At 39.2% G+C, this 72,089-nt stretch overlaps 2 protein-coding genes across 3 annotated transcripts in view; both read right to left on the bottom strand.

Moving 5' to 3' along the window:
- Nucleotides 1-18,375: 18,375 nt before the first annotated feature.
- On the bottom strand, nt 18,376-46,259 carry IL26 (interleukin 26). Its single transcript, XM_011929271.1, has 5 exons — nt 46,054-46,259; nt 45,912-45,968; nt 45,622-45,756; nt 19,047-19,112; nt 18,376-18,960 (listed from the first exon to the last, which is right to left on the bottom strand). The coding sequence occupies exons 1-5, from the start codon at nt 46,222-46,224 to the stop codon at nt 18,874-18,876; spliced, it is 516 nt and encodes a 171-aa protein (XP_011784661.1). The 5' UTR covers nt 46,225-46,259; the 3' UTR covers nt 18,376-18,873.
- A 22,341-nt stretch (nt 46,260-68,600) lies between these two features.
- The window catches only part of IL22 (interleukin 22), a 5,397-nt gene continuing 1,908 nt past the window's right edge, over nt 68,601-72,089 (bottom strand). For both annotated transcript variants that reach the window (XM_011929273.1, XM_011929272.1), the window contains 2 exons: nt 71,884-71,949; nt 68,601-69,239 (listed from right to left, as the gene is read on the bottom strand). In XM_011929273.1, the coding sequence (XP_011784663.1) occupies nt 69,162-69,239; nt 71,884-71,949 (144 nt within the window). In that variant the 3' untranslated portion in view covers nt 68,601-69,161. The remainder of the gene's footprint in view (nt 69,240-71,883; nt 71,950-72,089) is intronic.

Here is a 72,089-nt window from a genome sequence, read left to right on the forward strand (position 1 = left end):
AAATGATTAATGAATAAAAATATGAGATTTTTAAGAGGATGAAAAGACAAGCCACAAACTGAAAGAAAATATCTGCAAAACATATATTCGATGAACAACTGGTATCCAAAATATACGAAGAACACATAAAGTTCAACAATAAGAAAATAAACAACTTGATTTAAAAACGGACAAAAGATCTGAGCACACACATCACCAAAGAAGATACACAGATCACAAATAAGCATATAAAAAGATGCTCAAAATCATATATCATTAGGGAATCACAAATTAAAACAACAATGAGGTAACCACTAGACACCTATTAGAACGGCAAAAATCCAGAACATTGACAACATCAAATGCTGGTCAGGATGTAGAGCAACAGGAATTCTCATTCATTGCTGATGGGAATGCAAAACGGTACAGTCACTTTGGAAGACAGTTTGGTAGTTTCTTACAAAACTAAACATAGTTAGATAACAATGCAGCTATCACACTCATTGGGATCTAAACAAATATGTTGAAAACATGACCACACAAAAAACTGCACAGGAATGTTTTATTTATAGCAGTTTTATTCATAGTTGCCAAAACTTGGAAGCAACAAAGAAGTCCTTTAATAGGTGAGGGAATAAGTAAATTCTGGTACATCGAGACAATGGAATGTTATGTTGTGATAAAAAAGAAATGAGCCATCAAGCCACAAAAAGACATAGAAGAAAATTAAATGCATATTACTAAGTGAAACAAGTCAATCTGGAAGGCTACTCAGGATGGCCTGAGCCCGGGAGGTGGAGACTGCAGTTAGCCATGATCGCGCCCCTGAACTCCAGTCTTGGCAACATAATGAGATGTTGTCTCTATAAGTAATTTATTATGTCAGTAGTTGCCATGAAGCCCATGGGAAGGGAGAGAGGGATGAATGGGTGGATCACAGGTGATTTTTAGGACATAAATTCTACTCTGTGTGATACTGTAATAGTGGATACATTTATCAAAACCCATAGAATGTAAACACAAAGAATGAACCCTGATGTAAATGATGAACTTTAGTTAATAACATATCAAAATCGTCTCATCAAGTGTAACAAATGTTACACTGATGGAAGTATAACATCAGTGCTAATTATGCTAATAACAGGGGAAAATAGGTAGGGGGATATGAGAACACTACTCTGCTCAAATTTTCTATAAACCTAAAAGTGCTCAAAAAATAAAAAATAAAGCGCATCTAATATGATTTTACTAGTGCTTCCACAAACCTCTGGCCCTTCCCATTTCTAGTCCCTGCCCTCTCAGGATCCCGCCCACTAGTAAATCTCTAGCCCGTTCACTCTTAGCTGTTGCTTCTCCTTACACTTTTCGCCCACCTTTGAAGCACTCCATTTCCTCGTGTTTCTTTTGGCTGAGTTAGTCCACTTCTGGTACACTCCATGCCCTGGATGTTTCCCCATCTGGTGTCTTTCTTTCTCCCAAGGGACACTCTTTTGGGGCAATCAGTAAAAGGATCAAAGCACATGGAACCCAAGCAGTTTATTCATTTTGGGCTGTGGACTTATCACAGATGATAAACCTACATGGTCCAGTCTAGATGAATGGGAATAATACATCTTTATTTTTTACCATCTCACTTGCTTATTCCATAAGTAATTTCCTGAAGGTCTTAATTTTCTGAAAGCCATGCTGGAGGCAGGGGTCATTTAGAAATATGATCTTTATTATATTTGGCTTAAAGCAGAAGGATTTAAAAACATGACCTTTATGTTATTTTTCCAAACTAATAGTGGATGTGGTATCAGGGTAATACATCTATAGGTGAGATTCCAGGGCTAATTTAGTAAATATTAATTTCTAATACTTTGTCATTCCCACTGCATTATTCTCCTATAGCTGTCACAACAAATCAGCACAAACCAGATAGCTTAAAACAACAGAAATGTGTTCTCTCTCAGTTCTGGAGGCTAGAAGCCTGAAACCAAGGTGTCGGCAACACCATACTCCCATGCTTCCTTCTAGGGAAGAGTATTTCCTTACCGATTCTGGCTTCTGCCTATTCTTGGCACTCCTTGGCTTGTGGCAGCACAACTCCACTCTCTGCCTCCAGCTTCACGTGCCCAACTTCCTTCCATCTATGTGTATCTGTGCCAAATTTCCCCCTTCTTGTAAGGACATCAGTCACTGGATTAGGGTTTACCCTAATGAATTTGGGGAGGACCCTATTCAATCCACTACAACCACCCTTCACGTACACAGAGCTTGTTTCTCTGTCAATTACATATCACAGAGTGAGGATGTTGCCTCTCCTCTAACAAGATATTATAATAACAATTATTGTCAAATTATTTAATGAATGCTTACTATATGACAGTTACATGCATTAACTCATTTAACCCTCTGACAATTCTATGAAATACGTGCTATTTTTATTTCTATTTTGCAGCTGAGCAGCCAGAGAGAGTTTACATAGAGCAAATATCACCATTACCTAGAAAGAACAAAATAAGAGGAATGAGCAGTCCCCTTGTATTTTGGTTACTTAAAAGGGATGGATCTCAAGACAAAGGAAAATGGTTGGGTGCATGAGGGGACAGATGCTGGAACTAGTTCTGAAGAAGTATTCCTGGGGCCAAGAGGATCTGAGAGGTGACCAGGTGTGAAGACTGAACAAGCTGAGTGTTATGAACAGCAAAGTTGGCCAGGCGTGGGTGGTGCACACCTGTAGTCTCAGCTACCCGGAAGGCTGAAGTGGGAGGAATATGAAGGCCCAGGAGTTCAAATCCAGCCTGGGCAACACAATGAAACCCTGTCTTAAAAAAAAAAAAAAAAGTCAGCCAGCTGGGAAATACACTTGGGGCACCTTGGGCACTTCTCCATGAGGAAACCAAAATCTCCCGCCTTCACAAGCTTCAGAAGCCTGTATAAAGACTGAGCCAGCCTCACCCATCACACTGTGTAGGGCCACTCTTCAGCAACAACATCATGTGGCAGTAGAAAACATGGCCATAGAGGATTCCTTCATTGTGCAATTACCTATAAGAAGAAGAAAAGGAAGAAAAGAGGAAGAAGAAGAAGGAGAAGGAGGAGGAGGAGGAAGAGGAAGAGGTCTAAAAAGAAAATGCTTAATTTCTTGCTCAAAGATGAGTGAATTTTGGAGTTCAATGTAACAACCAATAAATAATATCTCTCTTCTCTTCTTGGTTCTGTGCCCATTGAAAAATAGGACAAAGAGTGAAACAAATGGAAAAGCAAAGTATTGTCCTCTTTCTGATAAAGCAAATAACAGCGAATGTAGCTCAAATTTGTGAGCAAATAGGAGTCTGAAAACTGAACCTCAGAATTTAATACTTACCCAGCTTGTGGTGCTGGACAGCATGGACACCCTCTCCAAGACCCTGGGGGAGCGGGACAGAGCCAGTGCTTCCCACAGTTGGTCACTCCCAGGAGGAAAAGCAGAGAGAAGTGGAAGGGGCTGGGTATATGTGCCCTGTTTGTCCTCCCAAACACAGAAGGCAGAAGAGTCACTCCACCCAGGGCAGAGTGAACAAGAGGGTGGAGGGAGATCGGGAATGCTGTGTTCATAGATCTCTCCTGACAAGAATGGGGAGAGAATTTCCACACCAACAAGGAGGTCAAAGCCAGAGAAATAGGGAAGACATCTCAGGATCTGCACAGTGAGTTTGTAGAGCATAAACTCCACATCAGTTTATGTGGCTACACATAAAGATAACTCCAAGAAACCACCTTCAGGAAGCCTGCTAGAAGTACTTGGCATGCTGGCTCCTTACATGGTTGCACTTAAAATAATATTGTTACAGAAACACATCTACAGATCTTTTTTTTTTTTTTTTTTTTTTTTTGAGTGAATCCTAAGTCAAGAGGCAGTAGAGGGTAGCAATTAAAAGCCCAGACAAAAAACTCTGGTTCAAATCCTAGCTCCACCTTCACTAATTGGGTGACAATGGGCAAGTTAATTAGCTTTTCAAGATCTTACTTTTCTCAATTAAAAGTAGGGAAGATAATAGCACCCATCCCATAGAGTTGCTGTAAAGAATAAGTGTTGTTGGTTGTTGGGTGGCTCATGCCTGTAATCCTAGCACTTTCGGAGACCAAAGCACGTGGATCACTTGAGCTCAGGAGTTTGAGACGAGCCTAAGCAATGAAGCAAAACCCTGTCTCTACAAAAAATACAAAAATTAGCCAGATGTGGTGCCTCGCATCTGTAGTCCCAGCTACTTGTGGGGCTGAAGTGGGAGGATCGCCTGAGCCCAGGAGGTCGAGGCTGCAGTGAGCTGAGATCGCAAGGCTGCACTCCAGTCTGAGTAACAAAGTGAGACCCTGTCTCAAAAAATAAATAAGTAAGTAAATAAATAAATAAAGTATTGTTGACGTTTATGAAATACTTAGAACTCCACCAGACATACAGTGAACTAGGATATTGTTGATGATGATAATCATCATTATTGGCACATGGCAAGACTTGATAACTCTAGTTTGTAATGTGAATCCTATTTAAAAGTGTTTCCACTACAACTTAAGAAACTGTCAGCGGGTGCAAAGCTCAGGGTAGACAGCAGAGAGTTGGATTTAGCCATGATTGGAGTTTTTCCAGGAGAATACGATGAAGGAAGACAAGAACAAATGACAGACCAGGGAATTGAGGTGCAATAATGAGGGAAGTTAAGACATAAAATGGAGAGTTATGGTGAAAAGACGCTAAGAATAATGGTTTCTTTCAATTCCATTGGTATTCAATGATAGCTAGAGTGGGTTATAGAAAGAGTAAGCTGAAAAGTCATAGAGTAGGAGTCATGTCATTGAGATAATGTGGGGAATGGGGGCTGTTGCTATTATAATGCAAGTTCTAGGATCCCAATGGGAAGGATTGGCTAAAGTAAGATAAAGGGCAAGATCTGAGTGGAAGAGAGGTCAGGAACAGACACCAACATGTTTGAAGTACCATATGTACACATATTGAAGTGTATGATACCTGGTGGTGTTGGAGAGTGTGACAGTGAGCAATAGGTAAAATCTTTCTAGAGTGAGGAGAAGCACCTGAGGGATCAGTACATGATGACTATGGGGATTGGTGGATAATGTAGTCTGATGATAGGATATTTAAAGCAGGAAGACACAAAAAGTTTTAAGAAGAAGAGAGGAAGAATGGGGTGTGCTTTGATGAAACAAACAAACAAAGAGGTACTTAAACTACCTCTGCCTATATGCCCAAGGTGCAAGAGAAAAGGGAAAGAAAACAGCTGCATCTAGAGAAATCTGCAAAGGAACCAGGTCTCCAGGGGACAGTCAGGTCAGTTACAGTAAGAAAGCAAAGTTCAGAGAAAGTGTTAAAGATACAAGGGATCTTGCTGGTGACTGAGTGAGTTCAGGGGACACAATGAAAGGGTTTCAGAAGCTGGAGATAGGTGGAAGATGAGGTGAGGGAAAAGGAAGTGCAGTGCCATCATGGAAATGAAAGCCTTGGGATGGAGAGGTCACCTGAATGTCCTGGGCTTCTTGGGCCCTCCGTCCTAAACAAGCATAAAGAGCATCATAGGATTATCCTTGGTAGTCACAAAGCTGAGAGTGACGGGGAGGCTGTGAACATTGAAGATCCCACCAGGAACACAAAATTACGGGTTCCTTCTTCAATCCTGCCAGTGGTCACCAGGAGATTGAGGGAGCAATGGTCTTATTTCCCGGAGGAAAAGGAGCTCTGGATTCCTTCAGGAACCCCTGGGGAAGAGGATGTCCAAGTCTGCATGAATACCAACAGATAAGGCCATCGGAAGAAGGGCTCCTAAGAAAGAGAAACCACATACAGAAAGGAAGAAGTGAATATGACCCATGCTCACCCACCAACATGCCTACAGCCAGTAGGAGATATGAGAGCTAGGGGGGAACTTAGGAGCCTCTGAATTGAAAGTATTCATTTCAGTGAGGAGGAAACTGAAGTTGAGAGATGTAGAGTAAACTTATTGTAAGAGAAACCTATGTAATATATCTCAGAAAGCTCTCCTTCAAAATCATTATCCAAAAAGAAAAGAATGGGCCACTTAAAGGAGTATTGGTTTATTAATCGGGAAATTTGCTTATGGAAAATAGGCAAAACTTTCTTTGAAATGCTTATCACAATCCACCTAAAATTTCTGTTGGCAGCATCATTACCTGTAGTTGCTTCAGTGGTGACACTAATAAATCCACACTACAGAATAGTAGCAAAGGATTTATTTTTCTTTTACATTTGATATTATGGTCACCAATTGTGAGCTCTGAAGTAAAATGTCCTGTTACATGAAAAATTTAAAACACTGCATTTTAGAATTTACCTTGACAACACTCTCAGAGAAGATTATTTTTAAAAACTATGGAGAAATTAAAAATCTAAGTGAATCATATGCCTGAAAGCTCTCTTTTAAGTGGTACTTGAGGGGAAAAATAGGTCATTCCAACGTTTTTAGAGATTGAACTTTACAAGTGTAGAAATGGTCACAGAAAGCCAATATTATTCTGAAATATATTTTGTTTCAGCAATGTTTGTGAAAATTGACCAACTATTTGATAAATCTAGATTTTCTTAAAGGCACTCAACTAAATGCTATTATCTCCTAGGACTTGTCTTGGCCATTTTGATTATCATAACTCTCCAATGTAGGCTTTAGGATTTCCAAATTGATACTTTGAAGCCCAAAATTATTCCCACCATAATTTAGAGTAGCCTTTGAAATAGCTTATAGAAAGCATTAACTGATTCCATATCTAGGGGCCTCTTGAGTTGTTTATAACTTATCTATATCTACATATATATTATTTACAAAATTATATTTTTAATATAATTTATAACCAGATTTCTCTTACAAAAAAGATTCAAACTATTTTTAAAGTATGCTAATCAATTATATCATATAATTTGTGCCACAATTCGTACTGATCTATTGATTCAGAAACCACATTCAAGATAATCCTCTCTACCAAGAATTGGCCCCAGTGTAGCAGCAAAGCACCATTAACTATCATTTCCACCGACAGCTGAGGTTGTGGTTTTGCATTCAGCACTTTTTTCCTTGTGTGGAGTATAGAACAAAAGATGTTACTAATGTAATAATGTGAGTCATCATCCGGATCTGTGGTTACTACTACCATGAAAAGTTTTCTTTCTCAGTAGCAAAGTGTCATTGGTCATTCCCAAGATGTTACACATGAACAGAAAAAAAGTGAATATTGTTGGTGCTTCCATTTTATCTAGGAAATAAAACTGAGTTCCTCATTTGTGGGTAAAGGCAAGTCACTGTGGTGACACGGAGCATTTTTTCAGTAGATGAGGTGAGCAGGAAGCAGCAATCTGAGATGTCTCTTCAGTGCATTTCACACTTAGGACATTCACTTTGTTTCAATAAATACAAATAGCAAACATAAAAATTATTGTCTATATACTTATTAAAATCTTTTCTAATCTCCTGCAAACATACATACATACATCAGCATGTTGCTTCCTTAAATGTTTTTCTTATTCTTTGAAGAGAAATCCAGTAGTTGTTGTTTTTCTTCTTCTTTATTAATGATACACTTTTCTAGCTCTGCTTCATCTCAAGATTATCATTTGTATGAACTGGTGTTTTCCAAACTGTTTTCTAGGTAACAAAGACACTTGATTTGACTAAGTGTCTACAAGGCCAGTGTATTCTTGGAACAAACAATCTTCTAGAAACTCATGTTAAAGAGTTGTTTTAATGTGGAACTTCTCCAACCTGTAACATTCTAAAGGGCATTATAATTCCCCATACAGAAAATATAGTTCGCACCATTTTCTTAAATTTGTTAAATAAGAAAATACTTTTGTAAGTTTAAAACAGGAAAACTAATAATATATTGAGGAAATACTATATATTCCATGCAACAGAGTGAGAAAAGCTGATTTCAGTCACACATTTGTATCTTTCTTAAGGGCAAGTACACCATACTTTGTGGTTAGTGTTTGCTGTTATGTCCAAGGCATCTATATTTATCATGACCATTTATTCATGGTTTGGTGCCAACTTCAATTATGTGGTCGCATTGTCCCTCTGAGCACTTCAGAACTTTTCAGAGTTTGTTGCCCAATTTTTCATTCAGAAAATATATTCACTACATATATGGATAAATAATTTGATAAATCAAAAGAACATAATCTTCCATAGTTAAGAAGTTGTTTCTGCCATTTGTTAAAAGTAACCAGATAACTAAGAAACTTACCTGAGAGAAAATAAGGCACAACAGGTGACTCAGAGAAGTGTAAAATCTTCTAGATTATGGCTTTGTTTCATGATAATTATGTAAAGGTTACCAAAAATATTTAACATCTCCAAGCCTGTCTCTACATCCACATAAATTACAAAACCAAAATCAATAATCTTTTTACTTTCTACTCCTTCATCATTGTAAGGATCCTTCAGGTCTGTGCAAAAATGTGACCTCATCAGTGAGCTTTTTCTGACCAGCCTTTTTTTTTTTTTGGAAACGGAGTCTTGCTCTGTCATCCAGGCTGTAGTGCAGTGGCATGATCTCTGCTCACTGCAAGCTCTGCCTCCCGGGTTCAAGCGATTCTCCTGTCTCAGCCTCCCGAATAGCTGGGGCTACAGGCACCCACCACCACTCCTGGCTAATTTTTTTGTATTTTTAGTAGAGACGGGGTTTCACAGTGTTAGCCAGGATGGTCTCGATCTCCTGACCTCGTGATCCACCTACCTCGGCCTCCCAAAGTACTGGGATTACAGGCGTGAGACACCGCGCCCAGCCCTGACCAGCCCTTTTTTAAGAGCAAACCAGCCCCTGCCCTGAAACCGCCCCCACTCCTGCTTGTTTGTTCTTGTTGTTCTGACATCCTTTATGTTTACTTCTTTATTTGTTTATTTCTGCATCCCCCTATCGAGAATGGTATGTTCACCTGTTTAACATTTAGGACAGAGCCTGACACTTAATAAGTAAAACAAATAAATCTTTGTTGGCTAAATGAGTAAAATATGCAGTGTAGTAAAATTTGAAGAAACACTTGGAAAGCTATATCAGAATAAAACAGCAGAACCGTAAATCGTTTCCACAAAATCAGGTACATAGAGAAAGTTCAGTATGCATTTATAGGCAATCTTTGATCACATTGGGAAATTAACCAAAAGGGAATATTCATTGTGGGCTACAGTGGCCATGCAAGACTCAGTAGAACAGAGGAGATCATGAAGAAAATATATAATTTATCTTGAAATAAAAGAGTAAAGAAGACATAGCAGATGGACAATCTGGCACACAGAAGGACATGAAAGCAGAAATAAGCTTGTCTTGTGTTGGGGGCTTTTTAAAAAATAGACTGATCTTGAAGGAGGCATACGTGTCAAAGGGTAATGAGACATGGATTTTTAAACTTGTTCAGTCATTTCTTTGACAAACTCTTGTTGAACACCTACTATATGCTGAATTTTGGGTTAGGACTGATGAGAGTAAAAGGCCAGATAAGGACTCCCTGAATGTCAGGCAAACAAGTTAGAAAATGCTCATGCTGCCTCATGGGATTATTTTAAGGATTAAAAAAACAGTGCACCCAAAGTGCCCCATGTGCCATTTTGCTTCATGATAATATAATCTGTATCATTACCCAGCTGGTGATTGGTCTGGTAAAAACAACATGTTAGGCCATGCATTTAACCAAATGGCCATAGTCAATATATTTCTGAGGATCATGCAACATATCAGAATTTAGAAAGCACAGTTGTGGGGAAAGCAGAAATAGCAATAAAATAGATTAAGCACCATCAAGAAACAGAGCTATTTTATGTTTTAAGAACAGAAATTTCTAAAAATAAGTTATAAACTCAACCTTTCCAAGAATGGAGCTAGACTCTTAAAAAAAAATCTGTTCTGAAACTAATAAAACATACTTCTACTACCTCCTTTAGAAGTTGTTGAGTGGAAAATTACAAGTGGTTAAAAGAAATAAATAGCTATCTATAAGAGTTAACATCTGTTCAGAAATACGGAGAAAAAGCAAACATATGCCATGTTCCTCAAAGCAGTCTTCTGCCACACATTAATAGCAAGAATTGTCCTCAAAACATCTCTTAATATGAGAATTACTACTTTTATCCTCAAATAACTAATTATGCCTCTTTTCATTCTGACAAACTTGACAAAACTTTTGCTGCATGTAATAAATCATGCTTAATTAATTCATCCACTAGACTCTGTTGAGCCCTATTGTGTTCTAAGCTGTCCTTTAAATGTTGGCATTACAAAGATCAACAAGGTATAAAACCCTGCTCTTAAGGAGCCTTTGATTTGGTGGAAGTGTCAGACAAGGGAGTCAAAGGTTTCAATACAGTGTGACAAGTGGCATTCTGCAAGTACTAACAGGTATCATGGAAGCAAGAAGAATCCAGAGAAGGAATCTCATTTGACTAGGGATGGGAGTGGGAATATGAGAGGAGGCAAAATTGAATAGATGGGTAGGGTCACAGACAATATGCATGAGACCTCTCTTCTCATGAAGCTTACATTTTAGTAGAGTCAAAGAAAGGAAAATAATAAACAAGGAAATCAACAAACAACAATTTCATAGCATGAGGATAATATGAAGGAAATAACCAAGGTGATTTGGAGTTACTAGGAGTAGATGGAAACCCTTCCTCAGCTGGGTAGGGAACATCATGTCAAAGGAAGAAACACTTGAGCTGACACCTAAATGAAAGGAACTGACTGTGGGAAGGCCTGGGGGAGGGTATTCCAGGTGGAGGAGCTAGCAAGTACAAATGCCCAGGACAGAGCTGAACTTGCACCTTTCAGAAGCAGAAAGGTCAGCTAAGAGACGACGCAGGCCAGGAGACAAGGTCAGAGAGAAAGGGTGGGCAATTAATGTAGGTCTTTCTTGGCCAGATAATAAGGTTTATTCTCAGTGTAAGAGAAGCCATTAAAAGGCATCAAACAGGAAGGGATATGCTTTGATTTACACTTCTTAAGTTCTTTCTAGAAGCTCAGTGAAGCTGGATTCAGGGGCAAGGTATGAGTGGAAACAATGAGACCAGTTAGAAGGAGGACTCTTGCAGTGTCCAGGTGGGACATGGCAGTGACCTGGGCCAGAGTATACCAATGGGGATAGGAGAAGCAGAAGGATTTGAGATATATTGGGGAGGTAGAAGCGCAGAAATGTGCTGATGAATTTGGTTCAGGGTATGAGGGAAAACAAGAAATCAAAGATGCTTGTAATTGCAAAAATGGCCCTAGCAATTGAGTAGGTGACAACTTATCATCTAATAATAACAACTTATGTGTATAAAGTGTTTATTATATACCAGTCGTGGCTCTAACCACTTGACATATATGACCTCATTTAAACCTCACAACAACCCTACAAGATAGGTACTATTCTCATCATCCCTATTGCACAGATAAGGGAAGAGAGGGACGGACAGATTAACCTCACTTGGTTGTTAAGTTACAGTCTCTAAGTGAACCCCCGCTTTATCGGCTTCAGAGTCTGTGTGCTTAACCATGATATCTTCATGTCATATTAGCAGGCTGTGGAATACTAGAGAATGAAGTGATTTTAGAAGGAGAAACAAATTTTCTGGTTTTGACATACTGTTTTTGAGACGTCTTACATGGAAATATCAAGTACATAATTGGATGTAAGCATGGAATTCAGGGACTAGGTCAACCCTGGAGATGTTAGCATAGTGACAGTATTTAAAGCCATGGGGTTGAATTAGCTGTATCGAGAGCAGCAGAGTACATGGAGGTTAGAAGAAGCCACGACCTAGTCCTGAATCCTCCAATCTGTAGTGTTCTGATAGAGAAGAAACTCACTTGCAAGATCAAGAAGCAGCATCTAAGTGAAGTAGAAAGAATCCCAGAGGAGAGTGGATTTTCAGAACTGAGTGATTAACATGTTGGCTTGATTCTCAGCCAGTCTCTGCGCTCATGGTGGCAAGATGGCTGCAGTAATTCCAACCAATACTCTTCCAAGCTTATAGTTCATAGAAAAGAGAAAGACTCTTTTTCCAGAACTCATTTACAAATCCTGGAATCCACTCTAATTGGGCCTTGTTGGGTCATAGGCCCATTCCTGAATCTGCACCAATCATTGTGACTAGAGGATCCTAGAGTAGGCTCCCAACCACAACATATGGATGAAAAGCTGGGACTCGACCATCCTCTATGCTACCTTGCAGGAAATTATCACCAAATTTTGAAAATGACTAAAAAGTACCAGAGGGACCTAATTTCTTTGAAGAGAATGCTTTCTCACCAGTTCCAAAGAAAACTCTCAAAAGGTCGTCTTATTTTGTAAAAGTTAATGACACTTGTGGCTGTCCATGTCTAACTCCCAAATATACCTTCTCAGTCTAAGCCACTCTAAGCCTAATCTAAAAGGACTAAATCATAAATGATACGGGTAAATGGAAAATAGAAAACATTAGAGCCTCATTTGAACCAACCTCTTTGAAAATAGTTCTGTTTAAAGAATATATGACCACATGGTTGGGAGCCATTTTACCTACCACTTACAAGAGTTTCTATCCTGTCATAGAGGGTGAGGTTAGGAACCAGCCATAGTTGGAATTTTTAACATCCTTGGCAATGGGGTTCTCTTGGTTCTTTCCCCTTATCTCTGAACACAGATTTCACTCATTTACTCAATCAAGAGAAGTGTATTGAGCACATACTTATGTATGACACTGTTTAGATACTAGACATACAACAGTGAACAAAACATACGAAAATCCCTTCCCTCATGAAATTTAAACTCTAGTAGCAGAAACCAGGCAATACTAAATGGAAATAATATGTAGGTAGTTTATATAGTATGTTAGAACATGATACATGTTATGGAGAGGGAAAAATGAGATGTGAAATGTCATGGTAAAAGGTTTGCATTTTTAACGAGAATAGTCACATGTCTTAGATACTTTTATCTATCTTTAGGAAGAATTTATTTATACCAACTACCTTTACTTATGAAGCATTTTTTCCTAAGAAGTTAAAAACATAAAACCAGTGGTACACCAAGGTATTTAATGGAGGGGGAAGAGTGGGCTCCAGAAGACACCGGGGCAACATCCCTGGTCCTTAAAGGCCGCTGGGAGTTAATGGATTGAAGTTAATTCATGGGAAAGTAGTGCAAGTATTTCTCATCCCCAATCAGTAGGATGATCTGCCCTCTTGTTTTGTAGGGGTGGGAAGCAGAGGGAGTTTGGAGAAGCTTTGAGCAGGTCCTGATTAGGTAAGTGAAGGGCTTGCCTACAGGTGCAAATATTTACATTTATGGTGGGTTTCTCCCTCTGCCTTCGATTCCCAAAGCAGCAAGAGCTGGTGTGGAGCACTCCCCAGTCTAGGCTGGGGGATGCAAGGAGAAGCCATCCTCACAGCAGTCTCTTCCTGAGAGATGCTAAGGCGGTGGAGAGACTGCACAATGTGCCTTTCCAGGGAGTGTTTCTCTCTATTGATTATTTGAAATGTTAAACTTGATTACATTTTACTTTAATTGTACCATTTGAAATTAGATTCAGGTAAGATTTCAAACATTAAATAAATGGCCCATAGGACATTTGGGGGAATATCTCAAAAAAGCAAATGTAAATAGAATCTACATATAAAAGAATGATCACTTTAACAAGCTTTAAGGGGAATGCAAACTAAAACAATGTGATATAATTTGCAGCCGCCAGACTGGCAAAAAATATTCAAATATTGATAATATCCAATTTTAGCAAGAAAGAATGTGGGGGAAAATTAGCAATGAAATAGTTATGAAAGTACTTTGGCAGTATTTGGCATATGTTCTAATCCCACAATCCTACTCCTAGAAAGCATTTCTGTAAAAATAAGAGCACGGATTAAGACACACATTTACAGCCTGTGCTACATGAACAAAACGGAAATTAGCTGGGACTGAGTAAATAAAATATATATGCAAAATATAGAATTTGTAGATAATATATCATTTTTATTTTTATATAAAAATACATTTATATCTGCCTATATGCATATACATGCATGCATACCCAGACCTGTGTATACACACATTTACATACCTGGAAGAATGTTCCTGATGTGTTAAGTGGAAAGAGCTGGTTGAAGGGTAGAATAAATGATATGATAACATTTTTGTTTCTAAAAAAGGGGAAGATACTCCATATGAACATATATTTATACTGGTGTTGGAAAAATTTTAAAAATTATGGAAACACCCCCACAAACTGCCATCATTGGCTCACTTGGGAAAGTAGAGGTGGAAAGGTAGTGAGGTATGATTAGTTTATATACCTTGGTGTTATTTCAGTTTTACAACAAACATATTATTTTTTGTAATATAGGAAACTATAGGTTTGTAACTAGGAAAATGTATATAAATTTCAAGAGGACAGATTTCAGATTAATATGAATAATTTTCTAATAGGCAGGATTATTTGGAGTTAGCGAGGGCTCTTCAAGAGGTCACTAGTCTTTCTTAATTATAAATGGTCAAGCATAAGTTAGATGGGGACAGTGTTAGGAAGGAGATTCTAGTATAAGATGCAAAGTCGGACAATGTAGCCTCATTGATCTTTTTAAATTATGACATGCCAGGCTTCTATAGAGTCCACATTTCAAGGCATTTCTGTGTTTGGCCAAATGAGATGGTAGACTCTCATTTCAATGCATTTTTGCATCTTTATTTACTTCAAATTAGTAGAAAATGTTGAAATCTAGAGTCATTCTAAACTATTTATTTAGCTCTGATCCCCCCTCAAGCAGCAAATAAAATTATAATACAATGTGATAAGTGCTATTCTGAAAATGTGCTTTGCAAGGTGCATCTAAGCTATCCTAGGAGTGGAGGGATCAAGGAAGCGTTGCTGGAAGAGGTGACACCTGAGCTGAGTCTTAAATGATGTTATCTCAAGGCTCACCTCCTCTGCAAAGTGCGAACCTCCACCTCACTGCACTTTGTACATATCTCCATGATCGCTTGCATTGCACTAATTGTCTTCATATGTGTCTTCCTTCCTAGTTTCTAATTGCTAGGGAGAAACTATGAGTTTTATTTATCATTACACCTCAGCCATGACTGCGTGACTAGCAGAACATCCAATAAAATATTTATAGAATTGATTAGTTTTCATTTTAGTTCGTAACTCACAGCCGTAGTGAAGGACATCCATTCTTATGAATTCTCATGATGAATAGTAATTCACAGCACAGTTCTGCATCAGCTTTTGAGTTAGTTGTTGTTGTTGTTGTTGTTGCCGCTGTTGTTTTGAGACAGAGTCTCACTGTCACCCAGGTTTGAGTGCAGTGGCGCAATCTCTGATTACTGACTGCAACCTCCACCTCCGGGGTTCAAGCGAATCTCCTGTCTCAGTCCCAAGTAGCTGGGATTACAGACGCGCGCCACCAAGCTCGGCTAAGTTTTGTATTTTTAGTAGAGTCAGGGTTTCACTATGTTGGTCAGGCTGGTCTCAAACTCCTGACCTCAGGTGATCGGCCTGCCTCGGCCTCCCAAAGTGCTGGGATTACAGGCATGAACCAATACACCCGTCCTATTTTTGAGATTTTCTGCTGCTACTCCAGCTCAACCTGACTGAGCTTTCACTTTTTGTTCCTACCGCTCTGTGTGCATCTGAACAATCCACAAGCCTCACAAACTGCTGTAGCTTCCCTGCCTCCCTCGGAGCTGTATCCACCATGACCTCTTGACCAGGGCTGAGGGAGAAGGACAAGGGTCATGCCACTATCCTAGCACCCTCTATCAAGAACCACAGTCATCAGAACCATGGAGTGACTGACGGGGTGAGTGTGCTTTCATCCCTCCATCTCCGGAAAAAATGACGGGAGCTCTGAAACCATTTTGAAACCTGAACATCGTGGCTTGACTTTTTCTAAACTGGTATCTGTGGGCAGGTTAAAATGATCTGGTTCTAATTTCATATATTTCTAAGTTTGAGGCAGAATGAGGCAGTGGAAATTCATTATAATGCAGTGTTTCCCAATGTGTGAGACACGTTCTGCCCAGGGTTTGCAAAATGATTCTGTATGTACACATATAAACGTGTTTTGGTTAGGAATGTATTTGTGTAAGTTATCTATTTTTAGAGTCATATATTTATGCTTTATTTGGACCAAATAAAATGTGTTAATTTAAATTCACTGTTACACAAATAAGAGTATAAGCGCATTTGGAGAATTAAAGTCAGGAAACACTGATATATTCCATTCCTCAGGGTTCAGGGCCTTTCTAGGCACTGAGGACCCTAGAAAGAATAAAACAGACAAAAGCCCAGCCCTCCAGAGCCAATATTCTGATATAGTACAGACCATCAGTAAACAAACACAGCATGCCAGCAGGAGAGGAGTGGTTTCGAGAAAAGCGAGGAGGGGTTGGTGGGGGGGCGGGTGTCACTGTTTTGTGCAGGTGACCCACTGATGATGCCACAGAGACCTGAAGGAAATGGGGGCCGGCCTGGTCTCTCAACCCTGCCGAAGGGTTCTTTGCAACACTCCATGCTACCCGCTGGTACTCAAGCTCCTTCTGCTCTACCCTGAGCTAGGCCTGATATAATGGCTGACAGACAAAAGTATCTTTTAAAATTTTATTTTTATGTTTTTGTATTTTCTCTGTATCCTCACCTGGCAGAGAGAAGAAACAAGAGACGGCCAGACAAAACATCTTAATGGGATATTTAGTCTCTTTGTGTCATCCAAGAGGGATCTACCAAAAGGGATCACCTCCTACAAATGTTAAACAGGTTTAGGGTTTGTACAGCAGCTCATGTGGGTTCAGGGATGTGCAGTCATTTCCCAATGTGTCATCATCCCTGGTTCTGATAAAATCTAGAGTGGGACCTGTAAATCAGAGGGCTTCACCCCTGAGCCCACAGCAACACCACCAAGACACAGGGTCCCCACTGTGCACAAGAATACAGCTTCTCTCTTTTGCTGCCCTTTCAATATACCAGTCCTTACTAAAGCACGCAAAAAGTGTGCTTTTGCCCCAGCATTTGAGAAGTTTGTGAATAGGCACCAGCACTTGGATATAGATTTTTCATACAGTGGTGACTTTTAAATTCCTCTATTGCTCCTGACTGAGTTTAGCAACCTCTTGACTGTCCTGGAAAACCAAAGAACTGGGGAAACAATCAAACAAACAAATATTAAATTCAATTACCCAGAAACACTGGGGAGGCAAATGCAATTTTACTCCTAAGAATCTAAAGCCCCCATAATAAATACTTCTTTGCTGACTGGCAAATGAATATTTCTCAGCCCTTCTCATTCCTAGAGACACCAAGAAATGGGACAGCTTAAAAATGGTTTTGACCAAGACTGGGGGCTACTCTGGCCTCTATGGAAGTCCAGGACACTTCAACTCAGCTGCCAGTGGTGCTGAATCCTGGAAAATGCTGAGAACCCTAAAAGTGGATCAAGGAAAGGCTGTCAGTGCATCATCTCCCCCTGTCCTTGGCAAAGCCAGGTAGCAGGTTCCTGATCCCCCAGATTCCAGCTCTTTCAGATGTTTCTCAGGAAAGAAGACTGCCCTGCTGCTGATGGCCCAGGAACCTGCCCGGGAAGCTCAGGGGAAATAGCAAGATGAAGACAGTCCTCCATCTCCCCTCACCAATGCCCTGCAGCTCACCACCCTTTCCTGTCCTGTATACTTGTCCAGGAATGAGATCCGCAGAAGAGATCAGACATGGGACCACAGTGTGTTGATGGGGAAAAGCAGAAAGGGATCACTTTGGAATATGAAATCAATCAAGAGAGGGTAGTTCCTAGTGAACAGCCTAATGACCCCATGACTGAAACGAAGAACTAGGTGCTGGGAAACAATGAAGAGAAAAGCTGCCAGAGACACAATCCATGAAGACCTTGGTGAATTCCCAACTATGAATACAAAAGGTGCCAAGTCCCAGAATTGTCAGTGTGCAGAAGGGGCACAGTGAAAGCCTTGTGGAATGAACTGGCTGGTGGCCCAGGATGTGCCATCAGAAACTACTCCTGTTTTCCATGCTGTATACCAGTAGCACTGAGCAGAGTCCCTTTAATGCAGAACAATCGTTAGGCCATATTACTCATTTAACTGAAGGGCTAAGTATGTAGATGGGGTTTTTAGACATTATGAAAAGTTGAGTGTGGTGGAATTTGAGCTGCATTTAGACTTTTATTTGGCTTTTATGAACTTTCCTAACTGTACGGCACCCTGAAGGTGTGTTAGCAAGATTCAGCATCATTTGATCTTGGTTCCTTGTGGTGTTAGTGGCTTGAGTTTCCTGTCGAAGGCATTCCTGGTAAATCATCCCAAGCAGTTACTTTGTGTATCTTATTTGCTGTTATCTTGTAGTTACCCCTTGCACTCCATGAAATTCTAGCATGCTGTCATGAAAAGGATACCCAGGAGAAAGAAACACAATTTATTTAATTAGAATCAAAATTTGTTAAGTACTAAGTTCACACTGGGCATAATTAATAATTTTCAAACCCTTAAATAGACATTCATATACATAACATCTATTTAAGTCTCAGTAACCTTATACTGCATTCCAGAAATCTGTCATTCCCCTTCACCTCCCACATCACCCACCCCCCGACACACATAAATATTACATGAGTTAATTCAGGCTATATACTTTAAATTAAGTTGACACAATGTACTTGTGAATAACAAAACATGTTCAGAATGGAAACATTATTTGAAAACAGAAAATGTGCAAATTAGTGACAACTTATCTCCAAAACTTTATTACACTAAATCCTTCTTGTCTATTCTGAATCACCTAACATGCTGTCAGTATTATGTTAAAAAGTTTTTAAAAGGAACAGACTGTTATAAACATATTTGTAACAGTTCTCATTGTATTTCAAAATAACTATAAAATCAATGCACTTGGCTGTGGTTTACTGACTGCTTTCCAAGAATTTTTTAATCCAGGAAAGAAGAATATCCAGTTCACTGATGGCTTTGTAGATTCCTTTGTTTCCAATCTGCAGATAAAGTATAGATATAAGAGAAGAAAGTTTTCATATTTTGAAAAACAAAGTATTTTAATAAAAGGATTTAGAATTCTTACCCTATAAAATATTCTTTTCATCCTGGTAATGGATTTCATCTCTCTAGCTGATGAAGCACAGGAAATCTAAGAAATCAACAGTAAGTACAGATAATATTGTTGAAGAGGCATTAATGATACTCTTTCATTCATTCAACAAATATTCATAGAGCAGGTATTATGTGCTGAGCAATAGATACGCACTGGCAAAATAAATAATGCATGATCTTTTTCCTCACAGAGCTTAAAGTTTCATGGGAAAGCAGATGATAAATAAAACAAAAAATAAAAATTTACAAATTACAATTAAAGCTATGTTAGCAACTCTCGAAGCTCTATGACAGGGATTTATAGGAACCACCTACCTTCGATTGGGTGGTCAAGGAGGGCTCCTTTGAAAAATGACGTTTGTATTAGCCCATTTTCACACTGCTATAAATAACTACCTGAGACTGGGTAATTGATAAAGAAAAGAAGTTTAATTGACTCACAGTTCTGCATGGCTAGGGAGGCCTCAGGAAATTTACAATCACGGCAGAAGGTGAAGGGAAACCAAAGTACATCTTACATGGCGGCAGGAGAGCAAGCAAAGGGGGAAGTGCCACACTTCTAAACCATTAGACCTCGAGAGATTTCATTTACTGTCATGAGAACAGCACAAGGGAAACTTCCCCCATGATGCATTCGCCTCCCATCAGGTCCCTCCCTCCACATGTGGGGATCACAATTCAAGATGAGATTTGGGTGGGGACGCAGAGCCAAACCATATCAACGTTTAAGTTGAGATATCAGAAATGGGAAGGTACAGGCTATATGAGAAACTGAGGAAAGGAGAGAGGAAGTTGGGGAGGAGACACAAGAGAGTAACTCAGGCAGAGGAAAATACGCTCCTCTGAGGCAAGAGAGCTCAGTGCCTTCCAGAAACTGAAAGAAAGCAAGCAAGCATGGCTGGAGCAATTAAACAAGAGAAATGTGGGAAGCATGAAAGACGTGAGAATGACAAGAAAAAAAATTTACCTTTTAAAAAATCACTCTGCCTGTCATGTACAAAGCACAGAACAATGTTCAATGTAGACTACAAGGAGAAGGCACCCAGGACATTAATATTAGTTTCTAAATTAGGAGAAGCAGCAGGCTTGTAGCCTGGCTGGCCAGGGGAAACTACCAGTCCGCTTTGTGCAAGTGAATTTTCAAACCCTGTGTGAGCACAGGAATCACCTGGGCGTCAAACAAAAGAAAGTTAATATCCTACTCTATTCTCTCACAAATTTCTATAGGACTATTAAAAGAAAAGAAAGGAAACGTGAAAATGCCTAATTTATCTACTTAGTTTTTACTCATAAAACTTTTAGTACTGGAATAGACCAAGGAGATTGAATAGGCCGATTGTTTGCACTTTGCAGGAAGGGAGGCCAAGGCCCAGGTAGTTAAGTCACTCACCTAACATCCCACAGGAAGTCCTATGCTAGTGACAAAATAGTGTCACTATCTAACAGTTAAAGATAAGAGTTAAAACTCATGAAATGGAAGTGGCTAAATGATAACATTTAGTCTCTAAATGTCCTCCTGACAAAAGAATGTCATATCAATAAAGATAGCACTTTGTTCAAATGCTTGAAATGAAAATGGCTAAATGAGAACATCTGTTAAAATGAATGAAACATGGCCGAGGTCAACCAACAGGTCTCTTCAGGGGTGTTAATGTTGACAATGGTTTTATGGCTCTGCCCAAATGGGGATGTTACCTTCAGGTCAGACCCTGGTAGGAGGGAAGAGACTCTTCCTGTGAACAGGGCTTTCATGATTAGGAACAGCAGAGTGCTGTGATCGAGGGGCTGCAGACACAGACACAGACTGCTCAGCTTAAGGCACAGTTTGCAGGATTCACAAACACAGGGTTAGACCTCACTGTGATAGGAGCCCTGACTTCAGAATGCGTATTTACATTCTGAAGTACACTATGTGTACTAAATACACTAGGTGTATTTCATGTTACATTTGCACTGAACTATACAACATGGGATTCTTTCTCTGGGATGAGTGGAATGTTCTAATCTGTCATTAGTGTGTCTGTGAACGCTCAGTAAAACTTCATCCTAATATTTAAAGTAGTTCCTCGTGTTTCTAAAATCCTCATGTTTCTAAAATCATGTGTTAGGATTTAAAGATTTAACACTGAAGGTGAGAGACCAAAGAACCAACCACATTCTGGACACTACAGAAGTTAAATAAAACTAAGGCATTCCTGTCAACTGTGTCTTCTGCCCAGGGAACTTGGATGTGCAACGCATCCCACAGCAGGTGGGAACTGCCAGAGAGATTTTGTCCCTCACTCACACCAAAGGCACATGCTACTCTAGGAAGAGTAGTGAAAGTCAAAAAGGAGGAAAACACTATTCAACTAAAAAAGAAGAAAACTAACAGTGCCAGGGTTGCCACTATAACTACACTCTGGTTGAAGGGATACTTCCTGGTGCCTTGAGCACTGTTTACTATGAGTGACCCCTAGTAAAGATCTGACCTACGGAGTTCTCATTTTCTTTATACTGTTGTAAATGTGTCCACAGGTCCAGTAGGATAGCAGATTTTACTGTGGTAATTCAGATTGCTTTGCTTGGAAAGAGGAATTTATTAAAAAAATGATTTCCTTTTCTTTATGTTTTTGAGTCTAGTTGCAGTGACTGAAATTAGAATGTGTGATAAAAGGGTTAGCAGTTTTATCATAAGAATGGCTGAACGATTTGACAAACTCAACAGAAGCTGACATGATCAAGACCAGAGGCAATTTATTGGTAGGGCTAGAATAACTAGAAATCAGCTCAAAGAAAAATGTGAGATAATCATGTCATAGGAAATATTCATTCTTTATTATTAAGTCAACATATATTTATCACATACTTACTATATGCTAAGCATACAGCAATGCCTCTGCCATATAGCACTGATTTACAGTTGACAATGAATGATTTACCGTTGAACAATGCAGGGTAACATTAGGTGCACTGACCCCCCCCCCCAGTGAAGTTAAAAACCTGCGTATAACATTAGACTCCCCTCAAATTAAACTACTGATAGCCTACAGTTGACCGGAAGCCTTATTGATAACATTAATCAATTAACACATATTTTGTGAGAAAGATGATTGATAGATAGATAGATAGATAGATAGATAGATACTTATTTTTATAATGAAATAAGCTGGAGAAAAGACAATGTAACTAAGAAAATCACAAGGAAGAGGAAATATATTTACTATTCACTAAGTGGAAGTGGACCATCATAAATGTCTTCATCCTTGCCATCTTCATGTTGAGCAAACTAAGGAGGAGGAGGAAGAGGAGGGGTTGGTCTTTCTATCGCAGGGATGGCAGAAGTAAAAGAGGTGGAGGAAGTGGAAGAGGGGGCAGGAGAGGCAGGCACACTTGGTGTAACTTTAAAGAAATACATAGTAATTTCTGTCTGACTTTTTTCATTTCTCTAAAAATCTTTCTATACAGTACTAACCCTTCTTCCACCATTTGCTTTAGTTTCAGTCCTTGTGTCATAGAAAGTTCATGCCATAAAAGAGGTTAAAACCACTCTCAAATAATCGGAACCATTCTGCCAATTGTCTATGCCAGTTTGTTTTCTGTCATTGTTTCTTCTATGTCTTCTTCCTCATCATCTGGCACTGATTCAGAAACACTCATCTCCATCAAGTCATCTGCTAATTCCTATGGTGCAGTGCCTACTAGCTCTTGAATTTCTCCAAGATCCTTCCTTATCTTGATATCTTCAACACGCCCCCACCCTGCCATCTTTTTGCCATATCCACAATCTATTTTGATTTCTTTGATTGGTTCTGTTGTAAATTCTATGAAGTTATGTACAACATCTGAACACACTTTTCTCCAGCAGGAATTAATTGTTTCAGGCTTGATGAATTTCATGGTTTTTTCTATAGCAATGATAGCATCTTCAGTAGTGTAATCTAAACTTTGATGATGTTCCCTCCATTGGTGTTCTCTTCCATAGTGTTGACAATCCTTTTTTTAGAATACCACATGTAATGAGCCTAAAAGGTCCTTATGACCCCTTGATCTAGAGGCTAAATTAGAGAGGTTGTATATGGGGGCAAGTAGATTACTTCAGTGCCTTCTGTGTTGAATTCATGGGGTTCTGGGTGGCCAGGAGCATTGCCCAATATCAAAAAAAACAAAAAACAAAAAACTTTAAAAGGCAGTTACTTACTGGCAAGGTACTTCCTGACTTCAGGGACAAAGCACCAATGGAACCAATCCATAAAAAAATGTTCTCATTGTCTGGGCCTTCGTGCTGTATAATGGAAAGACTGGCAACTGGTGTTTATCTCTTCCCTTCAAGGCTCAGAAGTTAGCAGCTTTATAAATAAGGGCAGTCCTGATCATAAACCTGACTGCATTTGCACAAAACAGTAAAGTTAGCCTATTCCTTCCTGCCTCAAAATCCTGGTGCTCCCTTCTTTACTGATAAATGACTGTAGCGTTGTTTTCCAGAATAGGACACTTCCATCTAACATTAAAAACCTGTTCAGGCACATATCCTTCCTTCCCAGTGATTGTTTTAATGGCATCTGGGAACTTGTCTGCTGCCTCTTGGTTGGTAGAAACTGCTTTTCTTGTTATCTTGACAGTTTTTTAAGCCAAATGTCTTCCTAAATTTTTAAACCATCCTTTGCGGGCATTAAATTCTACAGCTGTAGATCCTTCATCTTTCTTTTGCTTTAAATTGTCATATAATGACTTCACTTTTTCTTGAATCGTGTCAGAGTCTATAGTCACGCCTTTCTTTCAGCAGTTCTACACCCACATGAAAGCCGCATTTTCAACAGGAGATTTTTTAAAAGGTGTCTCTGGAAAAGTGCAAGGTTTTCACACCTGCTGGTGTAGCTGTAGTGGCGGATTCAGAAATTTCCTTTTCTTTTTTCACAATAGTCCTCATCCTGGATTTGTCAGGCAACCTCAGCTGCAGACCTCACTCTGTGGTACATATCAAGCAATTCAACTTTTTCTTATAATGTCATGACTTTTCTCTACTTCTTGGGAGCACTTCCAGCATCACCAGTGGCACTTTGTGTGGAATCCGTGGTATTATTCAAGATTTATGATATTGCACAAAACACAGTGAAAAATATACAAGAGACCACTTTTTACTGCAATGGGCAATTTACTGTGGCGACAAACTGCTCACATGAAGATAATTAACATCACATAGCATTTTAAGTGGATATTCACAACACTTGAGCTCACTACAATAGCAACAGGAGGTGGCTACAGAATTATAGTAGTACAGCGTTACCACAAGTAATTTCGTGCAGCTAATTATCTTCATGTGAGCAGTTTGTGTCTACAGTGCAAATTTACATATAATTTGCACACATTGGTTGGTAGAAGCGGTTTCTACCAACCAAAAGGCAGCAGACAAGTTCCCAGTTGCCAGATGCTTTAATATTGTATCTTTACCTTTGTTTACAAACCAAATGCCTCCATGTATGATCTATAAGTATTTGTATGTATAGCTTTTGATACATTTTAACTATAATAGATTTGTGGATACTTCATGGTAGCAAATGATAAAATAGACTAGTAACTACACATATTTTATGCATTAATGACATATGTTTTTCTTAATTTTTTCCATATTCTAGGCTAGACGTTTCATCTGCAAGTTTGTCAAATTGTTATAAATCTCCAAAGAACTGTCTAATGTATTTATTGAAAAAAATAACCACATGTAAGTTGACCTATGCAGTTCAAACCTATTTATTGAAAAAAATACACACACACACATATATATAAGTTGACCTATGCAGTTCAAACCTATATTTAATGTATAAAATTACCCTGCATGAAAATCACCCCAGGGTACACTTGATGCCTCACAATCTATCAAGAGACAGAGTGATGCACAATGACAATTCTATGCGACAAATAGATGTGATTAAAACAAAAACATGACTGCTCCAGGAGACAGAGGAGAGGCAACCCCTGAAGTCTTCCAGAAGAAAAAAAGTGACTTGTGTCTTGAAAGATGAGTGGAAAAAGCAGGAAGAAGAGATGAGTAGACAGGGAAGCAAGGTGTTCAAAGGCTGGAGAGTGCAGAGACAATTTAAACACCCTTCAGGTCTCAGCTGAAAACCCCAGACTAAATCCAAGTTATGGCCCCCAACCTCCACCTCTGCTGCAGCACATCCTCCTATGTGCTCTCTTTGCAGGACCAAGCACAATTTGAGACTAGCCAAGATGGGCAGAAAGCATTTTCTTTCTTTCTTTCTTTCTTTTTTCTTGAGACGTAGTTTCGCTCTTGTTGCCCATGCTAGAAGTGCTATGGCACAATCTCGGCTCACTGCAACCTTGGATTCAAGCAATACTCCTGCCTCAGCCTCCCAAGTAGCTGGGATTACAGGCACCCACCACCACGCCTGGCTAATTTTGTATTTTAGTAAAGATGGAGTTTCACCATGTTGGCCAGGCTGGTCTTGAACTCCTGACCTCAAGTGATCCACCCGCTTCTGCCTCCCAAAGTGCTGGGATTACAGGTGTGAGCCACCACACTCAGCCAGCATTTTCAATGAGCTCTATGAGGACAGAAATATTGTCTGTCAATTTCTGTTGAGTCCCCTGTATCTGGAATAATGCTCAGCAAATACTAAATAATAAACGTTTGCTGAATAAGTCAATCAACAAATAAAATGCAAGCATCAACTTACTGCCTCAGGGTCCACAAACCCACTTGTTTCTTAAAAATTTGAAGCATGGCCTAGACATTAGTGAGCCTTATAACTTTGTCTAAAACAATCAGATAAACAAGCAATACAATCCTTAGTTTGTTTTTCCAATTTCCTTATGTGTTCAAAAAAATCATACAAATTTATATTGCACATGATGGTTAAAGCAAAAATGGAAAACCTCCACCAATTGTTGGGGTAATCAGACCCAACTCCAGGTCGTGGGGGCAACGAAGTCCGGTGGAGTCAAAGGAATGAGAAAAGACAGCTTGAGAGAGAAAGTGGGTCCAGGTGACCAACACGAGTATGGAGCCTGCGAAGGCCCTGAGCTCTGGAATCCCAGACTATTTATTGGTGATCAAACAAAGAAACAGGTGGTGAGAATGTGGGGTTGAAAGGGAGCGTTGCATTAAACACATGATTTACAGCTGTGACGGTTTAGCATATGCTCTGCTACTTGAGATAATGGAGAGCAGGTTCTTTTAACTCAAGACACAATTGATCCTGGGAGAGCAAGGAGCAAGGAGCCAGCAAGTCTAGACACATTCCAGAGGCCACGAGGGGTTTTATGCCCTGAGCCCTGGATTCTAGCCAAGCCACAATGGGTTTTATGCCATGGGCTTAGATTATGGTGTCACAGGGTAGCCTTCCACTCTTTTGCACAGAGCTTGGTGTTCCAAAGGCCATGAGGGGTTTTAGACTGTGGATCCCAGACATGTTCCAAGACTCCTTTACATTATGTCAGACATGCAAGCCCCTGCCTCAGCTTCTCCCAACACTCAGCTTTTCCCCCAACACCAATAATTTGAGGAAAGGAGATGGTGGGTTATGAGTGGACAGCCACATGTGTTACGGTTCCTCAGAGAATTAACTGTCCAGTCTGCATTCTCACAGAGAATGGCCTCAAATCCTCTCTCGGCAAAAAGGATTTTATTATATTATACTCTATCATATTATAAATATACAGTCAGAGGGTAAGTGAAAAACCATACGTAAGACCTTCATTTTTATAGACCTCAATATACAACTTCAGACTGGATCATAACCACCCTTCTTGTTGTTTTTTGTTTTTTTAGTTGACCTTAATGGCTAAGATGGTTTCTACTCTGACCACAGCCTTGATTTCTTGAAAGTTTTTCTTCTCCAAAATACAAATGATAGATAAGAGTGATAGATAAGAGATTAAAGACTAAACTTAATTTTATTGTTTTACTGCAGACTCTTAAGCAGATCTTATTCACTGACTTTTTGCACAGTTGTTCACATGGGGTCCTACAAATATAATCTGAAGTGCTTTTAAAGCCATACTTGAGAAAATTATGCCAGTGTAGTGTTTTAAAAATAGACTAAATAAACAAACATCAGTTTGGCAAAAAAAAAAGCACAAGCACTAGGACACCAACACAAAACTGCTGACACCAGAAAGGTTTATAGGAAACTTTCAAAGAAAATAACAAAATTAGCATAATTTGAAGAAAGCATGATTATATTTACAAGCAAGTTTTCATGAAAGGAGAAAAGAGTGACTGAACTATTAGCCAAGTGTCTCTCTGTGAAACCAAATGCATAATCAGACATTTAATTTTAATAAAAAGACAAACATCCAACAACTCAGTAGATATTGAACAGAAGTTTACAAAACATCATTATCCAATTTCTATATTCTCTGTAACTACAAAGATCATCTGATGTAGATAAGCTAGCTTACCTAGAATAATCTTAAACACGTGTAAGACATTTCTTCATGTTGCAACCATAGAAAATAGAGTTTTTTAATACTTTAAATACAAATAGATACCATAGTAGAAAAACATTAGTACAGGCTTTTACATTTTTCAGTGTTATTATCATTCCTCAGAATTAGTTCACACAATTTAGCATGTGAATTAAATTCCTAACTCAGCAATAGAGCTGCACCCCATAGTTTTTTATTGAGACATAATAGATGTAAATATTTTCAGGGTACATGTGACATTCTGATGCATTCATATAATGTGTTATGATTAAATCAGGGTAACTTCCTCCCACTGTATTTTTGAGCCCATTAATCAACCTTTCTTCATCTTGCCACACCCCTACCTCTCCCAGGCTCTGCTCACACTCAATCTATTCACTGTCTTCATGAGATCCACTTTATTAGCTCCTACAAATGGGTGAGAACAGGAAATAGTTGTCTTTCTATGCCTGGCTTACTTCACTTAACCTAAAAACCTCTGTTCCATCCATGTTGCTGCAAATGACAGAATCTCATTTTTTTCATTACACCACATTTTCTTTATCCATTCATCCACTGATGAGCACTTAGATTGATTCCATATGTTGGCTACTGTGGAGAGTGCTGAATAAACATTTGAGTGCAGGTTATCTCATCAAGAAATTGCTTTCCTCTCTTTAGGATATATATCCAGTAGTGGGATTGCTGGATCACATGGTAGTTTTACTTTCAGTTTTTTGAGGAGCTTCCATTCTGTTTTCCATAGTGGCTGTACTAGTTCACATTCCCACCAACAGCGCGCCAGGGTTCCCCTTTCTCTACCTCCTTCCCAGCATCACTACTGCCTTTTAAGTTAAAGGCATTCTAACTGGGGTGAGATGGTATCTCACTGTGGTTTTGATTTGCATTTCTCTGATTAGTGATATTGAGTGTTTTGATATGCCTGTTGGCCATTTGTATGTCTATTCAGATCTTTTTCCCATTTTTAAATCAGATTATTTCCTTTTTGCTATTGAGTTCTCTGAGTTCCTCATATATTCTGATTAGTTCCTTGTCAGATGGATAGTTGCAAATATTTTTTCCCATTCTGTAGGTTGCCTTCTCACTTTGTCAATTGTCTCCTTTGCTGTGCAGAAGATTTTTAGTTTTACATAATCCCATTTGTCTATTTTTTTCTTTGGTTGTCTGTGCTTTTGAGGACTTAACTCAAAAAAAAATCTCTGCCCGGACCAACATGAAGTGTTTCCCCAAGTTTTCTTCCAATAGTTTCATAGTGTTAGGTCTTATATTGGGTTCCAATCCATTTTGATTTGATTTTTCTATATTGTGAGAGACAGGAGTCTAGTTTGATTTTTCTGCATATGGTTATCCAGTTTTCCCAGCATCATTTATTGAAGAGACTGTTCTTTCCCCCAATGTACATTCTTGGCATCTTTGTCAAAATATGAGTTGGCTATAAATGTATGGATTTATTTCTGGGTTCTCTATTCTTTTCTGTTGGTCTATGTTTTTTGTTTTTAATGTCAGTACCATGCTCTTCTGCTTACCATAGCTTTATAGTATGTTTTGAAGTCAGGAAGTGGGATGCTTCCAGCTTTGTTCTTTTTGCTCAGTATTTCTTTGGCTTTGAGGGGGGAGTCTTTTGTGGTTTTGTGGCTCCATGTAAATTTTAGCATGTTTTTCTATTTCTGTGAAGAATGCTAGGAGTATCTTGATAGAAACTGCATTTAATCTGTAGATAGTTTTGAGTAGTATTGATATTTTAACAGTATTTTTCTTTCAATGAAGGAGCATGGAATATCCATGTTTTGTGTGTGTGTCCTCTTCAATTTCATTGTGTTATACACAATTTCATCAGTGTTTTATAGTTTTTCTTATAGAGATCCTTCACTTCCTTGGTTAAATTTATTCCTAGGTATCTTATATTTTTGTAGCTAATGTAAATGGGATTGCTTTTTTATTTTTTTATGTTGTTCACTGTTTGCATGCATAAATGCTATTGATTTTTGTAACTTGATTTTGTACGCTGCAACTTTACTGAATTTTTTTTATCAGTTCTAACAGTTTTGGTGGAGTCTTTAGGATATTTTGAATATAAGATCACATCATCTATGAAAAAGGATAATTTAACTTCTTCCTTTTCAAATTGCATGCTTTTTATTTCCTTCTCCTGACTATTTGCTGTGGCTAGGACTTCCAGTATTATGTTGAATAAAAGTGGTGAAAGTGGTCAAACTTGTCCTGTTCCAGATCATAGAGGAAACGCTTTCAAGTTTTCTCCATTCAGTATGATGTTAGCTCATCACATATGGCCTTTATTGTTTTGAGGTATGTGCCTTCTATATCTAGTCTGTTAAGGGTTTTTATCATAAAGGGATGTAAATTTTATTGAATGCTTTTTCAATATCTATTGAAATGATCATATGGTTTTGTTCTTGGTTCTGTCCATGTATCACATTTATTGATTTGCACATGTTGAGCCATCCTTGCATCCCTGGGATGCATCCCACCTGACCTGGTTAATGATCTTTTAAATGTGTTGTTGAATTTGGTTTCCTAATATTTTCGTGAGGATTTTTGTGTTTGTTTTCATTAGAAACATTGGCCTGTAGTTTTCTCTTTTTTGTTGTGTCCTTGTCTGATTTATATCAAGGTACAACTGGCCTCCCAGAATGAATTTGGAAATATGCTCTTCTCTTAAATATTTTAAGGGTTTGAGTAGAATTGGAATTAATTCTTTTTAAAATGTTTGGTAGAACTCAGCACTGAATCCATTCGGCCCTGGGCTTTGCTTTAATATAAGACTTTTGTTACAGCTTCAATCTTGTTACTCATTGTTGGTTTGTTCAGGTTTTCTTTCTTCATGGTTTAATCTTGATATGTTGCATGTGTCTGGTAATTTATCCATTTCTTCTAGGTTTTCCAATTTGTTAACATATAATTGCTCTAATATTCTGTAATATTTATTTGTATTTCTGTGGCATCAGTTGTTATGTCTCTTTTTTCATCTCTGATTTTATTTTGTGTTTTCTCTTCTTTTCTTAGCTACGTGTCCGCTGTTTATCTTTTCAAACAAAACAACTTTTCATTTTATTGCACTTTCCTATTGTTTTTGTAGGCTCAATTTCATTTGTTTCAGCTCTGACATTTATTAGTTATTTCCTTCTACTAAATTTGGTTTGTTCTTACTTTCCCAGTTCCTTGAGATACATTATCGGGTTGTTTATTCGAAGTCTTTCTACTTTTTTGAGGTAGGCATTTACTGCTATAAACTTCCCTCTTAGGACTGCTTTTGCTATATCCCATAGATTTTGGTATATTGTGTTTCCACTTTTATTTATTTTAAGACATTTTTAAATTTCCGTCTTAATTTATTTACTAACTGATTGATTGTTCAGGAGCATACTCACCCATTGATTGTTTAATTTCCATGTGTTTTTGTAGTTTCCAAGATTCCTCCTGTTGTTTATTTCTAGTTTTATTCCACTGTGGTCAGAAAATATGCTTGATATAATTATGACTTTTTGAATGTGCTGACACTTGTTTGATAGCCTCAAATCTGGTCTTTCTGGATAATGTTTCGTGAAAAGAATGTGTATTCTGTAGCAGTTGGGTGAATTATTCTGTGAATGTCACATAGGCCCATTTGCTCTAATGTGTAGTTTAACTTCAATGTTTCTTAATTTATTTTCTGCCTAAATGATCTGTCCATTACTAAGAGTGGAGTGTTGAAGTCCTCTGCTATTATTGTATTGCAGTCTAGTTCTCCTTTTAGATCTATTAATGCTTGCTTTATATACTTGGGTGCTCTTATGTTGCATGCATAGATATTTATAATTGTTATATCCTCTAGCTGCATTGACCTCTTTATCACTATATAGTGACTTTCTTTGCCTCTTTTTAGAGACTTTTGCTTGTAGTCTATCTGCTAAAAGGATAGCTAGTCCTGCTCTTTTTTGGTTTCTATTTGCTTGGAATATCTTTTATCCGCTCCTTAATTTTCAGGCTATGTGAGCCTGTATAGGTGAAGCAAGTTTCCTGTAGGCGGTATATTGTTTGGTCTTGTTTCTTTATCCATTCAGCCATCCTGTCATTTAATTAGAAAATTTAGTCCACTTACATTCAATGTTATCAATGATAGGTAAAAACTTACTACTGACATCCTGTTACTTGTTTTCTGGTTGTTGTTGTTGTTGTTTTGTTTTTAACTCCTCTTTTCTGTCTTCTTCTGTGATTATTTTCTTTGGCAGTATGTTTTATTTTGTTGCTTTTAATTTTTAGTGCATTTATTATAGTTTTTGCTTTGTGGTTACCAGGAGGCTTACAAAAACCTCCTTATAAATATAACAAGTTATTTCAAACAGATGACAACTTATCTTTGATCAAAATAAAAAGGGACTAGAAACAAAGGAAAAACTTTTAAAAGCTACACTTTAACTACATCCTCAACACACACACATTTTGGCTTTGTGTTGAGGCAGGTGTAGGTATTCTACCAAGGAACTCAAGATGGTGGGGAAGCTGACTGTCCACCTCAATCCCAGGTTTTCCAATGTAGTAATAGTGAGTTGGGAGAAAATTTTCCCTATGCTTGGTGCCTGGCAAATGGAGGGAAGGGCATTATGGATGTAAAATTCCAATTCTGTTACTATCTGCCCAAAATGTTTTCACTTCTCTGAGGCCTCAGGAACTGTCTTATCCTCATATATTACCGTTCTGGGATATTGCTGATGATAATCACAGTGCTGTGTATTTGGTTTTGGTTTTCAGGAGGCAGAAGAAGGGACAGTGAAGCCAGCTTGCTTTTCCTCTGCCATTTTTCATGCCTCACAATTTTGACTGAGAAATTATGTATCATTAACCAAGATATGAGTTTGTCAGCAAAACAATTCAATAACATAATTAGAAAATACCTTTACCAAAATTAAAAATTAAAACCAATTACTCATAATTTATCTTTTTTTTTTTTTTTTAGACAGAATCTCTCTCCGTTGCTGAGGCTGGAGAGCAGTGGTGCAATCTTGACGCACTGCAATCTCAGCCTCCTGGGTTCAAGCAATTCTTATGCCTCAGTCTCCTGAGTAGCTGGGATTATAGGCATACACCACCACATCTAGGTAATTTTTTTATTTTTATTTTTATTTTTAGTAGAGAGAGAGTTTCACTATGTTGGCCAAGCTGGTCTCAAACTTCTGGCCTCAAGTGATCTGCCCACCTCGGCCTCCCAAAGCTCCGGGATTACAGGCATTAGCCACCATGCCCAGACTATTCATCTTTAAATTAAACTATTACTGACCAAGCGTGGTGGCTCACGTCTGTAATCCCAGCACTTTGGGAGGCCAAGGTGGACAGATCACAAGGTCAGAAGATCGAGACCATCCTGGCCAACATGGTGAAACTCCATCTTTACTAAAATACAGAAAATTAGCCAGGCGTGGTGACCTACACCTGCAGTCCCAACTGCACAGGAGGCTGAGGCAGAATCGCTTGCACCCAGGAGATGGAGGTTGCAGTGAGCCAAGATCGTGCCACTGCTCTCCAGCCCTGATAACAGAGCAAGACTCCATCTCAGAAAATAAATAAATAAGCTACTACTATAAATTATACAAATTATACAATATAATACTAATATTAAGCACTAAAATGTATTTGATTACTTAAGAGAACCACCCCTTTGTAAATTGTTGAGAAAATGTAATTGGACAAAAATTAATGTTCTGTGCATGAAAAGCAATGAGGGAAGCACTAACAATTTTGCAGAACTACTACATGCTAGGTACTTAATTCTCCCAACAACCTTAAGATGAGACTACTGTTATTGAAGACATAGGTTTTAGACTTTGCAGTTGATGAAAGAATAAGACAGGATTGGTCTCACTCTTGTTTTATCAGTTCAACCAACTGCAATTTTTACAATTTTAAATTGTAAAATTTAAAATTGAATGAATGATGAATGATTGGTAATATTTTATACATTGATAAGCTAGTTGCAATTGATGATACAAGTTACTTATTAAACAGCCTACAAAAAATAAAAACACAATATTCTGTTTGCCAATTCTGCCAGACTTTAAAATTAATTACATGCAACCAACATCAAGAAATGTGTCTCTCTAAATACGAATTACTGTTCAGGCTCTCAAAATGTCAATTAAAGTAGATGATGAAATCTTAAAAACTAACAGAAATTATTTTCATTTCCATTTTGATCACTAGCAATTAGGTAAATTATTTTATGAATCCAACAAGGTGACTGCTAAATTCTCTTTCAAGTCTGAGAGAATTTGAGTTCTATAAGAATCTCTAAAATGTCTTCTTACATATACAATTTTCCAAATATTATGACTAGAAAAGAGTATAAACATAAAGAAGTTTACATTACACATAACTTATTTTTTAAACAATTGTACCATCTGAATTACCCAAATCAAACTAATTGGAAAATATATTTTATTAGGTGCTGCAAAATGCTTAGAATGTTACCAGAAACAATGAGAGGATGTCCAAATACAGTGGTACTGGGAATTCCAGTCCTTGGAGTCTATCATGATAATTTGCCATGGTGTTTTATCTTAAGAGTAGCTCAAGAAAACAGACTTGCAAGGAAGCCCAAAAGGCAGGCACCTTAGAGAAATCAGATCAAGTTTCACAAAAATAAGAAATAATTTCAGTTCATGAGTTAATAATGAAACAGAGAAAATGACAACAAAATTAATAATTCATTGGTCATTATGGGAGAAAATCAGAAAACCAACCCCTTAGATTGAAAGCTAGTAAATAAAGAAAGATAATTCAGTATTTACCCTGGCTTTCTTATGTGGCAAGTTCCTCCGAACATCCAAATAGGAGTAGATTCTATTTATTGAATTATCCCAGCTTATGAGTAAAGAAGATAAAATAGAATTTAAAATTACTATTTTGTAGTGTCTTACGAATTGACGGATCTAGACAATAATTGTTTGTGGCTGTTATTATCATAAAAATAAAGATAATATATCATGTGCCCCAATGAAAGTAGACAATGCTACCTATAAAGTGTTCTAGCTAAAACATCAAGCTAAATCTGATCAAGTCTCTCTGTATAATTGTTAATTTATGGTAAGTAAAGAGGAGAATATATTAAATGACACTATGAAAATGCAGTCAGAAAATACAGACCATGAGAAACTCTGTAAGACAAACAGCCGAATGTCCTGAACAAATAAATTTCAACAAGGAGGAAGAGGAGAAGGAAAAGAAAAAAAAGAAAGCAAAATCATAGGAAATACAGTAGAGTTTACAGAAATGTGTTGCTTCAATGAGGGGCAAAATTGGTACTAGACTAAACAGTACTTTGGTCCTGCCTAACAAAGTTTAAAAAACAAGATCTGAAAAGATAAAACTGTTTGCAAGTAATTTAGCTGTGTCCCAGAAGAAAACTCAAGAATATGTACAGGAGTATAAAAATGTCTAGGATCCAACAGGGTAAAATTCATAATATTTGACATTTTATCAAAATTACCAGCCATGCGAAGATGCTGTAAAATATGACCCATAACGGAGGAAAAATCAGTCAGTTGAAACCAACCCAGAGTGGACACAAATGTTACAATTAATAGATAGGGAAATTTTAAAAGTTGCTATAACTCTATTCCATATGTTCTAGAAATTGGGGAAAGACTGATTATGTTAAATAGAGTAATGGAAAATACTAAAAAGACTCAATTCAAACTTCTAGAGATAAAAACTACAAAGTATGAGGTGAAAAATATTCTGAATGGGACTAACTACAAAAGAAATGATTAGTGATCTTGAAGATGTAGCAATAGAAACTATTCACAGCCGGGCGCGGTGGCTTAAGCCTGTAATCCCAGCACTTTGGGAGGCCGAGACGGGCGGATCGCGAGGTCAGGAGATCGAGACCAGCCTGGCTAACACGGTGAAACCCCGTCTCTACTAAAAAAATACAAAAAACTAGCCGGGCAACGTAGCGGGCGCCTGTAGTCCCAGCTACTCGGGAGGCTGAGGCAGGAGAATGGCGTAAATCCGGGAGGCAGAGCTTGCAGTGAGCTGAAATCTGGCCACTGCACTCCAGCCTGGGCCACAGAGTGAGACTCCATCTCAAAAAAAAAGAGAAACTATTCACAATGAAACACAGAAAAACACTGGGAAAAAACAACCCACAGAATCAGTGAGCTGTGGCACAACTACAAATGGGCTAATATATGTGTAATTGCATTCCAAGAGGAGAAGAGACAGAAGGAGACACAGAAAAAAAATTTTGAATAAATAATAGCTGAACAATTTCAAATTTGATGAAAACAATATACTCACAAACACAAGATTCCCAATCAACTCCAAGCACAAGAAACATGAAGAAAACTGCACCAATTCACATCATAATCAAATTGCTTAAAACAAGTAATAATGAGAAAAATAAAAAGCATGAATATGTTATGAGTAAAAGGATGGAAAAAGACATAGCACACCAACATTAATCAAAAGAAAACTGGAGTGATTCTATCAGCATCAAAAAAGAAGTGGGTTTCGGGACAAAGAATATTATTAGGGACAATAAGGGTAATTTTATAGTGATAAATGTGTCATTTCATCAAGAGAATATAACAATCATAAACATTTGTGTACCTAATAACAGAACTTCAAAATATAAGAAGTAAAATCTGATAGAACTTCAAGAAGAAACAGAAGTTCACGATTAATGCTGGAGATACCAATAATTGATAAAATAAGTAGAAAAAAGTTAATAAAAAGAGAGAAAAAGTAAAAAGCTGTCACAACTAAATCTAATTGAAATGTATAAAATACTCAGCCCAACAATGGCAGAATACATATTCTTTTCAAATATACATAGATTATTTACCAAAATGGACCAAATTCTGGGTTATGAAACATGGATCAGCAAATATAAAGGGATTCAAGTCATACAAAGTATGGTCTCTGGCCAAAATGATATCAAATTAGAAATCAAAATTAGAAAAGTATCTAGAAAAATTCCCACATACAGAAACTAAGTAACACTCTTCGAAGTAACCCATATATAAAAGAAAAAATCAAAAGGGAAATTAGCGAGTAATTTAAAGCACATAAACATGAAAGCACAACATAGCAAGGATTGTGAAATGTAACTAAAGAAGTACTTAGAGGGAAATTTATAGGTCTGAACTCCTATAATAAAAAGTTAGAAAATCACAAATTAATAATCTCAGCTTCCACCTAAAGAAAAAAAAAATTTCAAGTTAATGACCCAAGTTTCTATCTTAAGAAACTAGAAGGAGCAGACTAAATATAAATTTAATAGAAGAAAATGAATAATAATGTTCAGAATAAAAATTGCGGAAATAAAAAACAGAAAAGTAATAAAGAAAAATCAATGAAACTAAAAACTGGCTCTTTGAGAAATCGATAAAATTGATGAATTTTTTGCCAGACCCATGAGAAAGAAAAAATAAAGACAAAAATTACCAATATCAGGAATAAGGGAAGTGACATCATCCTATACTATGCAGATATTAAAAGCATATTAAGGAAATATCATGAAAAATTATCTGGCTATAAATTTTGCAAATTTGATGAGATGAACAAAATCATTGAAAGACAGAAACTACCAAGATTCATTCAAGAAGAAATAGATAATCTGAATAAATAACCTTGCATCTACTAAAAAATAGAATATGTAGTTTAAAATCTTCCCACAAAGAAAACTCTAAGAAAAAATGGCTTCACTGGTAAATCTTGCCAAACATTTAAGAAAAAAAAATAAGTCTATACTGACACTTTCCGAAAATTGAAAACGTGAACACTTTTCCACTTTATGAGGCCAGGGTTATGCTAGTATCAAAGTGACATAGATATTACAAGAAAACTGTAGACTAACATCTCACATACATAGATGCGAAATTTTTAAACAAAGTTTTAGCAAATTAAATCTAGTGATATATGAAAGAAATAACACATTATTGCCAAATAGAGTGCATCCCGGAAAGGCAAGGTTGGTTTAACTTTGAAAATCAATGTAATTCATAGTTTCAATTATCCAAAAAACACAATCCTGTCAATAGATGTGTTAAAAAGGCAGTGACCTAAATGTGATATTTAAAATTAGGAAACTTCCGAATAAAAACAAGTAAAATTTCTTCATGACCTTTGTGTTAAATAAAGATTTCTTCAATATGACACCAAAACATGGTCCATTAAAGAAAAAACTATTATATTGTACTTCATAAAATGTAAAATCTCTTCAAAAGACACTAAGATAATGAGAAGGTGTCGCAGATATCTGATAAAATATTTACCAATTATATCTCTGATAAAGGACTTGTATCAAGAATATATTGTAAGACACACTCACATACTCAAAACTCAATAATAAGAAATGAACCAATCCAATTTTAAAAAGGAGGGCACACTATTTGAACAGGCATTTTATCAAAGAAGCTATTGTGTGGTAAATAATAACAAGATGCTCAACATCATTAATTATTGTGGAAATGCAGATTGAAAACACAGTGCCATGACACTACTCTTCAACTAGACTGGCTAACATTTTAAATACTGATCTTATCAAGTGAGAGCAAAATAAAACAAAATGAGCACTTTGAACTCTCACACGTTACTGCTAGAAATGCAGAATGATAAAAACCACTGTGGGAAACAGTTTGGCAGTTTCTTACAAAGTTAAACATATACCTAATCTATGATCAGAACTTTCCACTCCTAGGTATTTATCCAAGAGAAATGAAAATATTTCTCCAGAGACTTATGCATGAATATTCATAGCAGCTGGGAGAGGAGGAAGCAAATGCCCATCAATAGGTGAATAAAGAAATTGTGGCGTATCATTACAATGGGAGGCTACTTGACAACTAAACAGAAATACATTATGGATACTTGCAAAAATACCAATGAATCTCAAAATAATTATGGGTGACTAGCTAGGTAAAAGAAGCCAGATCAAAGAAAAAAAAAAAAGAGTATACACATATAATAATACAATTTACCTTAAAGTGATGGATATGTTTATTATCTTAGTTGTGGTGTTGGTTTCACAAGTGTATACATATGTTAAAGCCTTCAAATTTTACACTTTAAATATGTTCAGTTAATTGTACATCAATTAGAAGACTGGACATAGTGGCTCACACCTGTAATCCCGGCACTTTGAGAGACCAAGGCAGATGTATCACTTGAGGTCAGGAGTTCGAGACCAACCTCACCAACATAGTAAAACCCCATCTCTACTAAAAATACAAAAATTAACCAGGTGTGGTGGTACCCGCCTGTAGTCCCAGCTACTCGGAAGGCTGAGGCACGAGAACCATTTGAACCCGGGAGGTGGAGGTCACAGTGAGCCAAAGTGGTGCCACTGCACTCCAGCCTGGGTGACTGAGTAAGACTCTGTCTCAAAAAAAAAAAAAAATATATATATCTATAATATATGTATATATATATGTCGATTATACCTCAATATATCTATAAATAGATACATCAATACATTTTAAACATACACAAAATATATACAAAGAGCTACATGCTACTGTTGTAATTACACTTTTGCATGGGACTCCTCAAACTTTTAGCAGGTCTATTAACCCTCCTGCAAGCTTTCTACTGTGTTCTCAGTGAATGGCACCAGCACGCACACAGCCAGCCCCCAGGTAGAAATCTTGGACTCATCTTGGGCTCTCCTGTCTCCCTCAGGCTCTCCTCACTCTTGCCTATAACATTGGTGTGCCACGACTTCGGCACGTTATTGCAAGTCTCATCTCACGGTTTCCTCTGTCTTGAGCCTCACCTCTACCTACATCCCTATACAGTCACCAGAGAGTTCTTTCTAAAACATTGTGTATTTGATCATGCCATGCCTTCCAAGGGCTTCCCATTATCCTCAGGATAAAATCCAAACTCCTTAGCCGGTCTCACCAGACCCTCCTTTACCTGACCCTACTAATATCCCCTGGCTAAAATCTGACCAACCTACCTTCTCTTAATGGTCCGCAAGCCCCTTTACATCCATACTGAATTACTTACAGCTTCCTGAATATGGCATGTTGTTTTATACCACCAAACCTTTAATCAGGCTTCTTCCTATGCCATTCCCCGGAAATTAAGCTCCTTTAATAACACTCTTTCGAGATTCACCCCACATGTACCCCTATCCCTGCAGCAGATAGAATTAACTACTTCTTCCTTTGGGCTTCCACAGTGACTTCTTCAGACAGAAAACTGTAAGCGCTCATACATTTCGCATTTTATGATTCACTGAATTTTTTGTTTACTTCTCCCATCCAAAAAGAGTTTGGAGAGCCTGGACCAAATCACACTTGCCTTTTTGACCCCAGCACCCAGCACAGTGGCCATTCAAATATAGAATTAGGCCAAACTGCTGTAAAACAGTTTGCCAAAAGTCAATTCACTACCTGTGATGGTTAATATTGAGTGTCAACTTGATAGGATTGAAATGATGCAAAGTATTGTTTCTGAGTGTGTCTGTGAGGGTGTTGCCAAAGGAGATTAACATTTGAATCAGTGGACTGGGAAAGGCAGACTCACTCTTAATCTGGGTGGGCACCAACTAATCAGCTGCCAGCATGGCCAGAATAAAAGCAGGCAGAAGGATGTGAAAAGACTAGACTGGGTTAGCCTTCCAGCCTACATCTTTCTTAGTACCCATGCTGGATGCTTTCTGCCCTCGAACATCAGACTCCAAGTTCTTCAGCTTTGGGACTTGGACTGGCTTCCTTGCTCCTCAGCTTGCAGACGGCCAATTGTGAGACCTCACCTTGTGATCGTGTGAGTCAATACTCCTTAATAAACTCCCCTTTATATATACATCTACCCCATTAGTTCTGTCCTTCTAGAGAACCCTGACTAATACACTACCCAACCAGTCTACAAAATGTACTTGTTTCTTTTAACCCATTAGTTTTTGTTATTTCCATTTTTATTTTGTCTTTATAATACCATTATAGGGTAAATTCAGTTTTCCTTTGTCTGAATTCCCTTCTTATTCATGAGAAGAATATATTTATAAGAAGAATCATTCGTTGACAAGTTATAAGCAGGATTATCCTGTACCACTGCGCAAGGCATGCCTTGCACATGAATACCCCACTTAAGAGTGCTGTATTCACTGTACCTTGCTCCTGCAAGGCTATATCCCTTTTTCTCCTTTGTGCAAAGGTACTCTATAAGCTAAGAGTGGCCCTGGTCATAAATAATATATTATTAAAGAATTCTTAAATATTTATGGCAGGACTGCTAGCTGTAGGCCAAAATTTATTTTCTCTTCTCCCGAACCATATGCTAAACTACATTTCCCATGATTCCTTGCAGTTACTTATGGCCATGTGATGAGTTCTTGCAATGGAATGTGAGCAGAGTGAATGTGTGATTTGGGGAACAAGACCTCTAAGAAGCTGACACATCTCCTTACTAGTCTCATCCCTCTTCCACTGACCGAATGCAGAAGGCTTAGGAGATGACAGAGCTGCAATGTGGAACCAGTCTGGACCCTTGATTCATAATGTGGAGAAATGCGTCACCATCTAAAAAATCCAGACTTTTAAGTAGGTGAGAAATAAAGTTTTAAAATATAAAGCCACCAAAATTGGGGGAGTACTTCTTACAGTTAGCAGTTAGCCTCCCTCTAACACCAAAGTTGGTACATATATTCAGATGTGTTCTGGACTATGGAGAATTTTGTTTGTTTGTTTGTTTTTTGAGACAGAGTCTTGCTCCATCATCCAGGTTGGAGTGCAGTGGTGCAATCTTGGCTCACTGCAACCTCCACCTCCTGGGTTCAAGAGACTCTCCCATCTCAGCCTCCCGAGTAGCTGGGACTGCAGGCATGCGCCACTGTCCCCGGCTAATTTTTGTATTTTTTGTTGAGATGGGGTTTTGCCATGTTGGTCAGGTTGGTCTCGAACTCCTGACCTCAGGTGATGCACCCATCTCGGCCTCCCAAAGTGCTGGGATTATAGGCGTAAGCTACCATACCCGGCCAAATTCTTATATATTCTCCCCTGTATTACAAATATATTAAAGTTAAATATAGTCATAAGAATTCTGCATGCTCAAAAACATTCCGATCTTACGATTTTTATGTCCTCAAGTCTCCCCTCTCCCTGCTACTTGATCTTTATTTCCAAAAGTAGGAATTAGGAACAGAGACAAACACAACAGTCCTTAGCACGAAAGCTTCTTTCTCATGAAGACAAAACAAAGCCAGTCAACTAAACCTAAATAAATAAAAGAAGAAACTAATTCAACAACTTGGTCATTGACAAATTCATCATTTGGCAATTGTTCTGGAGCAGGCACATGGACTGTTTTTAAAGTATATTAAAGGAAAGGAGGAATGAGGTGGGAGGAAAAAGAAAGGAATGAAGGAAGGAAAAGGAAGGAAAGCAGGTTGTCTCAGCCATTTGATGAATATCCATCAAGTGCAAATCCATACCCTCAAAATGTGGCAATTACTTATTTCATTACCTTTATCAAATGGTAATGAGTGACACAATGTTGCCTGTGAACAGGAATAAAAAAGAATAAATGGAAAGGAGGTGGATAGGACCAGTTGCTCACCATAAGCATTTCATTTTTATATCTGAATTTTGAACTATCTAAAACCTAGAAACGTTCAATAGTGGGCTGGTGATATGAATGTCAAAAGAGTCGTACTGTTATCCATAGCTAGTAATCATAAAGTTCCATGTAAATGAACTGCAAGTGAAATAGACACTGATCATCTCTAGCTGACATGTGATCCAGTATCTAGTTCCAGGTTATACTAGAGTTCATCTTCACGTTTTTCTTTCTGGTGATACAAAACAACACTCGCCAATGATAACTCAAATACAATTCAGGTTATATTCCAAGGTAATGAGATTTGGTAATATAGTACATAAGTACTCCATCATTGGAACTGCAATACTTCCCCAACCCAAATACTCCTATTAACCCTACCAGGGAAGGCTACTGTAATTTTTAAAGGATTAATTTAGTACTTTGCTCTTGATATGTGAAAATTTTCACCTAATTCAGCATGTAATCAACAAATCCAACAAGAGTCATATCCTATTTGGTAAAATATCATTATCTGAAAAAAAGTTACCATCACAAATTAAAATGTCCTTGCAACTTTAGCAGAGTGTGCATCTTTTAATAACTCTGGTATCCATTAAAAATTGTCAACAGAAATAAAACATGTACACAGATAAGAGCATTTAAAAATCGCATGCACAAGCTAACAATTTATAAAGAGCTGTAGTAATCCTTACTATTACCTTTAATGTATTAAGATACAAAATACATAATTATTGGATTCTTCAAATGATTTAAAGCAATTGATATCATATGTTTTGCTTTTTTAATATTATTTCCAAGGTTTGGTGGGTAGGGGGAACTTTCAGAAGAACACAAACCAATGTTTTATCGTTGGCATAATTTCAAATATTAAGTGCACACATTAAGCAAGTAGGCTGTGTGCTAAAATTCTGTGTAAATCATCTGTTCGGAACACAGACAGCATTTAACTCTGGAGCAGCACTACCAATGCATCTTTCACTGCTCAATCAACCCCTCAAAATCCTATTTAGCCTGTAGCATCATATGAACCTAAGCATTATCCCAGAGTACCACGTGCAGGAAACAGAATGGGCCATTTCCTCTTGTCTCCTGATCATGGAGGAAGCCTTGGATCAGTTTTAAAACATGTCGAGGTTCTGCAGAAAGCTTTCTAAAGCTCGGAGCCTGCAGAACCGAAGGCCCCCTCTCACAGGCCCCCCTTTCAAGAAGGGACTTGACCACTTGTGACTTGACCACTACTGCTCTGAATCCCCTGAGCTTTGTTTTACTTATTTTCCCCACAACAACCTCAATAGTACGGACGGCAGGGGAAATACAGCAAGTATAATTAGTTTCAATAGGTTGACCGTTTATACACTGATTACATTTAGTGTCCATTTTTATTAAGAAAATATCATATTTAAATTAATGTTGTTTACTTCATGTTTTATAACTTCTGTCTGTTAAACCCTCTCCCAACCACTAATTCAGAACTTCATCCAGTAGATACTCAGTTAATTTGTATTACACAGACAGATATTTCTGTCGCCAGAAATATAAAATTATGTTTGGCTGAAAGATGAGACTCCAGGCCAGTTACCTTTTTCCCTAAATCAATGTCTGCAGAGTCTTTCTAACGTTCAGGCCAATCCTGCCGCTTTATGTTTCACAGGGGAGCTTGCTTTACCCCAGGGCATAAACTTCACAGCTTGTAAGACGAATTAACTGTTGCTGACACTGATGGTCTTGAGGTGTGAGGAGGGGAAGAAAGCAAGCGCGGAGTTACGTGTAGCCTAGCGAGATTGATGAGATGATGTGTTCGTATTTAGCCACAGGAGGGAGCCAGACCCTTTGGTAAGCAGCAACACCCAACCAGAGCGATGCCACACTGTCCCACCCACTTTAGGAAAAACTTCCCCAGAAACACACCAAGAAAAACCAGAGCTCCTGGACATATCTAGGTTTCCTAAGCTTTTCATCTGCAGTGTTGTTCGTTTTAGGTTATAACTGTCGCTATGTGTTCTCTAGCTATTTGGGCCAACAAAACCAACTTAGTAGTGAAAACCTGACGTGGATTTAGGGGCTCTGGGGAACCAGACACTCTGTACTGTATCAGGCAAGGATTTGACAATGCAACTTAAATTTAAGAGACTATGTATAGTTACATATGTACTTTCTTCATAAGGTAATCTTACAGGTTAAGCACAGAACAAAATTTCAGGCAAGGGAACTGGTCCAGAGAATTCTTCCTGTGTTTTGCAAAGAGGTATCAGTTTGTAATTTTTTATCATTGCTGTAATTTTAATAAAATATGAGAGTTTATGAAAAACCATGCAATCCAAACCTGAGTAAGGATATAACAAACACAAACTAGCCAAAGAAATAGAAAACTTAAATTTCTTGATTTTCGTTTGTTTGCTTGTTTTTTAACCTAGCTGATCAACTCACACTCATAAAATGCCTCATGTACTCTGGGCTGAAGTGTGGGTTACTGAGCACTTTAGCTGACCACAAGAAAAAGACATCTTATCTCTTAAAAAATAAACACCCTCCTCTAATGGCCCAAGTCTCAGTGACCATGATGCCCAGGACAGAGAGCTCCTTTCCAACTGGCTTCCCAAGGATTGCAATAAGGCTCCCCACCCCACCTTTGTACCATCTGCAAGCTACAACTGCAGGAGGCTGGAGAAACCATACTTGGACCCCAACTAAGGGCACAGAAAAGCTTCAATATTCCCCACAGAGGCAACTCAACTAACATTACACAGATTCTGGCTCAGTGTTTTTGTTTTGTTTTGTTTTCTGCACTGGTCTTTATTACTGTGGAAGTTTTCATAGAAATGTGATCACGTTTACCTTCTTATTTAATTCTCCACTGCTTGCTATGACAGTGACCATACTGAGGCATCGAATAATTTAGGTACCAAAGAAGGAGTGTCTATCCCTTTTTAAGTTTTTACTGAGATTATACTTTAAAAGGGGCACAACTATTTTTTAAAGAAGATAATAAAAAGGGCATCAGAAAGTTCTCTTTATTATAGGAAAGAAGGAAGGAGAGAGAGAGAAAGAAAAGGAAGGAAAGAAGGAAGGAAGAAAACAGAGAGGGAGAGAGGGAGGGGGAGGAAGACAAAGGGGAGGGGAAGGGAGGGAGAGAAGAAGAAAGAAAGGAAGGAAAGAGGGAAGGAGGGAAGGAAGGGAGAGAGGGAGGAAAAGAGAGAATAGTGTTTGGCACAAAGTTGGTACTCAAGAAAGATTAAATGGATGAATGAATTACTTGGGAATCACATAATGAGAGAATGATTTTAAAGTATTTATTTGAAAACCATTTCATGTTACTTTAGCTCTCTTCAGTGTGTTTTATCAGCCATTCTTTAAGAAATAATAAATAGCAGCGTACTGAGTAATCTACAGTTATTTGATGCTACTTCCCTGGTGATGACCTCTCCATTTGGACTACAAGCCAACAATTACAAAGCTTGTTCTACTCATCCTTTGGTGTGTAGACAGATTCTTACATGCTGACTTCTAAATAGGTTTCTAGGATCAAATGCACAGTATTTATTGTGTATACTTACACAGTGGCTCAGTTTCTGCCTAAGGCTGTGAAAGTCCTCCACAAAGCGTATTTTCTTGCAACCTTGGAACTGCAATTGACCAAAAACGTCTTCCATGAAGAAGGACAGAAGCTGTTCTTGAAATCGGCAATTTTTCTAAAAATAAGATACAAGAAATTGCGTATGGTAAATTGTGAATCTTTTTTTAATATCCCCCTGATCACTACTTAACTACTCTCTGAAAAAAATTTAAATGCAGGGGGAAATAAACATCAAATAAGTGGAAATGTAAAAAAGACTTTCTGACTTACCATAAATTGCTTTTTTGTTTTCTTTTTTAATAGTCGTATATTTTTTATGCGGTCTTCCTACAATAAAACGAAGAGAAATAAGTTGTATCCAAGATTGTAAATGTCCTTGAGGTCATCATTTTAAGCAGAGCCTAATACTTACTGGAATCGTTGCTTTGAGCCATGCTGCTTTGATATAGAGAGCGTCAACAGCTTGGGACAGTGTTCCCCTTGGGTAACAAGTTTTGGTGAAGGAAGATTGCCTGTGCTTGGCAATGGCAAGAGACAGAGTGACTAACAGCAACCAACACCTCAAAATGCAATTCGCCAGCATTTCCCTTCACCCCACTCGGCGTGTGTCACTCACAGCAGCCCAAGAGATACTAGTGCTGGTTAGATGAGAGGATAACCTACTTAATGTAGCCCTCAAAGCCACCAGTCCAATGAGGTGCTGTGAAAGATAATTTACAGTTTATATAGAGGAAGATCACTTTGGTTGTTCTATTTTTTTTTTTAAGAGGTTGCTTCATAATCAAAAAACGCTGATCACACCATCAACTGACATTATTTAAAAGCTCAGCCTTACTGGTAAGCCTGGGTTCTCATTTCCAAAAAGCTTGAGAACTTCAGTTGCCTATCACAGCAGCTTGCATTATTTTAAAAGGCATGCCAATAAAAATAAATAAAAAAATTTAAAAAAAGATTATTTCCAGGGGGCTGTGTCATAATTTTTTAAACCCCATGTGAAAAATCTCCTTTTCTAACCAGAATCCCAGAAAAATTTAACAAGGGGGTGGAAATGGGCAGCCCCAGGAAATCTGCTCATGATTCAAATGGGTTTTATGTTTATCCCTTGCCACATCCTTCACCCAGCTTCCTCCAGAAGCCATTATTCCACAGCTAGCAGCGAAAACGTTTCCAGTGCAGAAACAGTAACTCTCCTTAACAAATTCAAGATTGTTTGGAACTGGACCTGGGACTAAGGTCCACAATGTAGTAAGTTCTCTGTCATCTCTGTCCAAATTTATCACTCAGACTTTCCTTATAACTCTCAACTTCCAGGAGAGTGTAAATTCCTTGAAGAGACCATATATTTTCACCTTTGAATCCAGCATCTACCATGGCATCTCATCTAAAGAAGAAGGGCATCCATTATTAATTGAGTAAATACTTTTGTCACATCATGAGATGCTGCCATAACTGCTTTATTTTTTAAATTTCTTCCATTCACACATTTTTATTAAAGACCTACCTATACAAAAACCAGTGTTAGGTACGAGGGAGCCACCAAGGTGGATTCTCCATAAACTCCTATCCTCAGTTCTGTCCCAGTTCTTCCTAGGCGGTAAGTATGGCTCATTCTAGGTAGCAGCCCCAACATCAGAAGTGGGCAGCCCAGAGTCATATTTCGAGAAGCAGAGATAGGTTACCAAAGCCTAGAATGAATAGAGTTCATGTGGTACCAGGAATAAGTCAACACTAGAAATCTGGTTGTGAATTAAGAGACTCGTCAAAACTAGTCAGTCAATAACAAGCATCAGAACCTAAGACTAAATTCCAAATGAAAGCAAGCAGGGCTGTCAAAAAAACAAAAGCAAAAAGAAAAAGGGAAAATAAGAAAAATGCTTGGACTGATTTCTGCTGTTTCAAAACGTGAGTGGATCTCTTGGAAGAATTCAAGCCTCATTTCCCCAGAAGCAAGATCACTGGTAAAAACACACCCTATCAACTGAGGTGAGAACTATTCACAAAAAACTACAGCAGAAGTCAGCTGACTGGGAGTGCCAAGTGAAGTTCACTGAAATTTTATGAAATTCAAAAAAAGAAAGAAGTCTTTTCAGTCGGGAGTGGCTGAAACGGTGTTTGAATTAGGACATGAAATACACAAAGGGATTTATTTATTTATTTACTTGAGCAGAGAAATGTCTAGTATTCTAAGTTCCTTTGTAAAGAAACAGTGTGAACATGGAGGGATCAAAAGCTCAAATGCCCTTACAGGGTGAGGATTAATACAAACACACTGGGTGGGTAGATACCGGACAATTGTGGCTAATATGCTTATATTGTCACCAATCTTAAAGTCTGCCTAATCACATAACCTGCTAACACAGTGTGTGGGTGCAGTAAAAGGATGAGACAAAATACCTCCCAGATCCAGGCACTGCCTTGAGCAGCCAGTTTCAGATCCCTGGTGTGTACCAACAAAACTTGTGGCTAATATCGATAACTCAAGTGGCTAATATTGATAAATTAAGTTGATGTGGGTTCTGGCTATTTTTTAACTTCTGGTAGTTGCATTTCCATAAATACCTTACATCTCTCAAATCATCATCACACAAGGAAAAATCCACATATATTTCTAGAATGCCTCTGCTTTGGTTTACAGCCAACTCAAGAAAACTGTGGCCATTTCTTTATGAATCACCATATCACCCACTGGATCACAGTCATCCTCCATCTTATTCAGCAAACCTGCCTCATTAGGGTCCTTTGATAAGCAGGAAAATCTGACCTTAAAGGGTATATTGTGTCCACTAAAAAGGATGTTCAAAACATGGATCCTGAACACAGTTCCAAAGAAGAGTCCCCAGAGTGTCCGAAATAACAGAAGAGCTGTTAGAATAAACGCATAATATTCTAGGAGCACCAATTGAAAAGATAATTCTCCGCTTAACTGAGTGTATATCACTTTCATGAGCATCTTTTTTTTTTTGAGACGGAGTCTCACTCTGTCACCAGGCTGGAGTGTAGTGGCACCATCTTGGCTCACTGCAATCTCTGCCTCCCAGGTTCAAGTGATTCCCCTGCCTCAGCCTCCAGAGTAGCTGGGACTACAGCTATGCACTCCTATGCCCAGCTAATTTTTTGCATTTTAATAGAGACGGGGTTTCACCATGTTAGCCAGGATGGTCTTGATCTCCTGACCTCGTGTTCCACCTGCCTTGGCCTCCCAAGGTGCTGGGATTACAGGCGTGAGCCACCAGGCCCAGCCACTTTCATAAGTATCTTACACAGAAACTATAAAAGTTGCTATTACTTACAAAGAGATTGAGTTTTGAAGCTGATTCACTCTGATTCTGTATGGCCTTGGGGAAGTTATTAGTCCTCTCTAGGCTTCTGTTTTCATCATGATTAAAATGCAACAATAATCTTACCTAACTACAGAGGGTTATTGTGAGCAAAAATACAGGAATCTAAAGAGAATGTCTAGCACAATGACAGCTGGAGAGGCACTCTGGAAGTGGTAGCTACTGATTTATTATTTATGAAATAATAAATAATAAATGAATGTGTAATACTCTGAATAATGTTAAAGTTTATCATAAGCCTTCAGGAGCTTTCAGAAATGGTTAAAGAAAGTGAGAAAAGTGAAGGAAATGCAATAATTTTATAATATGTCCAAAAAACACATAGGCATGAGGAGTTTAATTAATCCCACACACATCCAGATGGCAAACTTGGACCATTAAGTGGCTATTTTAGGGAGACCACTCTTGTGTAATGTACCAGAGAATATTCAAACAATTGATCTGCCCAAAAACATAATTGACTGCCCCAATTTCCAAATGTCAGCATGGTGGTCATTTTCCTTAAAGTTTAAGTCCTCTCCCACCCTAAAGACCGCTAGCTGCCCTCTCTGATGTCCCAGCATAGCCCATGAGCAAACTCAGCTTATCAACTCCGGTGCAGAATCTTAGCTCGCTTCGAGTCTTCAGTGACACTGCTTTTTATCTGCTTTCCTCCTATCGGGAAAAAACAACAACTAATTGTTGTTAGTAACCTATTTGGTTGACACTGAAACACACATTTTTTTTTTTTTTTTTTACATTTGAATGTCTCTTAAATGATAGTGTGCATTGTAATCCACAGTTATCCCTGCCTGTGCAGTCTTGAACTTGGTCACAACCACTAATGATGACATCACTTCCCTTGAACTGTGTGCATGGTTGTTACTACAGGTGTTTAGTTGCTACTTAAAAGGTCTTCAGAAAGATGATGATTCTGCATTAAAACAAATGTTAATATGTTCATAGAAAGACACAGAACAGCAGGGGGGCACAACTTGGATATTAGAAAAGTAAATATTTATTTTTGGAGAAATGACCAAAATTACTTATTTACTTGAAAAGCAAAAATCAAGTGCTAAATCTTAAGAAAGAATTCCATCAGTTTAATCAGTAGCACTTTTTCCTTTATTAGTGGTGAACAAAGTTGTGGTGCAATTTCCAGCGTACAACATCTTACATTGGTTGAAATATGTTATTTAATGATCTCAGTGATTGGCATAATTTCTTAGGATCCTAAATCCTAAAATCAATGCAGCTGTGCATAAGAAGTACGTGGATCTATTTTTATATAATCATACTATAAAAACTGAAATTCAATATATTTTTTCCAGAATAGAGCCAAAGGATGTAGATAAGAAACAGTGATAGACAGATTAACATGTTTGATGCAATGATACTGTGAGTTTTGTCTCTCCAGAAAAGATAGGCCCCACTACATTGGAAAATGATAAGCCTCGTAACCAGTGGGATGGTAAACCTGTCTACCATCATGATGAAAAGAGGTTAGAGAAGGCATGAGGAGTGTTGTAAGTGGACTGGAGAGGAAGGAAAGGAGACGTGGAAGCTGGATAAGCAGAAGGGTATGCAAGGGAGAAGCACATTCCCTGAGAGCCTCTGGCTGTGTGTCCTGGCCCTCAGTTAGCTGACTTGTACTCCACAGGTTTGTACATGTCATCATTAACATAGCCATTCCTCAAATACTTATTCGAGTATTCATTATGAGTATATGAGTATTTGTTACCTTCCAGGCTATACTAGGGCCACAGATGCACTAATAAACAAAATACACAAAATTCTTAATTTCATAAAATGTTCTAATGGGGTGGAGGAACAGGCAGACAATAAACAAACATAGTGGATATAAGTGATATGCCTTAAGTACGTTATAGACAGTTGGAAAATAATAGATGTTTTGAAAAAATAGACTAGAGTAAGAGAGGTGGAGGTGCTGAGATAGGAGATGATTGTAAATAGATGGTCATACAAGGCCTCAAGGCAAAGGGAACATTTAAGTAACATCATGAATGGAGTAAGGAAGCGAGCAATGGAGTTACCTGTTTCAGCCAAAAGCAACTGTCACTGCAACAGGCTAAGGCAAACAGCATGCTTAGCAGGTTCGCTGCAGCTAGAAAGGTTGTGTGGGTTGTTCTAGAGCAAGGGAAGAGGATGGGGAGGATATCAGGCCAGGAAAGAAGTGGATGGAGATCATGCAGAGCCTTTTAGGCTGTTGGTAGGACTTTAGCTTCTACTCGTGTTATATGGGAATTTTGAGTAGAGGAGTTCTATTATTTGACTTATATTCTTTAAAAAAGAAAATAGGACTCAAACATCCATTAATGAATGAATGGACAAACCAGTTGTGGTATATATATATGTTTATATATATGAAGATTTTTCAACCATTTTTTAAATGAAGTACTGATACAGGCTATAACATGGATAAATCCTGAAAACAGTATACTAAGTGAAGAACACTAGCTTCAAGAGGTCACATATGTGATTCCACTTGTATGAAATATCCAGAATAAATGAGTACACAGAGACAGATAACAGGAAGATGGTTGCCCAGGGCTGGGAGGAGTGCAGAATGGGGAGTAACTGCTTAATGGTATGGGATTTTCTTTGAGGGTAATGAAAATATTTTGGAACTAGATAAAGGTGGTGGTTGCACATTATGAACGTACTAAATACCAATGAATTGTTCACTTTTAAATGGTTAATTTTATGTTATGTGAATTTCACCTCAACTGTTAAAAAAGGAAGAGGAGAGGAGGAAGGGAAGGAGGGAGGGAAGAAGGAAGGAAAGAGAGAGCAAGCAAGCAAGCAAGCAAGAAAGAAAACAAAAGAAAAGAAGAGCCCCGCCACAGATGCAGCAGTAGAGAAAGAAGCCACATCTGAGTCAGATCTCTACCAAGTCTTATCTGGTACTTCCCTTCTTCTATAATCCAGAAGAATACTTTTTCAACTATGTTGTCAATGTAAGCTTTTTAGTAGCTCTAGAAAAACATGCTTAAGAAGCAGAGACTCATATCTCATCCAGCTTTTAAAACATATTTAGATCCATTTAAATGCTTTTTGAAAAGGTGAAATCATGACCTAGTCACTTGTTTGTTGAACCAGAAATTAGTGGAATTAAGAGACATCTTGAATGTCATGAGTGACAACTTAATATTCCACAGGCAGTTGGGGGGAGACAATTTTTGTTTACTAAAATACAGGCATAACCAAAGATTTCCTATTACATCTGAGAATGTTGTTAGTTCTTAAAGCAGCTGGCGTTGCTCCATTTTAGAGGAAAAATCTGAGCTGCATCACACGCCTAGTGGCACACAGCTCAAAAGTGGCAGAGGATTCCAATTCATGTTCATGGAACTCCAAAGCCCATGTGTTTCCCACTGTCTGTGCAGCCTCCCACCACACTAGAGCAGTTCCCAAGGAATGTCTGAGGCTGTGGTAGACACTACAGAAAATAAGAGATGGGGCAGTAACCTAAGAAAAAAGGAAGAAATGGAAATAGGAAATACCTAAGGAATGGTAAAATGTAAATGTTCATGATATTTTAAAGCTCTTGTGTATACATCGTAACAATATTTAATTTTATATAGTACTTCCCAAAGCCACCTCTTTACTTGGTCTTCCCAATACTACTGTAAGAAGTAGAGAGGATCTTGTTTTCTCCAGTTTATAGGTGGGAAACCTGATACTGACATAGGTTATGTGACCTGCCTGAAGGCACAAAGCCAGGAAGTAGCAAACCTGGGCCTTGACCCTTGTCTTTGAACAACAAACCCAGTGGTATTCCCATACCATAGTACCACCTTGCCTCTGGATTAATAAATAAACATTACATATATATCATTCCAAAATATCCTTATAGGCAGTGTTAGAATAAACCTACCTTTGAGGAACATTTTGTATGCTCTAATAGCTGTTACTACAATATATCAATACTCTTCATAGCTCTATAAGTTTGGGGTTATTTTAGCATTTTCAGATTTGACAAACCGGCATTATGCATACTAGCTACTCATTCTCTGACAATGAAAAGTACGTCATCTACATAGTCTGCAAAGAATATGGTACCCTAACTATATTTCAAAAATAAGTCAGAAGCAGATTGCCCATCATCGCCCCCACCAAAGGTGATGGAAAATAGATTCTCTGCTGTTTTCATCTTCACTCTTAGCCCAGCAAAAGTAAAGGGAGAAAAGAATGCACAGTGCACAAATGTTCTCAAGTTTTATCAAAGCACAGGCGACATCAAAATAACCTTTCCGTTTCATTTTCTAAGTACATCAACAAGAAGGTTCACAGTAATAACATCAAGAATTGAGGCAATGTTTAGAAGTCACAATTGTGAGAGCTCTAGAAATAGATGTATCTTTTCTGTCAAAACATATTAATTATTGCTTCAGCTCTTTGACCTGTGTCCCTGAGGCAGTCAACATGAGCATGTGATAGACTCTGCTTGAGCTGAGCAATGAATTTGAGCCTGAACTTTGAGGGCACCAGGAATGCTATTTCTCCCTTAAGCATCCCCCTCCAACCCAGAGTGAAAGCCAATGTCCCTTCTGCGGCCTGAGGACCTATCCTATCTTGCCTATGCTCCTTACCCCTAACCCTCCCCGCTCCCTAACCTCTATTCCTGTTCCTCCCCCTGGCTCGCCTAGTCCAGCACAATAGGCTCCTCACTGTTTCTCAAACCAATGGAGCAGGCCTGTGTCTCAGAGCCTTTGCACTTGCTGTTCCCTCTGCGTGAAATGCTTTTCTGTATAGATAGCTAGCTCTTTCAACTCTTTCAAGTCCTTGCTGAAATATCACCTTCCCAGCAAGGTTTTTTCTGGATGCCTGTTATAGGCCAAAGGAGGCATGGGGGGCATGTGTTGTCCTCCATGCCCTCAAATTCTTATGTTGAGGTCCTAACCCTCGGCATCTCAGAATGTGACTGTGACTAGATTTGAAGATAGGATCTTTAAAGAGGTGATAAAGTTAAAAATAAGGTCACTAGGGTATGCCCTAATGCAGTATGATGGGAGTCCGTATAAGAAGAGGAGATGAGGACACAGGTAGAGAGGGAAGACCAACTGAAGACACAAGGAGGGGCCATCTACAAGCCAAGTAGAGAGGACTCAGAAGGAACCAACCCTGCCAACACTGTGATGTCAGGCTTCTAGCCTCCAGAACTGTGAGAGGATAGCTTCTGTTATTTTAACCACCCAGTGCATGGGGCTTTGTGGCGGCAGCCCTAGCAAACTAATACAATGCCCTAATTAGGATTCACCCCACTCCCACTCCCTCTATCTCTTTTTTCTGTTTTATTTTTTCCAAAGCCCTTATCATTATTTAACATATGATATATTTCATTTGTGCATTTTGTTTGCTATTTAACTCCCTTTGCTAAAATCTCAGCTCTATCAGAGCAAGGATTTTTGTCTGCTTGTTCATTGCTATTACCTCAGTTCCAAACAGTGACTGGTCCATGGTATGTGCCCAATAAATACCGTCAGGTTACTGGAGACACCTCCCTTCCATCACCGCAGAATGCCCTGTGGGACAAAACAGACTATAGGGCTGTTGGGGCTATAAGGAGGAGGAAGAAGAAATATGGGAACATTTGGCATAAAATGATAAGCTCTGCTTTGGAAGGGCTTCTCTGGAAGCTTCTTCTTGATCCACTTCTGAGATTGGGTAGCCACAAGCAGCTCTTTATCTCCTAATTTTGCCTTAGACATCTACAGAGCCCACAATGGGCATCCCCTCCCTTGCCTTCATCATTGTTTCCTGTCTCTCCTCTGCATTTCAAACCAAAGCAGAGGGTAGGAGGGCAGATGAGCTGAGCATCTGGGCTAGATAGGAGCCTCTAGTGCAGCCCTGCATTGGCTGACTTTTTTCTCTCTCTCTTTCTCTGTATCTTTTCTCTCATAACTTCCTACACACCATCTGTTCTCTTAACTGCAGTTAGATATGTCTGTGTTTCTTTGTATTACAGACCTAGGTGCTCTCTGATGGTGGGAATCCACTAATAAGAGGTGTCCAGTTCTTCTAGCAAACTTCTAGCTTGTGTCTTCCATGGATTGTAGCCTGAATCAATGCATTTATTAATTCTTTCAAAATGCAAAATGAAAATTATGTGTTGAGCCTCTACTAGGTGCCAAAAGATATCTTGTCTCTGCCCCTTACCCCATCCCTCACCGCCCCCCCTCCAAATTCTTACCCTCATGGAGCTTAGATTCATGTAGGAAATTGGCTCAGCCCAGGTTCCCCAGAAAATAGAGCGTAAGGATAAGTTTGTGTGCTGAAACTCTATTAGGGAAGAGTGAGAGTGAACGAAAAGAGAAATGAGGTCAACCAGGATGGGAAGCAAGTTCATGGCAATGCATGAGTTATCTAGCCAGCGCTTTATGAAGAGAGACAGCCAGCCTCTTGGCCATGTAGGACATCTCCACGAAGGCTATGTAGAAGCTTGCCTGGGGTCAGACCAGGGGAAGGAGAGAGGGGAATGAAAGTTAGATGCCAACTTCCTCGCCTGCTCCAGGAGGAGTTAACTTCTTCAACCTCTGGATGGTACCTGGTCTCTTTAGCAGCCAAGGGGAAGGTAAATGCCACAACCTGTTCCATGGCACTTTATCCAACTCCAGAGTGGAAGAAAGAGCCGAGTTGATCACTGCAGTGGCAACAGTGGAGCAAGAGAGACCAAGAGAATCCGAGATGGTTCCCATGATGATACAGAGATTTATTGTCTATTGTAATAAAGAAAAACTTACTGTTATAAAAAATGGCTAACAGCAATGTGGGTTCATCAATATAACAAACATGTCACTCTGGTGGGAGATGTTGATCATGGGGGAGTCTATGCATCCATGGGGCAGAGGGTATATATGGGAAATCTCTGTACCTTCTGTTCAGTTTTGCTGTAAACCTAACACTGCCCTATTTTTAAAATGGCTAACAGATAAAATGCTACGATGGTCACGATTTTATTAGATTGTTCTGCAGTAACAACTGTGGTTGGTATGGAAATTTAATGCAATTTTTGTTAACTCTGGGTCACACCCAATGCTGAATACATCTGCCATCTGCCACTCATAACAGATCTTAATAATTGCCCACAAAACCAATGTCTTTTAATCTTGGTCACGGAATTTTGTTTGGGTGTCAGTGTGTCTAGTGCCAGGAGATGAACTGTGGGTGATCTAAGCCCGAAGTCAGCAAATGATGACCCAAATCTGGCCCGAAGCTGGTTTTTGTAAGACTCATGAGCTAAGAAGGGTATTTACACTTTTAAGGGGCTGAGAAGAAGGAGAAGGAGGAAGGAAGATAAGGCAGGAGGAGAAGGAGTAGGAAGAGAAGAAGGGGTAGGGGAAAAGAAGAGGAGGAGAAGGAGGAAGAAGAGAAAGACAAGGAGGGGAAGAAGAAGAAATATACAACAGAGACCATATGTGGCCCACAAAGACTAAAATATTTACTATTTTTCCCTTTACAAAAAAAATTTTTGTCCATTCTTTATCTAAGTCAATGATTGTCATGAACATATGAGACATATCTGACCAAGCAGATTATGAGGGGATTTCTGCCTATAGGGCAGGTTCATTTGGAGGGAGGGCGAATCGGCATCTCCCTGGGCTCTCCACCTGGGGCAAGGGAGAGGAACTTGGTGGCGCTGCACCTTATTTTTCGTATCTGAACATCATTAAAATTCCGTTTAAACAATTATTCTTCCAGCCAAGATGGAAGTGATTTAATTTCTCCATGAGGATTGGTGTACTTCTTATTTTAAGGACAAGGAATTTTCCATTCAAAGGTTCTGGGGCGGTGAAGAGCAGATCACATGCACTCTGTAGACAAACCCCACTGGAACAACCTTCTGAAGATGAGAGCCTGGAGAGTTTGGCAAAACCATGGGGAGAAAGCTCAAGATGATTCTACTATGGCTTTAAACCACAGGATTCCTAGCAACCTTCACACAGCAGCAATTATCAACAAAAGCAATCCAAGTAGGCTGTGGTTGGGTCTCCTACAGTTTGAGTGTTCCCTTTGAGGGAACACCTCTTGTCTGGCTGTGTCAGAAACAACTTAATTGCTGTGTATTTAGTTTTTTGAATGGATTTCACTCCATACTATCAGTGGCACCAGCTTTCCTATCGTTCTTGTGAGCACCTGGTGGTGGGAAGTTTTCAGGAGTATCAGCTGCCTAAACTCACCAAAGAGAAAGTGAAAGTACACAGCGTTGATGCAATTGTTTTATCAGCCTGTAGCAGGTTGCGGGTTAGGGACTGAGGCCCGCTATGATTCCAAATCCTGTTAGCCCACCGAGCTCCCTTTGCATAAGTCCCATGAAGAACTGAGTTTCCGGGGACTAGAAATAGAAAACTGAAGAGAATTCATGTTACCAGCTGCTGGCCATTTCCCACTGCATTGCCCACACAAAAGCTGTGCTCCAGCCACACAGACCTGTGGCCCTCACCTGAGCACTCTGTCCACTTTCACATCCCCAACCCTTTGCTCATCTGGGTCCTGGGGTCCAGAAAGGCATTCAATCATTTGTGCATCCATCTCAGGCATTTACTAGGCACCTATAAAGTGCCAGGCATTTTCAGGTTGTGGGGGTTTAAATGTAGGCAACAGTCTCTGTCCTTGAAAATTCTCAAGACAGACACATAACAAAAGATTAAACTACAGTGTGATAAATGCTAAGAGAGATGTAAATTATACCTTGAGAGCCCTGAAGATAGAGCAATTAACTATGGCTGGATTGCAAAGGGGAAGAAAAAAGGGAAATTTCAGAGAGTTGTCATTTGAACCCATTTAAATCCTTCTTGTCCTCCAAAAGATCAGCTTAAATGCAACCTTTGGTGCCTTCCCAGTGATGCTTGTCATCTTGTTGGTGCCTCACCTGTAGCACATGTCAGCTCACTTGTGCCCTAGGCTGTTGCATGCTTGTCTTCCTCGCAAGACGACTGCACACTCCTTCAAGGCAGCATCCAAATAAATCTGACCTTGTGTTTTCAAAGCCCATCCCGCAGGATCTTGTATACCCTGTGATCTTAAAAATCATTTAGGAACTAAATTGAATTGAAATTTCTAAGGATTTCATTGAGACAAGCAGCAATGTAAGAGTTCTAAAATTCCTGGGCAGTTACTGTGCTTAAAAATAGCATCTGCAGCGACGGCAAGATGAAAATGTCACAGATGGAAGAACAGCTCACAAAAGCACCTCACAGCATGTGAATTTGCAAAAGAAACAGTGCCTACTGGTAAGGACTCAGCTGGTCAATTTCTAGGTGCTGTAGAGATTAAGCTGCACACACATGGCTAACATAAGATTCAAGATCAGAGAATGAACACAGATGGTTAAGTCCCATCAAAATAGTGAAGGAACTGTGACTAATAGAAACACATCAGGTCACCCTGAATATTTTTAGTAGCTGCAACAAGAAAAGAGGAGGAAGATGGGCCACACACAAGAGAATCAGCCAAAATGCAAGATTAAGGGGAGTCAGAATTATTCCAGTGAAAGAATCTCTCATCCTGCAGCTTGCATAGTAGCCCAAATTAAACAAAGATTCCTGTGAATGCCCCTGGATGCTGCAGAGAGGGAAGAGCCAACACAGAAAGGAGCAAGGGCACTCCTGGGACTGAGGGGGAGAAGGGAATTCCAGGCTCCTGTAGGCGATAGTGCACATTGGCTTCAGCACCTCTACTTCTTTGTGGAGAAAACTGTTGGAGAAACAGGAAAATGAAACATTAGACAGTATTTAAATTTTAGAAATCAAAATACTATTGTTTCCAAGTTTGTTTTGTTACGGGATCAAAAATTTACACATGACTCAGACATACCCAAAATTGGTTTTATTTATTGCCCATAAATGATTTCACCTAAATTCCCAGACTCCATCCTGCTGCTGGGTGGGAGTTGGGGCGGGGCAGGAAATGGAAGGGGGAAGAAGAGTAAATAGGGCAGAGTCCCAGTAGAAAATGTATGCTACGTTCAAACTGGGGAATGGATAAGAGTTTAATAATAGATTGATTTTTTTAAGGCATTGTGTTAGCGTGTTTGTGCTGCTATAACAAAATACCACAGACTAGATAATTTATAAAGAACAGACATTTATTTCTCACAGTTCTGGAGGCTGGGAAGTCCAAGATCAGGGTGCCAGCAGATTTGGTGTCTGGTGAGGGCTGGCTCTCTCTGCTTCCAAGATGGTGCCTTGTTGTTCATTCTCCAGAGGAGACGAATACTGTGTCCTCACAGGGTGAAGGTAGAGTGGACAAAAGAGGGCCTAACCCTGTGTGGAACTTCTTTTAAAAGGGGCTGAATCTCACTCATGAGGGAGAACCCCTCGTGACTTAATCACCTCCTAAAGGCCCCACATTTTAATACTATTGCATTGGAGATAAAGTTTCACATGAATCTTGGAGGGAACACAAACATTCAAACCATAACAGGTGTGGAAAGAGCTCAAGGCAACCAACAAGAAATAGTGCAATTCCCTGAGATGAACAATAGTTAGCTAGCCGTTGAGGTCAGCGTTGAGAGCGGTTTTCAGAACTAAGAAAGATATCTATATGGAGAAGGGCTGTCTACAAGAGCTGAGGCTTTTGAGGCTTTTGGTAGAAATACATAGCCAACCAGCATGGCAACCTGGTAGGAGAGCTCCAGGGTCACAGATACTCTGACCTTATCCCCCCAACCTCCCAGCCCACCCTTCAATCTCCTGGTACTTCTTCCATTAGCCAAATGCAATCAAAAGCCCAAGAGCATGCATGTATATGAGCCAATCCATATATATCAGCCTCTTTGGGCACCCAGTACAGTGGAAAAGTACAGAATAAGGATCTGGAGGGCCAGATGGATACCTTGCATCTCTTGTGTCTTCAGCATTCACTTATATCTTTATCTAGGTGAAAAATGTGTATTGGCACCATAGGAAACGTATAGAATCTCATCAGCTACCATATCATTAAAGGATGATGTCATTGTGGTCATGTTCCCACCTGAAAACAAAAATATTAGCCACCGCAAGTACTCTTCAAATAAAAGGGAAGAAAGGAGAGGAGAAGACAAACAATGAACAGAAATCCTGTCTGCTACAGTTCCTGCTTTTGTAGCAATTCGCAAGACCCAGTTTAACAAGTGTGGATTTTTTCTGCCACCGCCGCTTTATTTTTCCCTTATCCTCTGCCTGTACCTCAGTTGAATGGAGTCCTTTGCCTGGTAAAGTGACTTAAACCCTCATTCCTGTAGAAACGCAATGCTTAATGATTCTGTCTCTTCTGAGTTAATGCAATTTTCCAGTGAAAGTTCTCCTGAACAAGGGACTATTACAAGAAAATCCAGTGAATCTCCTTGGTTCAGGCAGAAGATAAATTCACTGAGGCTGTGTTTGCCTCCGAGACAAGAGGACTTCAGCCTCCAACCCTTGGTATTACTTCATTCTCCTCATCTAAGGGTCTTCACTCAAATCTTAAAAACTTCCTTTCAGAACAAAATAATCTGTCTTTCCTTCAATTCCTACATGGAGCACTTTCTGCTAGTGACTAATATAGTATAAATGAAGAACCAGAAGAAACACTAAAGAATTACTTTTCCTGTTAGTGAATGTGATCCATACATACATAACTCCGATTTCCCAGGCAACCCGGGCTGAGTGTCACAGTAAGAGTAACACGTCAGATTTCTCTGGCTCTGCTCCCTTCCACTCCAATGCAATCATTGCTTCTTTCCTAGGCTCTCATCCTGGCCTTGCTTCCTTACTTCTCCTAGATTTACTCTGCATTATCAACCAGAGTGATCTTTACAAAACATGAGTCATACCAAGCCTTCCCCATGCTTGAAACCATCTGGTAGCTTTTCCTCAGCCTTAGAACAAAATCCAAAGTCCTGCTCTACCTTGCAAAGATGCACGTACCTGGTCTTAGTCAAATCTTGGGCTCATCTTCAGCTTTGCCCTTCACCCAGGCTACTCCAGTCCCAACCTTCTTGCTACTTCTTGAATATGCCAAACTTGCCTCATCTCAAGGTGATATCCCCAGATATTGCACATGGCCTATGTTCCCACCTCATTTAAATATCTGCCCTCCAAGAGGCCTTCCCTGATTTCCTTATCTAAATTAATCCCTGTTAAGTTCTACCCCCACAGCCTACTTTGTTTTTCTTCATAGCAGATATCCATGCTTGTTATTATACTATATGTCCTCTGTTACATTTATATTAGAATGCAAGTTCCATGAGGACAGGGGCTCTGTGTGTACGATGTTTACCACCACATCCCATGGCATGAAGTTAACACCCAGTAAGTACATACTGAAAATTAAATCAATGGCCAAAGTAAGTAAATAACTAATTTCATGTGTGCTAAGCACAACAAAGAAAAATGAAGTGGGGTAATGGGAGGCGAGGGGAGGGTGTGGAGGGTGGTGAAGAGGCTGTGTTTGATAGGGTGGCCAGTGTAGATCTTTCTGAGGCAGTAACATTTGAGGAGTACCTGAATGAAGGGAGGGAATGATCATGAAATATTACTGGGAAGATTGTTCTGGGCTTAGGAAAACAGCCAGTGCAAAGACTCCTAGTCAGGAGCTAGACTGGTGCGTGTGAGGACCAGCCAGTAGGCCTTGTGACTGCAGCAGATTGCTCAGGGGAAGGGTGATAGCAGATGAGACTGCAGAAGTGGGGTGATGATATGAACTTTCAGTTTCATTCTCACTGTGAAGGGAAGCCCTTAGAGGAAGCCAGGATGTGCCCAATCTACTATTTTTAATTTGTAAGTTTACTTTGGCTCCTGAGTTAAAAACAGACAGTAGGAAGAACTTTAGAAACTGCAATACTACGGTAATTTAGAGGAGAGATGATAGTGGTGTTGATGGGCTTTAGCTAGAATGAGAAGTGAACAGATTCAGCCATTATTTTGTAGTTAGAGCAAACAGGACTTCTGACACATTCAATGTGCAGGGTTAGGGAAGGAAAAAACAAGGTTGACTCTAGCTACTTCAGAAATATATCTGAATATAAAGTCTCTCAGTTTCTTACCTTCCAATTTTAGGGGTAAACATTCTTCCACTTATGGTTCAGTTTCCAGAAGACTGGCCAAAAACAAGACCACTATCAACTTTTGCTCTAGTTATTACACAGAGACTCATTTGGAAAAAGAAAGACTCCTTAACCTCAGCTAATCACAGAAAAAAAAATTATAATTCTATCATCCCTGAAAGGGAACATTGGTGCCTCTCAGCATTTGGAACCTGCTGTGGGTGAGCAGCGACTATCTGAGGCCTGTGGTGCAGGTGGTAAAATAACTTACCACGAGAGCTGTAGGTAAAGAAAGGCAGATTTATTAGAGACAGTATGATAATATGTTGCAAGAGTACAATGGGCAAGTTAGTAAAAGAGGGGCTAACTGCCGGAAAACAAAGGCTTGCTGGGGATTTTGTAGACTGGTACGTGGGCTGAAGAGTGCTGCGTGCAGTGCTGATAACGCCAAGGCTGCAGGGAGCTAACTCGCTGGTGTCTGGTGATAAACTGGGCACAGGAGGGCTGTATGTCCTGGACCACAAAGAAAAGCAGACTTTACAGCTTATCTACTTTCTGTTTTTGCTTTCTGTCAGTCCCACCAGCCTAACTCCTTTTCCCTAATTAGGACTCCACATTCCCTCCCTAACAGAGCAAGAATGACAGATCTTTGGCATGTGGGTGAAGGTCTCATCTTCCAACTGCTTCCTGCTGACTAGAAGTGGAGAGTTGGCCTTACCTAGGATTGTTGGTCAGTTAGGAGGTTCTCTGGGTCTAAATCCCTGAGTTGAAACTTAAATTAGGCAGGGTTGCTGTGAGACTATGGGGAAACCGCATTTGCAGCCTAAAATTTTGTTCTGCTGCATCCAAAGGAGAGTCATGGAATTCTTTTAGGAGCTGATATCCCTCTCTGCAACAACATTTTGGTTTGAGATTGTTGTATTCTAGAAGACACAACATGAGATATTGCATTAAAAATACGTGGTGCAAGTAAACAGACTAATATGAACATTATTACAGGGGGGAGAAGTTGGGCAACCCATGGCCAAACTCAGTTGGAGAAGGTTTGAAATAGTTGTGCCAAATATATATATATATATATTGAAGAACTCTTTTTTGAGGGCCCTCTGATACTTTGATATTCTCTTTTATCTTTTTTCAGCTTTCTTCTACTTGACCTGAAGTATTGATGTAAAAGCAACAGGTTTCATTTCACAGTGTGCAAGTGCCTCCTGGCTTGGTGGTAAGCACATCTAAAGCATATTGATTCTGCAGGACAACCCCTGACAATGAAATTAGGACCTGTTGCTGGGCCTCAGTGGCTGTGACTTTAGTTTTCCAAGATTGCTGGACTAAGATGGTGAGTGTATTGGTCTGTTTTCCTGCTTCTGATAAAGACATACCTGAGACTGGGCAATTAACAAAAGAAAGAGGTTTATTGGACTCACAGTTCCATGTGGCTGGGGAGGCCTCATAATCATGTCAGAAGGTGAAAGCCATGCCTCAAATGGCAGCAGACAAGAGAAGAGAGCTTGTGCAGGGAAACTCCCCTTTTTAAAACCATCAGATCTTGTGAGACTTATTCTACTATCATGAGAACAGCCCCCAAGATTCAATTACCTCCCACTGGGTCCCTCCCACAACATGTGGGAATTCAAGATGAGATTTTGGTGGGGACATAGCCAAACCATATCAGTGAGATTACAAATGCTGTGCTCCAGCATGGGTATACCTGCAAACCAAGAGTCCACTGGCTATAGAATATTCTAGACCATTTCTCTCCATAATGGGGTTATCAGTGGCAAGGATGCCAAATGGTGGGAGGTTAAGTTCCACTTTTGTTTTCTTTCTTTGATGACCTTTAGAGGGCTCCACTTAGGAAGAACACCAAATTTGAAACTTGGCCAGAGGTTATGAAGTTCGAGGAGTTATATATATGCACTTGCAGGTATGGCTGCAGCTGTACTGCAGGTGCCCATCCACTTAATAGGCAAGGCTAGAAACATGTTGGATACACATAACAAGAAGAACCCAATTCCTCCTTATGAAACTCCCAAGAAGGGACTTTGCAACCAGACATAGGTATGATTAATTTGGATTCCGGTATAAGTTGCATAAATAGGAGGATTTCATGATCCCCGGGGATTAAATGTGAACGGGCAGTGACTGAAAAAGTAGTTATCCACACATAAGGAAGTAAAAGTTTGACTTGTTTGTTGTGTAAATATGGGGCCTGACAGATAAGATTTCTAAGTATTAATTGGTTAAGGGAAAATCTAGAAAAAGCCGTACTAGTGAGGTTAAGAAGTTGTCCAGTTTCAACCCCTGTTCGTCTATATTCCATCCCAGTTGCTAAGCTATTTATAGGCATAAAGGAATCGTTTTAAATTTTGCTGGCATTAACTTGGTTGTTTTCCCACCACAGAAAAAACCTGTGGAGGTCCACGGTGAACTCGTCAGTCATCATACAGCTCCCATTCCTGGTGTGTCTCTTTATAGTTGAGGGTGTAATTACAATGAGCTTGTGTTAAAGCCCCTAGGAAAGGACCAGGCCCTTACGAGTTTCTGATGCAAAGGCTCACTTTACAGGCCATTTCTGGTGCCTTCCCTATTCACTTGGTCACAGTGGATAATTGCCATGAGGGAGATCAATTGGCCTAGGTCCCCCTCCTAAACCTGCGTTTTTGGTGTGCGTATACGTAGTGTAGTCAAATCCAGAGTATCGAGTATTGGGTTTGTGTGTTAGCCATTTCTTCTATAGATAGTGGGACGGCTAGGAATGCAATGCTATTGTCAAGTGCCTGCCTATGTGAGCATATCTAGTAGTTATTACAGTGTTTTATGTTAGTAACCTGAGATATTACTGGGTAGAGTGGGTGCCTGGTTGCAGCCACTGAGGCAATAGTTAGTCATGATAAAAAAAAACAGAGCCATATTTAAGGAAAATGACAATATATGGTAAACTTAGAAAAGAAGAAGGGCTGCAAAGAGTATAAGGAAAACAGTTACATGAATACCTAGTATCTTAGCACATCAATGTTGTGGTTCAGGGGTAAATAACATTACTAGGACAAGTATAAAGAAATTTCGGGCCCGACACCTGTAATCCCAGCACTTTGGGAGCCTGAGGCAGGCCGATCACTTGAGGTCAGTAGTTCAAGACCAGCCTGGCCAATGTGGTGAAACCCCATTTCTATTAAAAATACAAAAATTAGCCGGGCATGGTGGCAAGTGACTGTAGTCCCAGCTACTCAGGAGGCTGAGGTGGGAGAATCGCTTGAACCCGGGAGGCAGAGGTTGCAGTGAGCTGAGATGGTACCACTGTGCTTCAGGCTAGGTGACAGAGCAAGACTCCGTCTCAAAAAAGAAAAAAAGAAAAAAGAAATTTCATCTGGGTAGTAATTTTGGAGGTCTCCCTGCAAACAGCAATTTTGTACTATTTCCCTTATAAAAGCATTAATGTTAAGAGCATGAAGCTGCTCAAGAGAGGCAGATGGATAATCACTGAGAGCTTGCAGTAAAATTGAATAAAAAGAGCTGCTTTAAGAATAACATTTAAAAGAGGTGTTGGATTTATTTTCATTAACTTTCAGGGAGGTTACAAATTCTAGGCTGCTTGGTTTAACAAAACCTCTTTTACCTTTTTTCTTTAAATGAGTTTTCAATGTTTATGTTCTAGTTAGACCACAAATAATGAGTCTTAGCACTAGCAGCTTAGTAACAGCAGATTTAAAGCAGGCAGAAAAAAGAGGGGAAGACAGAGAGCTTTAGAAGACTCTACTGAATTCTATAGTGCAGATTGACCATTTGAGCTCTGAAGCTTTCTTGTTGTAATTTGCCCATTAGTTTAAAATGTGCACAGAAATGGGCCATAATACGTAACCAGCTGGAGATTTAAAAAGAATGACAAAATAAGGGGTTAGGACGTCAGAAACTATCTTTTCCTTTTAAGGCTAGACCCCTGGAATGAACAGAAAAAGAGAAAAAGAAAAGCAAAGAATGCAGAGGAAAAGGTTAAGCTTCACAAGCGGGCTTGTGAGCCTGTGGTGCAGGGCCAGTACCTCTAACACTTTCACTTGTCTTCCATCGCAGAAAGCCTTAGCACCCCAGACCTACACGGTATGAGATGAACTTCTCCCACTTCCGCCAGTCACCAGTTAAGGTGACCTGTTCCAGCCAGAGCAGGGAGCCCCTTCAGCTTAAGGCCATTAGAAGTTGGGATTTTGCTCCAGGGGCCTTCGGCTCTCAGGGCAATCCCGTTTCCAGTGGTGGAGCTTGTGGCACAGGGGGCAAGCTGTGTGGGGCTTTTTTCCTTTTATTTCATTGGAGCAGTTCGCCTTTCTTCTGGCCTGCTCTTCTGCCCCACTGGTGGTTATCTGGAGGAGAGTGCTTAGGGCAACTCGGAGGGGGCTGGGGGCTTATAAAGCAGCCAACAGTTAAGCCTACCTCTTGTCTCTGTCTTTTTCTTTATTCTTAGCTTTCTTTTCCTTATTCTGCTTTTGGTTGTAAAGACTAAGGAGGCTAATTGGAGGATTTCCTGCACAGGAGCCACGCTGTATTACACAAGAAAATTAGACGCTTCTTTTTGAGAGTCTGAGGGTTAAGTTTGTTCTAATGCTTTAAAATGCAGCCTAGACGTGAGTGAAAGAATAGATGGGGTTGGTGGGACGGGAAAACACACCACTCAGGGCCTCATGAACTGCATTTTTAGAGTCCCATGTACTCACCACTGCATCACGGAACCTCACACCGAACTGTATTTTCTCTTGTGGCATCCCACCAAGATGAACAGGGTCCACCTGCATCCACCAAGGGACTTGGGTGCACTTTCTAAAGGGGCATCCCACCTATTAGTAAAGACCTCTCAGCCACTCGGGGGCCTTAGCTGGATGATTAGTCCAGACACCAGGAAAAAGGTAAAGGAAGAACTTGACCTGGCGCCAGCCCAGGGAAGGGAAGACTCACTGTTCTGAGGCTGTCTGAGTTCACCTGATTCAGCAACATCAGAACAGAATGGCTGGCTGACTCCATGGGGGAATTCAGAATCAGAAAGAGAGGGTCTGAGTCACCCAAAACATGTGTGAATTTGCTCTGAATGAGCCTCCACTACGAGTCATGCCACACTTAGGGATTAGGGACTTCTGACCAGAGAAGAGAGGAAAAAGCCTTCCTCCCTAATGGGAGAGGCAGCTAACCCTGTTCACCCTCTGACCTTTAGGCAACACCAGAGAACAGCCCTGGTCAGTTACCATCAATTGCCAGAGAGGTACTAGAAGCTGGCTGCTGAAAGACTGAAAAGAGAAAACAAACTTAGGTGCCTCACCTGAACGGACATGACAGTTAGATGCTTCCACGGGGACACCTTTCAGCCCACCAGAGTATAGCTCTGGCCAGAGACCTACAATTGTCTCCGTGCTTAAATGCTATCCACTGAGGGTTCCAAGTTGGGAAAGAGAGAGAGGCGAGAGAGTTCCCTATGAGGAGAGAGAGCCCCCGTGTGGAGAGAGTTCCCATAAGGAGAGAGAGCACCCCATACGGGCCACCAAAATGTTGTAGGTGAGCGACAACTATCTGAGGCTGGTGGCACAGGTGGTAAAAGAGTTTACTAAGACCGTTGTGGGTAAAGAAAGGCAGATTTACTAGAGAAAGTATGAAAATATGTTGCAAGAGTGCAACGGGCAAGTTAGCAAAAGAGGGGCTGACTGCCAGGAATAGACAAAGGCTTGCTGGGAATTTATTCCATGTGCTCCCCTCTCACCACCAGGCTGGACCTAATCCTGCAGGAACTTGGCCAGCAACTGGCAAGTGACCTGCAAAGTTGGTTCCTGGTTGCTTGGAGAAGAAAATACCTTAGCAGCTGACGACTCACTTCCTATCATTGACTTTGACCTTGTATGAAAAGACCTACGCAATCTTTCAAAGCCCTTCCCCCAGGAACGGCTCCTCATTGCTGGCATCCTTTGTCCATTCTTCTTGGTAGAACAAATACAACCTTTATCTCTACCTCTTCTCTGTCTTCTCTGTAGCATTGTACAAATTTTGAAGATGAAACCCTTTCCCTCTCTCTGTGTGTTTCAGAGTATCTTGCTCATCTTCCACCTGTGAGACTTCCCTATCAGTGCTAAATTTACTAGTAGGAAAGACTCCCCAAAACACAGCTTTCCTGTTCCTTTAGTGTCTTACTTTCAGGGAGACTGGCGAGTGCACCTTTCAGTAGGCCTGAACTAGAACTAAAACAGTTTATCCATAGCAATAGAGGCGACATGTATTTCTCTCCAGCATCATCACTCCTTTCTTTTATCCATAAATGACTTATGATAAGTTCTTTTCAATTTCTTACCTTTTTTCTTTTCAAAGGTACGTGCTGAGTCAACCTAATAAACCAGTATAGGCACTATAGCAGAGAGCCTTGAAATCAGACAGACCCGGCTCAATAAGGGTCAACTACTTATAGTTATAAAATGTTTCTTAACGTGTCTCTAATGCAGCTTTCTCATTTGTAAAATTGGAATAATACTAATAGTTACCTCATTTTCTTCGAGTCAAGAATAAAGTTATGGAAATGGTAACATGACAATGATGATGATGATGATGATGAGATATTAAAAGAGAAAAATCACAAAGCCACAAGACTTAGGATATCCAAGTGTTTATTGAGGTCAAATAAACATGTTATAGTTCTATAATTATTGTCATAAATATCAATATTAGCCTTATACTCAAGTAGCAATATCAAATAATGTTTCTATAAATAATTCCATATTAATAAAATGATATAAATAAGATGCATTCTTATAATAATAATAATAATAAATACATTTATAAATATAAAGTACTAATTATGGAAACATGAAGTTATTTAGGGGTTTTTTTCCCCTAAAGGAATGGGAAGTAATCTTCTTTATGGAAAAAGACAATTGTTTAAAAAATAAATTATTTTCTGTGTATAGAACACCAGTTACAATAAAATGTTATCAATAAATGTCTATGCTTAGAAAGTCTACCTTCTGATCTTATAAACAAAAGTGGCATTGGTTTCCTTTATAACTAAAGCAGGGGTTCATTTGGAATCCACCCTTCATGATAGAGTTTGGCTTCCCATTTTCCTTTTGGTTAAAAAAAATCACTTTGGGGGATCTAACTGTTATTTCTAGCAGGGAAAAAGGGTTAGTTATTCATTTTTCAGCTTTGCTCTGGTCAAATGCAGGCATTTCTCAGAGACATAAACAGCAAATCCAGTTCTCCAATTGCTTTGATCTCTCCACTCTCTCCAAGCTGTGAAAATAAGAATGCAAAAGTATTTGAGCATTTATGCCATGTTTTCTAAAGTGAACAAATTAGAAATTGCAAGATTAGGTTGGTGGAGACAGAAACCGAGTTTTAAGCATTTGTAAAAGATTCATCGTAATACCCCTTTAGCAAGAGTATTGTATGATTTGCCAAAGAGCTTAAAAAGACAGCTCTCTGGACTGAGAGGCCACCAGCAGGCATCAGTTTCAGGTGCACCTTACACTAATGAAGCTGTTTAAAAGCTGGGCAGAGGGTTGACCACCCCTTCTTAAGCAGAGCAAGCAGACTGAAGTGAAGCTGGGATCTGGGGGATCCTGAGTGCCCATTATGCCTTGGCCTGTTTTGCAACTCCAAAACTATCTATGACAGATGGTTTATAAAGAGCTTGTCCAACCCGCAACCCACAGGCTGCACGTGGCCCAGGACAGCTTTGAACGCACCGTAACACAAATTCATAAACTTTCTAAAAACATTATGAGATTTATGCATGGACTTTTCTTTTTTAGCTCATCAGCTATTGTTAGTGTTAGTGGATTTTATGTGTGTCCCAAGACAATTCTTTCAAGATGGCCCAGGGAAGCCAAATGATTAGACACTCCTGATTTAAAACATCTCAGCTCAGAAGACTTCAAACCATATATTTACCAATACATTGAGGCTTTTTCTGTTTCCACCTTTTTGACAAAGAGTAAAAGAAAAGTTTTCACTTTCGTGGGAAAAATGTCAAGTAAGTCTTTTCCACTTGCTTTAGTTAATAGAAAACCAGATACAGGTCCTAACATTCATTCTTTCTCCCTCCAAGTCAAATGCAGATGAGGCTCCCAAACTTAATGGAACAGGAAACCCAAATTCAAGTGAAAAGCATTCCCTATTGAAAAATTCCTGTAGTCTATCATATTTGCATTATTTCAAGAAAAATCTTGTCACCATTGTCCTCTATACAGTACATTGTTCTTTCTTTTCCTGCTTTCTTCCGCGCTTTCACCTTTCCATACTTCTTTTGACATAAAGCCAAAAGGATATTCTTTTCTATCTCAAAGACTCCAAGACTATAAAGAATTTTAAAGTTGATCTTCCCCTACTGTCTGTCATGCATTTTACTACCAGCCTGTGCTCTGCTTTTACCCCCAGCGAGAGGAAATTAAGGCCTCCCGAGACCACCCTATTTCAGACAGCTCTGGCAGTTTCTCCTCCTGTTGATCTTTCTCTGAACAGCATTCCTCTCCCGCCTGTGCTTTCTGAAGGTACCAGCAAACAAGCATAATCATTCTTCCATGTGGCAAACCATTGCAAATGGGAAATTGATTCTTTCAAAATGGATTAAAGGCCTTGAAAATCACCCAGATCACCATTAGATTTTCCTCTCTCACACTTCACTTTTCTAAAGACAACAAGCAAGCTGAAATCAGGAATTTTTTAAGCAAGATGTGTAAAGCATGTCTTGTCTGTGACATGCTAACATTCAGCCCTCCATGTCTAGATAATAGTTCCATAACTAGAGAACTGAGCTTCAAAATATAAAACTACAAAGCCTTCAATTATCAAAGGAAGAAACAGTCACGTTCATTAAATTATGCTCGGAAAGAAATGCTTTTTTAAAAAGTCAAGAGGAAAAAAGGAGGAATTAAGGTTAAGCTTATTACTGAAAATTCCATCAACTGAGCCTTCATGTTTCCGAGTATTTACTTATACCTGCTTGTAAGAGCATCACTTTCACTGCTCCTAATCATTCCTCCGGTTTTGGGGTGAGTCACTATTGTTAGTCTAAGCCTTCCATTGTTGTTCTTTTCACCAAATAGGCCACATGATGGTATCATTCACTATAGAAGTGTACACCAGCCCACCGTGGATAAATGCTCACTAGGGGTTTATTGAGGGAATGAAGGAAGAAACTAAAATGGAAGGTCTTGAAGGGAGAGAGGAAGAAAAAAAGGCTTACCAATTCAGACTTCCACTTAACTATAATAAATCTCTTACTAACATTTTTAGTCTATTTGAACCTGTATAAAAGAGATCAGGTGTTATCTGCTCTTGATTTTAAACTAAAATCAATAGCTGTTAGATATTATGATAATTAAAAATAAGCATCGATTACTCCAGAAATTAGCCCTATATGCAAGTCCAGCTCTTTTATTGTTGTTCTGAGTTTATTCCTCCAAGTTTCAAAGCAATACATGAATGCCTTCAAAAATGACTTCAAATAAATTTGCCCATAGGCATTTTTTCTGTTTTTAAACAAGTGCTTCTTCAGATTACATGAGTCAATAGGAATCTGAAATTTCCCTAAGAATTAATGAAACTAATCTGTATCACTGCCGGGAAAAGTATTAGCTTGGAATTCAGGAGACCTGTGTTCAGTCCTGTCTCTGCCACTTGCCCCCCAGAGCGTGAGGTAATGTGACTGGACAACCTAAGATTCCAGCCGGTTCTAGAATTCTACAATTTGCAAAATTTGGAAACTGACTTCTAGATATATAGATATCTCTACATACATAGACACCAAAGTAATCACCTTGGTGGTAGGAGAATCAAGTGAAAAATCACAAAGTGGTGGGAAGAAAGAAAGGAAAGAAAAACAGCATCTGTCTCTCCTATTGCATGACTTAGCATTGACAGTTATCAGTCCTACCTTTTTCACTGTGTCCTTCAGGTTTTGCACATTCCTCTGGATATGCAGGCCATCACCTTCAATGTGCTATAAAACAAAAACAAGAATAACTATCTTAATGTTGTGCTGAAACTTCATGAACCTCCACACCCGTGGAGGTATGGTACAATTCACCTGGAATTAAAACTCTTAGTAATTTCCCCCACAATGACCTAGATTTCAACGGT

Source organism: Colobus angolensis, unplaced genomic scaffold, assembly GCF_000951035.1.
Source record: "Colobus angolensis palliatus isolate OR3802 unplaced genomic scaffold, Cang.pa_1.0 Scaffold80, whole genome shotgun sequence".
NCBI lineage: Eukaryota > Metazoa > Chordata > Mammalia > Primates > Cercopithecidae > Colobus > Colobus angolensis.

What these genes read in the sequence shown, in the direction of transcription:
- IL26 (XM_011929271.1), bottom strand. Translation starts at nt 46,224, where the DNA reads ATGCTGGCGAATTGCATTTTGAGGTGTTGGTTGCTGTTAGTCACTCTG. An exon ending in GGCTCAAAGCAACGATTCCA is followed by an intron (nt 45,969 to 46,053) that starts GTAAGTATTAGG and finishes GTTTTATTGTAG; the next exon opens with GAAGACCGCATAAAAAATAT. An exon ending in AAACAAAAAAGCAATTTATG is followed by an intron (nt 45,757 to 45,911) that starts GTAAGTCAGAAA and finishes TCTTATTTTTAG; the next exon opens with AAAAATTGCCGATTTCAAGA.